The sequence below is a fragment of the Silurus meridionalis genome, chromosome 9 (assembly GCF_014805685.1).
Source record: "Silurus meridionalis isolate SWU-2019-XX chromosome 9, ASM1480568v1, whole genome shotgun sequence".
Taxonomy (NCBI): domain Eukaryota; kingdom Metazoa; phylum Chordata; class Actinopteri; order Siluriformes; family Siluridae; genus Silurus; species Silurus meridionalis.
In genome coordinates, this window is record NC_060892.1 from 7998839 (window position 1) to 8070927 (window position 72089).

The 72089-nt window shown below is 38.6% G+C and overlaps 5 protein-coding genes across 8 annotated transcripts in view; 3 read left to right on the top strand and 2 right to left on the bottom strand.

The window, feature by feature from the left end:
- rnf13 (ring finger protein 13) overlaps positions 1-910 on the top strand; it is a 10990-nt gene extending 10080 nt beyond the window's left edge. For all 3 annotated transcript variants that reach the window (XM_046857224.1, XM_046857223.1, XM_046857222.1), the window contains exon 10: positions 1-910. This exon is cut by the window's left edge and continues 1279 nt beyond it. The gene's annotated coding sequence lies outside the window, so the exon portion shown is untranslated.
- A 10812-nt stretch (positions 911-11722) lies between these two features.
- LOC124391358 lies at positions 11723-14662 on the top strand. Its single transcript, XM_046857884.1, has 3 exons — positions 11723-11907; positions 12844-12892; positions 13612-14662. The coding sequence occupies exons 1-3, from the start codon at positions 11738-11740 to the stop codon at positions 14287-14289; spliced, it is 897 nt and encodes a 298-aa protein (XP_046713840.1). The 5' UTR covers positions 11723-11737; the 3' UTR covers positions 14290-14662.
- Positions 14663-17502: 2840 nt separating this feature from the next.
- sh3gl3a (SH3-domain GRB2-like 3a) lies at positions 17503-48149 on the top strand. The gene is made up of 10 exons (XM_046858132.1): positions 17503-17685; positions 36970-37038; positions 39422-39494; positions 39922-40065; positions 41773-41906; positions 42505-42663; positions 43049-43152; positions 43865-43989; positions 46118-46183; positions 46890-48149. Exons 1-10 carry the CDS (start codon positions 17641-17643, stop codon positions 47141-47143), a joined length of 1173 nt encoding a protein of 390 aa, XP_046714088.1. The 5' UTR covers positions 17503-17640; the 3' UTR covers positions 47144-48149.
- Positions 48150-55635: 7486 nt separating this feature from the next.
- gjd6 (gap junction protein delta 6) lies at positions 55636-56689 on the bottom strand. Its single transcript, XM_046857609.1, has one exon. It carries the CDS (start codon positions 56662-56664, stop codon positions 55636-55638), a length of 1029 nt encoding a protein of 342 aa, XP_046713565.1. The 5' UTR covers positions 56665-56689.
- Positions 56690-59509: 2820 nt separating this feature from the next.
- On the bottom strand, positions 59510-71501 carry lmnl3 (lamin L3). Of its 2 annotated transcripts, XM_046858295.1 has the most exons (12): positions 70763-71501; positions 68915-69071; positions 68093-68218; positions 67175-67345; positions 66180-66305; positions 65199-65419; positions 64822-65041; positions 64143-64250; positions 62987-63106; positions 62491-62601; positions 61551-61607; positions 59510-60323 (listed from the first exon to the last, which is right to left on the bottom strand). In XM_046858295.1, exons 1-11 carry the CDS (start codon positions 71167-71169, stop codon positions 61569-61571), a joined length of 1806 nt encoding a protein of 601 aa, XP_046714251.1. In that variant the 5' UTR covers positions 71170-71501; the 3' UTR covers positions 59510-60323; positions 61551-61568. The 2 variants fall into 2 exon arrangements, with proteins under 2 accessions (XP_046714251.1, XP_046714250.1); XM_046858294.1 differs by lacking the exon at positions 61551-61607.
- Positions 71502-72089: the final 588 nt, after the last annotated feature.

Genomic DNA, 72089 nt, shown 5'->3' on the forward strand with positions numbered 1-72089 from the left:
CTAGGCCAAGAATCAATGCACCTTATGGAAATTGCTGTATTGTGTAATGTAACTTGTGTTTAATCTGTTTTTTAAAGAAAATAATATACAAAGAAATCCGGTTGAGTGTAAACATGTGCAGGCACGCTTTTAGCAGGCTCCTGTATCTAAAATTCATCCTGTTTGTTGCTCTTGTCCAAAACGCTCAAATCTTTCCTGTACATCCAGTCTGAACACATTCGCAGTGAGAACATTGAAAGTGCTGCCCATATTTTATTACAGCTACAGCAGTAGAAATCACAACACATCTGTATCAAAAATATTTTATTTATTATAGACTTCTACTAGTTTGTCTTCTTACCCTGAATAGAATAGGTTTAATTTAAACCTCGAACAGTAAGCCAGGCTACTAATAATGTTTGGTGAAATGTAATGTGTTTGGTCTGTGGACAGGTCAGGAAAAGAAAAAAAAAAAAAAAAAAGAGAGTTGTACAGGTTTATTATACACATTTACAAAACGGTTTATGGAGCAAAAAATGGTCACGTATTTATTTTGCAGTTATCGCTTCATCAAGCTTCCTCATCTAAGATTTATATCATAGTGGCAGACACGGTGGTGCTACGTTCTCACAGTGCCCGGATTCCCCGTTCTCTCCAGATGTTTTTGCTTATAGTCTGTGTGAATACTAATCACTAATATTTCAGGCGAGACCGGCAGCCTTGGACGTGAGGCTGGTCAGGTCGGGTGGGATGCATGCCGTTAGGCCAACACATTTTTAACACTTGTTATTCACCGATGTTGCGTATTTGCGTCGTATGATTCAAATTATGTTTTATTCAAAAGCATTCTCATGTATTTAAACGTGACAAAATCCAAATCACGTAATGATCTAACCTGGATTCTAAGTGGAATAAAAGTAAATAGAAAATAGGAAACGTGTCTGTGTGTTGGATGAGTGAAGTGTGGAATTATTTTTTTTATCAGTTCAAATAATGTTAAATCTGTGATTGCATTCAGTTTTCCAAGACTTTTCTAATTCCAGATTCGTCATATTCCGATTTAGGAATTTGCAACCGGAATCCTGTTTGCAGAAATGTAATCTGACATGAAATTGAATTTGACTATGAAATTGTCATTTTGGATTCTACATTGCAGCTTGACAAGTCTTGAACTGGATGTTTGAATTGATCTATTTTCTTCGCACTTTACTGTACTCTTAACACTGATGAGTATAACATTTTTGGTTCCTCAGAACTGTAGTAACCTGAAAGTTCATTCATCACCACCACAAATGATAAACAGGAAATATTCTTCTTCCTTGTATGTTTTTTTTTTTTGTAAGTGGAATTTTCAGAGCACCCTTATTTTCGAATTCCTTATTTCAAGCATCAAGTGGATATTCACGGTCGTTTCAAAAAGTAAAAATTCCTTCAAAGACTAAGAGTGTGTCAGTGAAAGTCAAAATCAGAAAAGAATGAGTTTTATTGCCAAGTTTGTTTGCACTTTCAAAGAGCTTGTTTTGGCGACCCAAGCTTCCAGTTGTGAATTCTCTCTCTCTCTTTTTATATATATATATATATATATATATATATATATATATATATATATATATATATATATATATATATATATATATACATATATATATATATATATGTATGTATATGTGAGAGTGAGAGAGATTTAAAAAGTGGTATTGCACAAATATATATATATATATTTATATATATTTATATATATTTATTGAACAATGAGAGCATTTATCTGTTCATGAGGTAGATTGCCTAAGAGGAAGAAACTTTTCTTGTGTTTCGCTGTCCTAGTGTTTGGTGCTCTGAAGTTCAAAAAGGATATGTTTTGGTATGTGAGGGTTTTAAAGTGATTTTCTGAGCCCCTATTTCTCCCTCTATATTTATACAGCTCTCGAAGGGTGCCCAGGGAAGGACCAATAATCCTTTCAGACGTCTGAACCGACCTCTGGTATATTCTGATGTCTGATATTGTAGCTGAGCCAAACCAGAGTTATTGAAGTGCACAGTACAGACTTGATGATGGCTGAGTAGAACTGTGAGATCAGCTCAGAGGCAGGTTGAACTTTCTCAGCTGGCGAAGGAAATACAACCTCTGCTATGCCTTTTCAACAATGGAGTCAATGTAATTGTTTTACTTCAGGGCCTGAGAGGTGGTCATGTACAGGAACCTACCACAGTGCTGTACATGATGGTAAATTAGGGGGAGTGTGGATTTTAGGAGAAATGTGGATTTTAGGAGAAACCCCCCCTTCTCCTAAAATCCACATTTATCTCCACTGTTTTGACCTAGTTCATGGAATATTATTAACAAATGTGACATTGATCATCATTACAAGCCTCTCAAACACATTGAACAAAAAAGGACCTTAAATATTCATTCAAATTTTGGAGATATTGCTTTTAATCCCAAAGACATCAACATGAACAAGCGGTTCAAAAACTAAGAATGTAAAAGAATCATAAGATTAAAACTGTGCACTTCCAATCAAATTTGTCAAATCCTTCATTTGGCTAAAATGTAAATCGTTAAAATTTTGTCTAAAATATTAAAACAAACTTGGATTGTTTTCAGACATAAAAATACACATCCAAGTCATGTCACATTATCATCTGTATCTCAGTTTAGGAATAAATATCACATTATTTGAAAATTTAAGAAATGGTTCCAACATTATAGTCTTTATATGTATTTATAGCAAGATCTATCTCAGCGTTGCTTTGGATTGGTGTGACAAAATAAAGAATTAAATACCAGTTCATGTAGAAGACAATTCCAGTGAAATTCCTGTGTATAATAAGATGCGTTCATCAGCACATCAGATATTTCTTGCTCTATCGTTATCAGTTGTAGATTTTCAGATAAACTTGTTTCCGTGTTCGGACATGACGACAGGCCCAAGTTTCCATTGATGCAATCTACTGCTTAAGGATTTAATCACAGCGTTTTTATAAGGAATAATAATTGACGCTATTATTACAGTATCTGTTTTAACTCAAATTATGTCTTCACTAATCCGGATACATTTGGAAACGGTGTTTTCGTCTAAAAGCATTCGGCATCCACAGTTTCGTGTTCGATTGTTTCCCAAAACAGTTACTCATCCACACTTAAACACTTAAGCACTGCACATGAGCAAAGCTTAAGACGCTTTGGCCTGCGTCATTTCTGCCTGCCATTTATTTACTTTCCTGCTCTTTGGAACTTTGTGTCAATGATTGAAATGTGTCATCGTTTTGAAAGCCTCCGTTTTCTTGGTCCACACTGCGACGCAAAAACGGCATTTTCAAATTTACTCACTTTCTTGACTGAAAATGCTGTCTTAGTGTAGACAAAAGGCCAAACAAACACATTAGTGTGGACATGGTTTAGGTCTGTTTAGTGAGGGCGCTGACAAGATTTCTTCCTTATTTCCTTGTCACTTAAGGAGAATAGCCACCATGTGACAATATCCTTAGTTGAAAGCTCTACACAAATAGTCAAGTTAAGTTTATTTCTCAAAAGACACTGTCTAAAAGCAGCTTTACAAAATTTTAAGAGTTAAGGTGAATGGTGTGTATTTGTCCCTGATGAGCAGCAGTGGTGACTGTGACAAGGAAAAACTCCCTTAGATGTTATGAAAAAGAAACCTTAAGAGGAACCAGACTCAAAAGGGGAACCCATCCTTATTTGGGTGATACAAATACAAGCAAACTGAACTGACAGTCCTCTGCGTTATCAACCATTATAAACTTATTTTTGCCTTTCCTTTCTTCATTCTAGACCTTCCTGAATTATCCTGATGTCCTACTTCTGGTTCTCTTCAATTGGAAACCATTCACTGCTCCTGACGATGGCTCTACACGAAAAGCTCCAAAAGATCCATGAGGTTACTGTGGAGGTTTAAACAGCCTGTTACAATAGCTAAGAAGGACAAATGTCCACCAGTGAACAGGTGATAACCTCAACAATGATAGAACTATAATTTATGAGCACCTGGATGCCACCCAGATGAGGAGGAGTCCCTTTTTGAGTCTGAAGCCTCTCAAGGTTTCTTGCTCATATAATCTCAGGGAGTTTTTCCCTCACCACTTACACCACTGGCTCACTCATTACTGTTCCTAGATTGTGTCTCTCATCAATATGTGGCAGGTTTTTTTCTGTTACATCACCTAAGCTATTGAACTCACTCCCCTTGGCACTTAGGACACCCACCACCATTTTTATTACCACATTATCTGTGTAAAGCTGCTTTGAGACAATGTTCATTTTTAAAAGCACTATACAAATAAAAATAAATTGAATTGAATCTATTAATTTCAATCCCAGCTCCAAATCAAAGAGATTATGAGCCATAATGTTTATTTAATCTAATCACTGTTTATTGTTTGCCTTTGCATGCTTGTGTTGCTTATGGATTTAATTGATTGTACTTCATAGAAGTGCTACATGCTACATAGCCTGAAGTGTCATTGTAGCACACTCACTGGTTTCACGCTGGAAGAAAGAGACAGGCAATAGGTCACTAAGCAGGCCCTTCTTTATTTACTTTCGTTTTATACCCCGACGATTTTCTTTCCAGTACTCATGGCCGGGTTTACCCACACACTCGGGTTGGCACGCTTTTCATTTCTAGCGCCCGCCCGAGTTTCCTCGCGTTCCGGCACGCCTTTCCCTGGCGTTGGCCCGATTGCACTCGCCGGCTGTCGACCCTTCTGACATCTCTGCTTGGTGGCTCTTACCCCGAGGCTGGTGTCTCTCTCCTCTTTATTGGCATCGCCGGATTAAAAGGAAGCGCACTGATTAGTCATATTAGTTGCAGGTGTTTCTTACCGCTTATTCCGTCCAGCTCCCATCCTTCACTTCGCTGAACAGGTCGCAGGTGGCAGCTACGGCGTCAGCTGTAGCACTCCTCCTTGGCCAGGCCCCGCTTCCTCCGCCCGCAAAGTCTCCCTGGTATCAGACCCCTCTTCCAGCATGGGGTTCAGCACCACTGTAGGAGAGCAAATGGTTCAGGGCAAGGAAGACCATTAGGGCAGCGACCAGTTTTGACCAAATCAGGTCTCTTTACTGTGTATTTTCCTTTCACACAAACATGTCTCTTGGGGTCTCTCTCTCCGAGGCTGATGTCTCGCTTCTCTTTATTGGCTTTGAAACAGACTGAAACAGAGCACACTGATTAGTCTCATCAGCTGCAGGTGTTTCTTACTGCTCGTTCTGTCCGGCTCTGCCTCCCTTTGGTCTCAAGTTAGAACAAAGAGCAAAAGTGAAATTCTACATGAGACTGGATAAATCTGACCCAAAGACATTTGATATGACATACATTTGACATACAACGATGCTGCAATGAGTTGTTCGAGGGGTTTCGAGTGGCACATACATTCAAGAGTGGAAGAACATCACTGAAAGATGATGAGAGATCAGGAAGACCTTCAACGGGATAAACCCCCAAAAATGTCGAAACCATCTGGCAACTTGCGCATGATCATCGTCAGAACAATCCACATACTCTAACTTCTGCACCCACCGTACTCTCCAGATTTGGCTACTGCGAACTTTGCCCTCCTTCTGAAGATGAAGATCCGGCTCGAAGTTTACCATTTTTAAGGTGACAGTGTGTGAACATAGATCAATAAAGTACTTTCTTGTAAACAGAGCTAGTCTCGAAACCTTTTGATAACACCTCGTGTCTTCTTCTTCTTTTTGCTTCTCCCATTAGGGGTCATCCATCTCCATACCCCCCTGTCTCTACATCTGCCTCTTTATAACCAACTACCTGCATGTCTTTCCTCACCACAAATCTACTAAAGGAAGTGTTATATACAGCTGGTGAGCCTCTTCTGAATATATTAACTCCTCACTATCTTTAGGTCACGTCCCTAAATCCCTCAAGCTAGCAGTTATTAAGCCCCTCATTAAAAAACCTAATCTGGTTCCAAACACGCTATCAAATTACAGACCAATTTCAAATCTCCCATTTATGTCTAAGATTTTACAAAAGATTGTCGCTGCCCAGCTATGTTCCTACTTGCAAGAGAACAATATCTTTGAAGAGTTTCAGTCAGGTTTTAGGCCCCATCATAGCACAGAAACTGCCCTAGTTAAAATTACTAATGACCTGTTTTTAGCTTCAGACCAAGGCTTCATCTCGCTGTTAGTTTTACTAGATCTTAGTGCTGCGTTCGACACTATAGATCATGATCTTCTCTTCTCTTCGCTTACAGAATTACATCGGCATTCATGGACAGGCATTACGCTAGTTCAAATCCTACCTGTACAAGCGTTACCATTTCGTAGATTTAAATGGAGAGCTTTCCAGGCTAATGCTAGTGAACTATGGCGTGCCACAAGGTTCAGTTCTAGGACCCCTGCTCTTCCCAATATACATGCTTCCCTTAGAAAATATTATTAGAAGGCATGGAATTAGCTTCAATTGTTATGCTGATGGTACCCAACCATATATCTCATCTAAACCTGGCGATACAGCTCAATTAACTCGGATAAATGAGTGTGTTAAGGAAATAAGGCATTGGATGACCCATAACTTTCTACTTTTAAATTCTGATAAGACGAAGATTTTGCTCATCGGCCCAAAAACTAGTATACAGAAGCTCCAGCATCTCAACCTGCATTTAGACGGATGTTCTGTAACCACTAGCTCAACAGTAAAAGACCTGGGAGTTATTTTAGACAGTAACTTATCTTTTAAATATCATATCAACCAAGTTACAAAAACAGCCTTATTTCACCTTAGAAATATTTCTAAGCTAAGAAACATGTTATCTATATCCGATTCAGAGAAGCTCGTCCATGCGTTCATGACCTCCAGAATAGATTATTGTAATGCATTACTAGCTGGATGTCCTGCATCATTAATAAACAAGCTTCAGTTAGTTCAGAATGCGGCAGCAAGAGTTCTTACTAGGTCAAGAAAATATGATCATATAACCCCAATCTTATAGTCCCTACATTGGCTTCCTGTTAAGTTTCGAATAGACTACAAACTACTGCTACTCACTTATAAAGCACTAAATGGTTTGGCTCCCATGTATCTCTCCAGTCTTTTAACACACTACAATCCGTCACGCTCCCTGAGATCTCAAAACTCTGGGCTTCTAGTAGTTCCTAGAATAGCAAAGTCCACTAAAGGTGGTAGAGCATTTCCACATTTAGCTCCCAAACTTTGGAATAGTCTTCCTGACAGTGTTCGGGGTTCAGACACACTCACCCAGTTTAAGTGCAGATTAAAAACACATCTTTTTAGCAAAGCCTACACATAACACACATCACATATCATAACCTTGTGCTCCAGAACATCTGATCACATGCACATTATCAACTTGTGCTGTTAATATCATGAACAGCAGCTACGCTAATTGCTCTCCACTGCTTCTCTTTCTCTCCCCATCCCGAGGCTTCCTGAGGTTTGGCCAGCTCCAGTCACGTCCCACCTCGTGAAGATTATGGACTTTAAAGAAGTAGATGCCGAACTCGCAAACATACTGAACCATCTAGAGACGTACCAGTGCCAATTGGATCCCACTACATGTGTGGAGTTTTGACATTGGACCTCCGGGAGTTTTAAAGGCTCTGGCATGGAGAAGCTGTTGCTGGATCTGTGATGATCACAAATGTTGAGCTAAGTAGCTCCTACTTTTATACCAAAGACTGTAGAAAAAACAATTACTTATAATCTTATACTCCTGTACTCATGTTAGTTCTCACTCTCCAGTGTTCTGTATTGTTGAAAGATTTATGATCAAACTCTTGATGTCACCCAAATGAGGATGGGTTCCCCTTTTGAGTCTGGTTCCTCTCCAAGTTTCTTCCTCATAACATCTAAGGGAGTTTTTCCTTGCCACAGTCACCATGGCTTGCTCATCAGGGATAAAATGCACACCATTCACCTTTACTGTTGATTTCTGTAAAGCTGCTTTGAGACAATGTCTGTTGTGAAAAGAGCTATAGAAATAAACTTGACTTGACTTGACCACATCCATAAACCTCCTCCTTGGCTTTCCTCTTTTCCTCCTTCTTGGGGGCTCCATCCTCAGCATTCTCCTACCGATATAACCTATGTCCTTCCTCTGCACATGTCCAAACCATCTCAATCTCACCTCTCTCACCTTGTTTCCAAAACGTCCCATATGTGCTGTCTGTCTAATAAACAAATTTCTAATCCTGTCCATCGAAAACCTCAACATCATTAGCTCTGCTACCTCCAGCTCCACCTCCTGTCTCTTACTCAATGCCACTGTCTCTAAACCATACAACATCGCAGGTCTCACCACAGTCATATAAACTTTCCCTTTCGCTCTTTCGACTCCTGCCAGATCACTCCTGATCTCAGGAAAGCAGGAGGTGGACACCCAAAGCACACACATCAATTTATACAATATGGACAATTCTAAAATACCAGTTTGCCTAGAACACGTCTTTTTGCAGTGGGAGAAGAAACTGGAGTACTTCTAGGAAACCCATAAAGTGCAGTTAGAACATGCAAACAAGTGCACACAAATACCAGAGGTGGGATTTAAACCCCAAGCCAAGAGGTGCGAAGGTGGAACACATGCCAACCGTGTGGTTGTGTAATCAGCAGAGGTGTCAAAAGTAAACACATCCTTCACTTAAGTAGAAGTACAGATACTCATGTTTTAAAATTCTCTGGTAAAAGTTGAAGTACTGACTACTTTTTCCACCCAAATTAAAGTAAAGAGGTTTGGGCCCTGACATGTACTTAAGTAAAAAGTAGCCATTACTACTACCTGTTTTAGTGTCACGCTGGTAACTGGAACCCCCCATCATATTAATAATAGGGCTGTCAATCGATTAAAATATTAAATTGCGATTAATTAGATGATTGTCAGGCGTTTCACTTACAATTAATCGCAACTTACATTTTTATCTGTTCTGAATGTACCTTGAATTTATACTTTTCATGTTTCTAACACTTGTTGTAACACTCATGTTTCTAATCAACATGGGAATAAACAAATATGAATGCTTTATGCAAATGTGTGTTTATTATTAGTGAAACCAATCTCAACATCAGCATGAAGACAAAATATTTTTGTAAATGTTTTAAAGTAATGATGGTATTTAAATTACGTAAATCATCAGGATACCAAACGGAACCTTTGCTATGTCTCCACATGGATGGTTAATGAGGTGATAACAAATAAACTGTACCTCTTCAAACTTTCATAGGGATTACATAATTGTTTTATTTGTGACATGGCAAGTATTCACTGAGATCCAGGTTGTTTAATTAATGTCTGTGAAGAGAGCTGAATGTTTTCTTGGTTTTACAAAACATTTTGTTGTTATTTTGAGTGTAGACAAATAAAAGTAGACCCTTTACAGATTTGAATGATGTATTGCTCTCATCTGTACGATCAAAAAAGGCAGTTCATTTGGGCGGTATAAGGAAACTCTTCTTCTTCTTTTTCTTTCGGCTTCTCTTATTAGGGGTCGCCACAACGGATCAACCATCTTCATAACCCCCTGTCCTCTACATCTGCCTCTTTCACACCAACTACCTCTACCTGCATGTCTTCCCTTACCACATCCTTGAACCTCCACCTTAGACTTCCTCTTTTCCTTCTTCCTGGTGGCTCCATCCTCAGCATTCTCCTACCGATATACCCCATGTCCCTCCTCTGCGCATGTCCAAACCATCTTAATCTTGCCTCCCTCACCTTGTCTGTAAAAAAACCTACATGCGTTGTCCCTCTAATAAACTCATCCAATAATAAACACATCTTCAGCTCTTCTACCTCCTGCTCCACCTCCTGTATTTTACTCAATGCCACTGTCTCTAAACCATACAACATCGCAGGTCTCACCACAGTCTTATACACTTTTCTTTTCACGCTTTAAGATACTCTTCTATCACAAATTATTCCTGCCACTCTTCTCCACCCACTCCACCCTGTCTGCACTCTTTTCTTCACTTCTCTAACACATTCTCCATTACTTTGCACTGTTGATCCCACCTTCTCCACCTCTTCTCCCTGCAACCGCACCACTCCACTGCACCCCCTCTCTTTCACACACATGTACTCTGTCTTACTCCTACTGACTTTCATTCCCCTTCTCTCCAGCGCATACCTCCACCCCTCCAGGCTCTTTTCAACCTGCTCCCTACTCTCACCACAGATTACAATATCATCTGCAAACATCATAGTCCTGGGAGACTCCTGTCTGACCTCGTCCGTCAACCTGTCCATCACCACTGCAAACAGGAAAGGACTCAGAGCCGATCCTTGATGCAGTCCAACCTTCACCTTGAACCAGTCTGTCGTTCCTACTGCACACTTCACTGCTGTCACACTGTCCACATACATGTCCTGCACCACCCTCACATACTTCTTTGACACACCTGACTTCCTCATACAATTCCAAATTATGCGTTATGAGGAAACAATGAAACAAAACACATGTTTGTCAACCCCAGAGGGTTAATTGTGTGCATCATGGCGGATTTTGGTGCTTCATTTGAGACTAAAACTAAAGTAACGAGCCTGTTATGAAAATGTAAGAAGTAGGAAGAACAGATATTTGTGTAAAAATTCTAATGAGTGAAAGAAAAAGTTGTTCGAAAAATAAATAGTGAAGTAAAGTTACTGATACCAGAAAAATCTACTTAAGTACGGTAACAAAGTATTTGCACTTGATTACTTCCCACCTCTGGTAATCAGTCCTACAGAAGAATGCATTTGTATAATTTGCAGATTTTGCATATTTGGATGTTTTATCTCCGTAACAAAGCGCTTTATTAAAGTCTTTCTGAATCACAATTATTCAAATCATCACTGAGTCATCAACAAGCGATCACAGGAAACCTTAAACACACATATACACACATGCATGAACAAAAGCCTGCACATACATGCACATGCTTGCACACACTAATTCAGAAGTAAGGGCGAGTTAGAGCAAGACCATCATTATTGTAAACACTGCTCATAGTTTCCACATATCCTGGCACCTATGTGGTGTCATTTCCAATTTCTCTCCAACAACATGAAGTAATGAAAACTCCAATGTGTAACTGATTATCAGCATACGCTGATGTAAGAGAGTTCATCTTCGAGACGTATTGTCTCTTTAGGTTCCTTAGTGATGTTCTTAGACAGTGCTCCTTTGGCATTCCTTTCACTCTTTCAAGGTCTTGATTTCTGCAAAGCCCCCTTTTTTGCAGAAATCAAATAAGAGGCCTTGTGTGAATAGAAACGAACTCAAAGTTGAGAGTAAATGTCTCAATTTTAGTGTGGTTCAATCGAATAAAGCAAAACACACACACACACACGAAAAACTTTTTCATTAGTATTAGTTGAATCACTAAGGAATCTCTGTATTATTCATTTTTATGTGGAAAGCAAACACACTTGCACACATACACACATTTTGTTGTCAGACCTGTTAAGTCTATATGTGTCACCAGTAGAGTTACAGAGTATTCCTTATTTATCAGGCTCTGTGTATGTGAGGGAGTGCACGTCGCTCTGTACTTGTGCGCACGTGCGTGTGTGTGTGTGTGTGTGTGTGTGTGTGTGTGTGTGTGTGTGCTTTACTGCATTTACTTTCTTTGTACACTGCAGCAATTCTGTTTGTTTTTTTATAGAAGATTTACAATATAGTGACTTATTATTAGTATGTTATGTTATGGATATTGATTTTATGGTATAAACAGGAGCTGTGTTTGAGTTATGGAATGTAAACTGGTGTGCCTTGTGCCAGCCCTAAATGGGGGTGGAGTTTGGCTTTTATAAACCCAGTCAGACTCAGGTCCCACTCAATACATCTCTGTCTTACACTGAACATAATCAAGGTGTGAACATGTGCCTGAGGATGAACTCCTGCCCGGCCTACTCACCCACTGACTCCGGATCAGAGCAGAACTACAAACGAAGCAGGTACAGTAATCATGTTGTTTTATAATTGGGGGGCTCAAAAGTCTCCATACATAGGGAACATTAATACAAAACATCCTGCACATGACTAGCATTTATTTGTAACTCATCACAGAGTCGTTCAGCATTGGCTCTCATTTCGGCAATTGTTTTATGTAAGATGGATCTTCATAATTCCTTTAAAAGCTTCTTGATCCAGCTGTGAGAACGATTTCACTACATTCCTCTTGGAGAAAATTCGGGAGACAAAAGGGAGACAAAACTTTTGAAATCATTTCCGTGAAAGTGTATATTTCCTCCTATGTATGAGACTTTTGGGACACTGTGTTATATAAGGACAGGCAGAGGATCAGATCCTTGACTATTGTGTGTCATAGGTGATTTTCCAGGTGACATTCACACAGTATTAAGGTTTTCAGTTCACCATTAAGCTTGTAAGTTGTGACCAGAGGCTGTGAATTCAAATACTTTTTTCTTTTTGCTATCATATTATTAATATTATTATTATTATTATTATTATTATTATTATTATTATTACAAATATTTTAGGAAAACATTTAAAGCCAAATAATTGGCTCATTATTTTCATGGCACTCGTAAAGTACAGCATCCAAGACCTGCAGTCAAAAATGCAAGAGCATAAAGTAAAAAAAAAACAATTGTAGGCTATTGGAGCTTGGATGAAAATGTTAACAAATTAATGAATAGCACTCATTTTATTCTCAGCTGCAGATATTCCTGTGTGTGGGTTCTGTTTAGCAGCTGCAAATTTAATTTGTATTCATATTTAAACAGAAAAACAGTGTTACAGATCCAGTTAATTAGCCTTAGGAAAGTGTGTGTGTGTGTGTGTGTGTGTGTGTGTGTGTGTGTGTGTGTGTGTGTGTGTGCGCAAGTGTGAGAGAGATAGATTGTAAATGGGTTTTTTTTCTCCCTCAGGTCCTGTAGCAGCTCAATCGACATCAACAGCAGAATAGCATGTGCAATGGTAAGAAACACTATTAGATAGATAGATAGATAGATAGATAGATAGATAGATAGATAGATAGATAGATAGATAGATAGATAGATAGATAGATAGATAGATAGAAGCAATTTAAAATTAGTTGTATATAGACTTTCATATATTGTATATATACTTTACAGTTGAAGGTTTGAAGATCATGTTAAGGCTTTGTGTTGGTGTTTGATACCTAAACACTGTGCTTTCATTATAATGCACAAAAATGTCTCTGTATTTCTCAACACGATCAGTAAAAGCAAGAAACATAAAAGGCCTGAAGCAGAAACAACAGGAATGGTAACTGTAACAAGAATATGAGTTTGGCTATGAAGAATTGAAAGACGATATGAGCAGTTCAGAGACAATAGAAATATCAGAAAGTTGCAACTACAGCACATTTCTAGCGCTGATATATATATATATATATATATATATATATATATATATATATATATATATATATATATATATATATATAATTTTTGTAGAGTATGATTTAGAGTTACATGATTTTAATGTAGTGTTGCTTGCGTTAAGAATGTAAGGATATGTTTTGGAGTTACGATTGGAATTGTCATGCAATGATTATAAAATAATGCTAACAGTAAATAAGAAGCTACTGAACAGAAAACAAGAAGCAGATTCGGTTTGCTTGTAGTATAACTGACAATCAGGTTTGTAACTTTAAGATCATATGGTTTTAGGATCTGGTGAAGACTCATATGCTGAGTGCGGTGCGAGAAGAAGTGGAATCTCTGAAAGAGACGATTAAAAATCTGACCGAGAGAAACATGAAGCTGGAGAGAGACAACTATCTGCTGAAATCCCTGTTTAAATATCAAACAGCACTGGCATTGGGTCAGATCATCAACCACCAAACAGTGCTGACATCTGGACAGATCTGTGGACAGTTCACCAACCACCAGCCAGCACTGGGCTCTGGACAGGTCCCCAACCACCAACCAGCACTTGGCTCCGGACAGATCCCTAGCCACCAACCAACATTGGGCTCTGGGCAGATCCCCAACAATCAACCTGCACTGGGCTCTGGACAGATCCCCAGCCACCAACCTGCACTGGGCTCTGGACAGATCACCAACCACCAACCAGTGCTGGGCTTTGGACAGATTCCCAAACACCAACCAGCACTGGGACAGATCTCCAACCATAATCCAGCACTGACCTCTGGACAGATGGACAAACACTACTTACCACTAACCTCAGTGCAGACCCCCAGCAACCAAACAGCACTGAGATCAAATCCTCAGCGATCAGAAAATGTAATCTGCAGAAGTCTTGACTACCAGAATAATGGGTGTTTTTCTGTAAACACACAACTGTATCTGAATGCAACATATAAGCAGGATGTCAGATGTGTGTAGTGGTTGCTCTGACAGTGTTAAGTTGCTCAGTCCAACAGTGTAAAATAAAAACGATAATCTCAGTGTTCATCTTATACACAATCAGTACTGATCCGTTTACCATGTGACTTGATTGTAATGTTTTGTCGTGTTTTGCAGTGTTAGAGTCCGTGTACAGGAATGTTCACTATATACATGTTACTACTAATTTACATGTTCCTATTATTTAAAAGCTTTGTATTTGTATTAATTGTAATAGGTTGTGTTTGTTTTACATGTATTATGTATTTGAGCTTTGTTAGTATACATATTATATGCACTACTGTGAGTTACTCTGTTACTGTACAGTATAAACAGTACTTTACGTGAAATGTTAATAAATAATTCAAACCCATATTTGTTATTTATAGTATAGTCTATAGATTTTATTGTTTTCTTTTTTAAATTACTTCAGTCAAAGAAAAGTCTTTTTTTTTTAAGAAAGAAGGAGTAGGTGCTGGTGAGCTTTCTGGTGGAGCGAGTTCAATATTCAAGAAGATTCAAGTTTTTTGCTTAGATTTACCACTGTGTTTTATCACACAATTAAATTCTTACTCTGTAACGGACCACGCATGTAGAATGTTTTGAAGACAAAGTGAGGGAGGTGAGATTGAGATGGTTTGGACATGTGCAGAGGAGGGACATGGGGTATATCAGTAGGAGAATGCTGAGAATGGAGTCACCAGGAAGGAGGAAAAGAGGAAGACCAAGGAGGAGGTTTATGGATGTGGTGAAAGAAGACATGCAGGTAGTTGGTTTGAAAGAGGCAGATGTAGAGGACAGAGTAGTGTGGAGACGGATGATCCGCTGTGGCGACCCCTAATAAGAGCATCCGAAAGAAGAAGAAGACTTGAGTATTTGACTCATATTAAGCAAAGGCTCAACAATGCACTAGTCCTCGACACCAAGACACATTTCAGTGAAAAACTAAAAAAACAGTTGATTAGTGAGGTTTTATTTCTTAAAAAACAAATCAAATTGTACACCTCAAACATCAAACAAGTTGGTGCAAAAAAAAAAAAGAGACAAAATCATAATCACTGTGGGCTGAATACAGCCAGCATCTACATTTGGGGGCTGTCATTACGACAGCGGCCTCTAGAGGCGAATCACTGACGCCACGTGCTGTTTGTTTTTACACGTGAGATGGCGCGCTGCACGGAGAGCACTATATTATATTAATTCATTATAATTTATGAATTATACAATTATATTAAATTTTATGGTTCAGTAGCGTTTTTAATTTAGAAATTTTGTACAAAAAATAAAATAAAATAAAAATTATATTTTAAATGGAGTGTTATGTTTGTTTGTTTTTAAACCAGTATCCATGTTAAAAACTTTGAAAGTTTTAAAGTTCGCCAAGTACGATCCAACCTAGCTATCGGTATCGTTAAAATCCAGACGTGTAAACTGGCAATTCCACGGATGCTTAAAACTGAGCTCTGATAACAAGCCAGATGGTCCTCTCCTCTTTAGTTTGGAGGACGTGGTGGCCGTGCTTTCCAAAAAGAAATTATAATTTCAATTCTTCTGACACAAAACAGTTTTCCACTTTGCCCCAGGACATTTTTAATTTGCATTGTCCCAGAGTGGATGGTGCCTTTTCTGGATAATGTTGAAGCATATCTTCTTCTTTGAATTATAGAAATTTAACCTGCATTTGAGGATAACATGGCAAACTGTGTTCACAGACAATGACTGGATCTGTTAATGACCCCATGCATTGCTTTCTATTACAGAATCAGGACTGTTTTAAATACAGGGCCACCTGAGGGCCTTTTATAATTTGTAGACAAAATCTTTCATAGATTGATGATGCTTTGCCCATCTTCACTTCTGAGACTTTGCCTCTCAACATACACTATTTATACCCAATCATCTTACTGACCTGTTGTCAATTAACCTCATTAGTTGCATGATGTTCCTCCAGCTGTCTAATTTTAATAACATTTACATTTTCCAGACTTTTTTTGCCCCATCCCAACTTTTTTTGAGACGTGTTGCAGCCATCAAATTCAAAATGACCTTTTTGTTTTCCTTTAAATGGTAGACATTTTAAAATATGGGTTTTGCAAATCATCGCAGTCTCTTTTTATTTTATACACAGTGTCTCAACTTTATGAATTTAAATAGAGTTAAGAGAGAGAGAGAGAGAGAGAGAGAGAGAGAGAGAGAGAGAGAGAGAGAGAGAGAGAGAGAGAGATGAATATATTCTGTTTGACCATATTTAGTTAAAAAAAATCAAAATAAAATTAAAACCTTTAATGCAACACACATTTATTTACAATATTCTCTTATTACTCAGATATCTTTAAAATAAAATTTACTCCACCAAAAAAATATTTTTAATCCGTAAACATTAATTTTTTTCTGATGCAGTAGTTAGTTTTTTTTCTGATGCAGTCAGAATTTTCAAATCAAACACCAAAATCCACTGTGATGCATACATCCGGCAGTTAAAACCGTCTGTGTGGAAACAGCAAACAAACAAAAGTTCCGCTTGGTGTCCTGATATTTTATCATATTTTTAATCATATACTAAAACAACAAACAAACAAACAAACAAAAAATTATTTTTTTCCTCTTTTAATATTCTAATCAACATGGGCATGGACAAATATGAATGCTTTATACCAGTATATGTTTATTATTAGTAAAACATATATATATATATATATATATATATATATATATATATATATATATATATATATATATATATAATTTTGTAGAGTATGATTTAGAGTTACATGATTTTAATGTAGTGTTGCTTGCGTTAAGAATGTAAGGATATGTTTTGGAGTTACGATTGGAATTGTCATGCAATGATTATAAAATAATGCTAACAGTAAATAAAAGCTACTGAACAGAAAACAAGAAGCAGATTCGGTTTGCTTGTAGTATAACTGACAATCAGGTTTGTAACTTTAAGATCATATGGTTTTAGGATCTGGTGAAGACTCATATGCTGAGTGCGGTGCGAGAAGAAGTGGAATCTCTGAAAGAGACGATTAAAAATCTGACCGAGAGAAACATGAAGCTGGAGAGAGACACTCCCACACTCTATCTATCTATCTATCTATCTATCTATCTATCTATCTATCTATCTATCTATCTATCTATCTATCTATCACTGTCTTTACACCCCACCCCTCCACCCCACCCCTCTCTATCTCCACCCAGTGGACACACACACACACACACACACACGTCACTGAGGTTCACACTCGGATTCTCTCCTCCGGGTTGAAGGATTTTTATCTCCTGGTTCCTGACTGAGACTTTATTTCACTTCAGTATTCTGACCTGTGCTCCATCTTGCAGTGAAGGATGTCAATGGCGGGTTTCAAGAAACAGTTTCATAAAGCCAGTCAGGTAAAACAAGAGCAAGTCTTCCTGCTCGCTCCTTTTAAAAAAAAAAAATCGCTTTATCTTTAACTACAAGCATTAATATTGCACATTTCACCACATTGCCTTTTATTTAATTTTTTTTATAAAAATGGTCGGAAAGTGTATTTAGTTGTATTTTTTCGGCGTGTTTGTGGCAGGAGCGCGACGGCCTGAGAGATGTTCTCTCCTCCTCTGTGCTTAGAAACATTTCCTTCCTTCACACACACACACACACACACACACACGGTTTATTTCACACGCACGGTTCATTTAGAGAATGTTGGCTGGGAATGAAGCGAGTGCAGAAAATGGCATTAAACAACAGAAATCCATAACGCTAAGTGCTATTAGTTTCCTATTCTTTCCCATTCATTGTTAGCAAAACTAGCCTGGGTCGATTCCTGTATGTCCGTTTCTAAGGTAACGGTACGCAGTGCTACAGCAGTTCCGCAGTTGTTTCTGAGAGACTAGCTGATAAACAAATATATATATTATTATCTATAGGCAAAAAAAACCTTTAGGAATATTATTATTAATTACTATAAAGTTGAATTAATTGATCCTGTGTTTGTTAATAAAACATTTATAATTCTGTATTTGGGTAAGTACTACAGTTTCCCATGTTTACAGGGTTTCATCTGGGTTTTCTTTGTTTCCTCAGGAAATAAATCACTCACAAAGTCCAAAAATACCAGGCTGAATAGTAAAATGAATGAATGGTATTGTGCAGTGTTGAATCCTGTTCTGTAGTATTGATTGGAGCACCTTGTCTGTGTTTAGGTAAACATTAGTCAACAGTGTATTATAATAGAACTTGAATCATCAGGAGAACGAAAACACATCAGTCGTTTATTGTCAATTCGCACGTAGTGAAAGGGAAATAAGATTCCTATGAGATTACAGAAATGGTGCAGACAAGACAATACACTGAGACACCGAGACACCGGTAGTGATTAATACACAGCTAAATGTATGATAGTGCAAAGAAACCGTCCATATACTAAGATATACATTGTATTGAAGCGTTAGGGATTCAACTGTAGATGTTCATTTCAGTGTGTGTGAACAACGTTCCTATCTTCAGATCGATTCGCAGGACTTCCGTAACGCATTAGTACAAAAACAACACGGCAAATTGCACCTGAGACACTGGCAGGGATGACATTTGTGGAAATGCAAACAAACTGTCAATAGAATCTTCTATAATGTAATAATATATTAGTGTAAATATAAAAATAATGCATGAGCGCAAACAACACATCATAGGGACAGTGCGTAGAGCATATAAACTAATACTCTATATTGAAATGTTAACAGCTCAGCAGATTTTTTTTTTTTTAAAGATCATGTTAAGGCTTTGTGTTGGTGTTTGATACCTAAACACTGTGCTTTCATTATAATGCACAAAAATGTCTCTGTATTTCTCAACACGATCCAGGAACATAAAAGGCCTGAGGCAGAAACAGAACAGGAATGGTAACTGTAACAAGGATATGAGTTTGGCTTTAAAGGATTATGAGCAGTTCAGAAACAATAGGAATATCAGAAAGTTGCAACTACAGCACATTTCTAGCGCTGATATCTTTTTTTATATAAGTTTAGGGGTTTGTAGAGTAGGGTTAGAGTTTATGATTTAGAGTTACATGATTTTAATGTAGTGTTTATTTGTATTTTTGTGCGAAAAATGCAGTGAAGGTGTTTATTTGAGTGGTAGTTAGTAAGTGGGAAATATTAGGCATGTTTGAGTGAACATTTTGTCCTCAAATTTGACGTGTTTGAAGCAGGAAAAATGGGCAGGCAGATTTTGACGGCTAGACGACTGGGTCAGAGCATCTCCAAAACTGCAGCTCTTGTGGGATGTTCCGGGTCTGCAATGGTCAGTATCTAGCAGACGTGGTCCAAAGAAGGAACAGGGTCATGTGCAGCAGAGGCTCACTGATACACGTGAAGAGCGCAGGCTGGTCCGTGTGGTCCGATCCAAGGGGACCATCATGTTAGATCTGATCGGTGTATTTATCTAGTCATTGTGTTGATGAGTCTTGTGGGCACACTTAAAAACTGGTCACGAGGGCCTGAACGCTACGGTTCCTCTTTATGGGCGGCTCAATGTTGAATTGAGACATTGCATGCTGCTGCTGCACCGCCATCTTGGATTGATATAAGTCTAGGTGTATATACACAATCTGCTCCTCTTCCCCATCCACACTTAATGCAACCACTGAGCTGGTACAGGGTGTCAGACAGGCCCGGCAGCATTGTCTGAATTTTGAAACACCTCAGTACCACTGTTTTTTCTTTTTCTTTTCAGAAACCAAAAGCAGCAGCAGTGGCAGTCTGATATCGATTGATAATGGAAGCACGTAAAGTGTATGCAAGTGTACAAACTGAGCATAGCAACAGATACGCAGTAGCCCCTTTGTTTTCCATATGAGCAAGAGTAAAACCAGATGTTGCTCTGTTTCATTTTGATGTTTCGGTGAGACATGAGGAAATTTGTGGCCCGCTTCGGAAAAACCTTTACCTAATAGTCTTTAAAGAAACATGTTGCGTTTGTGTTCATGTTCCCGAAACCAGAGCTGTTCAAACAACATCGAATTTACAGTAAATATCAAAACCCATTTAAAAATGCAACAATAGTACATTCGCCGCATCTGTGGTTCGGTACAAAAAACTCCGAGGCTAAAAGGGAGGACGGTTTATTAAATCGTAATAGCGGCGTTAACAGTCAGTCATGTATGAAGCTGAAATGATTGCATTTTTCAAACACACAATGTTACTTCTTGTCTTCTCTGCGTAATGAGCGACACCTGATTCAACCTGCGTGCCTAAATCCTCACATATTCCTTCTCGGCGTCTGAATCCGTCGCATTTGTGCATTCCACATCTGTATTACTGTGTATTTTCTCATCTGAGCTTCGACCTGCACATTCCTCGCTTATCTTTTACCACAGAGTGTTTTTTCCTCCCTGTCTCTCGGGTTCCAACCCCCCGCTGTCTCTGCTATCGGGTCGGCCCCGACAGAAAGACCAAAACTCCACACCACGGTGCAGCTTTCCTGTTATTTGGTGTTGAGTGGAATATGAGGTTTACTGTTGAATAAACACAGAATTGTCATGTGATCGCTCATGACTGCGCTGTAAACAGGGGTAGAGGAAAAAGTCGTGTTTGTGGAAGGCTTTAACATTGGAAAGAATCATGAAGAGTAAAGCAAACATTTGTGGAACAATTTAGTAAAAAAAAAAACGAACAAAGAGCAAATGCGAAATTCTACACGAAAGCAGAACGTCACCGGAAGTCGAAGAGATCAGCAAGACCTTCGCCGAGCTCAGCCCCCCAAAAACGGCGAAACCTTCCGGCAACTTGCGCATGACGATCGTCGGAGAACAATTCGCACAATCTCACTTCCACACCCAAGACGAAGTTACGGCTTGACGAAGGTGCCTGACACGCTTCGAAAAGAAGACTTCCAGAACACGTTCCAGAAGAAGCAGGAACGCAGGGAGCGCTGTATTGCTGTGCAAAGGGACTATTTTGTGTGCAAAACGTAGACGAATGAAGTACGTTCTTGTAAACAGAGCAATTTTGTAAAAAAGCGATCGGTTCTCATTTTTTGCAACGACTCACTGACCCTATTGTGCTGTAGAGCATTTATTAGTTTTCTCGTCTTTTAAACTAAACAAAACAAAAAAATTGTGTTCTCCTGCTATGGAAAACCTGAGACGATTTTTCAGCGTTGCCACATCAGTAACAATAAACAGCAATTGTCTCACCCTTAGATTATTTGGCGGATCTGCAATATAAATCCTCGTGAAGCAGTTTTCGTTGTAGAAATGGTAACAGAACATTCGTATAAAAAAAATTGATCATTATTCTCCCTTATGTATTTATTTGTCGAATCCCGCACCGTATCGCGATGTGGTTTTCGTGTCTCCGCTGCTTGAAATTTCCCACGCACCAAATCCGTGTGTTATAACACGCTGTATATAAATAAACATATACAAATCTATTTCAGTTTACTTTAAAAACCGTAACCGCACTGTACAGTGTTTTTCTTTAGGTTTGAGCTCGAAATGATCCCAAACTTTGGAAACATTCTGTTGTGTTCTTCAGCCTGAGCGGGCGGTGCATCAGTAATAATCGGTCCGTGGGAAACACAGTGCTGGTTTAAATCAAACTACTCGAGTTACGCGAGGAATTGTTACAGCCCCAGTGGCATGTGTTTAAATCAGAGTATGCATATAAATATGGAATTCCTAGCACTTATTTAGAGTGTTTTATATATTCAGGGTGTAGTACTTTTCTGAAGAAATGTTGTACCTCAGTAACAGTGCAGCACTGGGAGCGGTTTTGTGTTACAAACCAATACTATGATACAGGTCGATTTGTATGTACGCTACAGATAAATAGTCATTATTAGCTCACTTCAGCTTCACCCACAGTTTTATGTGTAAGTAAAAACTGCTAATGCTGGAGGCAAGTGTGCACTTAAGTCTTTTTTTTTCCTTCGGCGTGAATAATCAATTGCCTAAGGAACATTAGAGGAACAGAGCACTGATGCAATAATGACTGTGTACAGGGTTTTGCTTAATGGCTGCAACTTTCTGGTAAATTCCTAGTACACCTCTTATTTCTTAAGCATAGACACTGATTATTAGGCAATATTTTGGACAGTGTGTGCATTGCCAGTATTAAGTCGAAAGTAAGGGAGTCTACTTAGTATTATTACGCTATCAGGCTACAAATATTGAACCTCTGCGCCATTTATATATTGTATTAGGTACGTGCTGATGATCTGTTATGCTGCGCGTTGTAATAATTCAACCAATGTTTCTAAATATTATCCCCGTTTTCATTCACAAGTACGCTTTCCAAGTAGGACATTGTTTCCATGGACAATTTGTGTCATTTGCTTCTGAAAGGTGGCAGATAAGAAGAAGTTTGTTGGATATAAAGGATCTTAGCATGTTTTTTTGTTCCTCAGCCGAGGATCATGATACTCAAAAGATTGTGAAGACCAGACTATCGTACCCATATGCCGTTTTTCCCCGAAACGACGCACACGCTTGTGTTTCGGAACGTCTCTTTTTTGGAACTTAGACCCAGATTGGAAGAACTCGAGTTCTTTGGGATGAACCTTCTGCTCTCTTCACAGAAGATTAGTGGATGCTAAAGCAGTAAACAGGGATTTCTAATGTTCAAAAGACACATGAGTTTTAAACTCAGGCGTCCGCAAACCTTTCCCAATACAACGCAGGAGATCGGAAACGAATACCAAGCAGAACATACTGTAGGCTCCTCCATCTTTCTTTGGGCGTGTCCCAAATCGGAAAGCCGTGTTTGCACAACCTTGTTCAATCATTTATTATTGATCACAGCGTAGATATTTGGAGAGCCCTCCTGCAAGATGAGTGTCACTCTTGCCTGCGTTTATAGCACACACCACTCAATGATTGCACACTGCTGTAATGGCGCTTGTGTTTCTGAGCGCGGGGACAAGGCGTCAGCACGAGGAGAATGTGGAACTTCACCACTTGGTTTTATTTCGCCATCCAATACAGACATTTATTACTTATTTATAGGTTTAGGCAGTACAGACGACTGGGCAAAATACCTAGAGTCACTGCATTTTTCTTATTATTATATCACAGCGTCTCCGAAAGATTGATTCATTTTTACCCATGTCCTATTTTTGCCTGGTTGTGTAAGTGGTTTATAGAAAAGCATTGTGAAATATAATTTTCTGTAACAGTAATAGTGCAAACGCAGGCACTACTGGTTTATGCAAAAAACGCTATTAGAGGTCGATCGATGTGAGTTTTTCTCCGGCCAGTGCCAATGCTGTTATTTAGAATTCAGGGCAGCCGATAACATACACTCTCACAAAAGTGAGTACACCCCTTACATTTCAGCATATTTTTAGTGCAGCTTGTAGAACAGTACAAATTTACTGTCCTCTGAAAATAACTCAACATACAGCCGTTATTGTCTAAATCAGCGGTCCCCAAACTTTGTAGCGCCACGGACCGGATTAATGTCAGACAATACTTTTTATGGACCGGCCTTTAAGGTGTGGCGGATAAATACAACAAAATAAAACGATACGACCGGCGTAAAAACTGGTATTTTCTAAATATAATAATAAACATGAATCCACTGTTGTTTTTTGTTCATTTTGTTGGCATGGGGGTTTAAATTTAGCGGTAATATATTTTGTGTTATCGGCCGGAGCAGCCTCTTTAAGAAGGTAGAGGATGTTGGTAAGACATGTGACCGAGGCATCTTAACATGCATCAAGAGTGAATCATAGACAGATGTGGCGGAGAGAATCCGGTCATTTCCCAAAATAAAAGATTGTCAGAATCAGATAATAAATAAAACGGAAATAATGTAAGTTACGTATTCTTTCTGTGGCCCAGGGGTTGGGGACCACTGATCTAAATAACGGGCAACAAAAAAATATATATTTACCCAATTTTCCTTTCTATAGTATTGTCCCTTGAGAAGATATCAGGGTTCGTACAGTTATAAAAAACCTGGAAATGTCTTGGAATTTTACAATAGCAATTTCCAGGCCTGGAAAAGTTTTCACAAAAGAAAAAATAAATCCAGAAAGTTTAAAGTTTAAAATAAACCCACAACTCGCAGTTGCAGCCTGTACTCATGTAGTAAACTCACTCAATGGCAGGAAAACGCAGATTTTAATACCCACTGGCTTCACAATATTATGACAGCAACCGGTTGTAAGACGCCGTCGCTTAAGTAAATTAGAACATGCGTTTTTCTTCTTGTTTACGTAAACATTTAATAAACATTAGGTCATGAAAAGAGTTTCCTCAAAGTTTTGGAACTTTATTGGTAAAAATGTGTTCGATCTCTGAGATGTACTAGATATTTGCTGTAATGTGAAGGGTGCACTCACATTTTTTTAAAAGATACTGTACGATGGTATAATGACACCCCCCCTCCCCATCTCATAAATCTTACAGTTAAAGCAATAAGTAGTGATACAGAAAATTGCTTTAACATATATTAAACATCACAAGCCTCTCCAATCAGTGCACTTGTTACCAGGTTCTTGGCCTGTACCTAAACTCAAATGAGGATGGGTTTCCCTTTTGAGTCTGGTTCTCTCAAGGTTTCTTTCTCATAACATCTAAGAGACTTTTTCCTTGCCACAGTCAGCTGTTCATCAGGGATAAATGCACATCGTTCACGTTAACTAATAATTTCTGTAAAGCTGCTTTAAAACAATGTCTGTTGTGAAAAGCGCTATAGAAATAAACATGACTTGACTTGACTTGACTTGACGAAGAAATTAAGAACAACACACCAAACCGATGGTCGGCCTTCAGGCAGTGTCAAGGGGGTTTAAATGACGGTCGGCTCTTTTCTGATGGCATCAGCAATTCGGAGTTTGTGGGCAAGAAAGAGAACTCCGATTGGCTATTCACCTTAGCGAATCAGTACACGATAAAAAAACAAACAACCAGGAAAACACGGAGCCGACAAAATAAAACAACGACGGTGCAAACAGGGAACGTGCAGACATTTGTCATACTTGCTCTTGTCTTTGTAACTTAGCAGACATGATTGACGAAAGCTACACAAGTCCGTTAGTAATCTGATCGGGGCAGGTGTGAACGCTGCTTTCTTTATGTGCTCATTGTTCTAGCTCTTCCCGTTTTCCCGTTCGGATGCCGAATGCAGACTACTGCCACCTACTACTACTCGCTCAATCGCAGAAAGCACACGCGCGGTTTGGTGCGTCAGATGCTCCTGTCTGGAAATCGGCCTAATTGCAGCAATTAGCCAATGGCGATTCATTAAAAAATGCACAAAATCGGCCCGATTATTCAGTGCAGTAACACCCATTAGAGTGTTCCGATATCAGAAAATAATAAACAGCATCATTTGGCTTCAATTCATTAGTTTTAAGAAGCGATGGTTCTGTGTTGGTCGTTATCCCACGCCTGGCTGCTCTGTGCAGTTTTCAGGTATTGCATGTCTCTCTGCAATACTAAGCCCTGTTTTTTTCGTTCTTTCTTTATGTTTCATTGTAAAACTATTTCCTATTAATTGTCACGTTCATGTCGTTCTAATCATAACATGTTTTGGCTTTCCTGACCCTGTCTGCTTTACCCCTGACCATGTAAACTATTGTTTATGGTTATAATATGATATAATATGATTGCTGATTCCTAATAAGCCCTGAGACTTGCCTGGAAGTCCTACAGCTGCTTTCTGTTATTTGCTCTTAGAATAAAAGCATACGCTTATCGATAACAAATAAGTAGACATAGACGAACATACGTAGTAGAATAGAATAGCTGTTGGATCACAAAACTCACGCCATGGATCATTTTATGGTTTTCGAGTCACGGATCGGTTGATTTTTCCGGAAAAAAAAAAAAATAATAAAAAAAAGGGGGAGGAGACAAATATAATTAGCTTCCATCTATTGCAAGAAAAGTTACAGCAAGGAAATGCTCCCATACATGTGAACACACGAGGTCTCAGTTATTGAGAGTCAAGAAATAGACTCTCAATTTACAAGATTATTTTTCGTATTAGTGTTTGATGAAACCGGAGCACTTCGAGCACAGATTTCTGACCGCGAGCGTCCGTGTTTGGGAAAAACTCGAACTCATCTGCGTAATATAGGAGGTGGTGGCTGGGAATATATCTCTAGGGTCCCTGAGCAAACACATTGAAGCACAACAGGATGCCTCTGTGTGTTTGTGTATTTCAGGAAGTTGTATATAGTCGGTGCAGTAACCACATTAACCGCAGTTCAGCGACTTCAATCACATAAAGTCTGCTATGTGCATTCAAGATCTTTATGCCACTTTTAGTTTACATTCAACACCATTTTTGTGTTTTGTATGCAGATAAATGTCGTCCAACAACAAAATATACCCGACACGCTCAAAACACTGTGTTCAGCATTCAGCTGCTTTTTTTTTTACTGGAGCTCAATTCTGTGAGATTTTAGGGAAAGTTCAAATCCGTAAAAAACAATATTTTGATTAAAAAAAAAAAAGGCTTGATCATAAGATTCGTTTGGGCTTTTTAAACATCCCTTCCCATATACAGTTATATTGGGAAGATGTTCCACTTCATTTGCTTTAGGAGATTTATGGCACTCCAGGCTATGTCTACACTACTCCAGAGTTCCCAAAAGTTGCTCACAAACACTGAAACGTCAAAAAAAAAAAAAAAACGCTTACGTCCCTGTAATGTGCACGAGCAAAATGTAAGATGCTTCGACTCGCGTCATTTCCGCATGGTGTTTATTTACGTTTCGGCTCTTTGGTAATGTTTTTCTTTTCCAAATTTGAAAACTAAGGTCAAAACAGAGGGAAAATGTATTAGTGTGGACTTCAAGTCCACAAAGCTCAAAGCTCTGTAGCAGGCCACTCAAGATGTTCCACTTCAGCCCATGTAAATCATATTTTCATATAGCTTGGCTTGGTGCCCAGATATTGAACAGGTTTGGGTCTCCTAGTATAAGTGAAGGGAAAATTTCATGCTACCGTGTCCCGAAAGTCGTCCTGTATAACTGTGTGCCTCCAACTTTGTAGAAACAGTTTGGGGAAGTACCACATGAGACCAGTGTCCCATTACATTCGTCCATAGCGTGCAGTTTCATATAAATTGACTTGTTGAATTTGCTTACTCAGGCTATTTATCCTGCTGATTTGTTTGATTTTCCATGTGATTTTCTTTAACTCTTATAATGCAAAGTAATGAAACGTCACTTGTGCATCTGTGACCCAATTAATACAAGCATCCTGAAGCGGCGATAATCAGCCCACCATTCAGTCCAGACTCTGTGATCCCGGTTGTGCATTTGCGTTGTTCACCTTGGGATATTGGTGACTGCTGCCACCTGGATTTACGGTTTAATTCTACCCTGCGAGGCAGAGAACTTCCCTTAGTAAGACCTTTAATGGATTTTTATAAATCATACGGCTTTCCTTTCCTGAGTTATGATGTTCCTCGTGATTTGATTCAGATCCCTGGCATTTTTTTTACCCCAAAATGGAATCGCTGTTGGAATTGTAAAAGACGTTTACGATATGCGCAGCGGTAATGCAGAAGGCATAGCAGCAAACGTATAGCAACAGAAAAGGTGTTTTATTAAGTTTATACCTTTTCCTTTTTTAAATAAGCAGAAATGATAGTAATGTATTCAGTATCTTTAAATATCATAATTATTATTTTTCCCCTGTTTCAGATCACAGAGCCTGCAGTTCATATCTGTGTTAGAGAATCTTAGAGAGTCTTAGCTGTCATGATGTTATTGTTAGACGCGGACAATTCAAGGAAGAGGCTTTGTAGCTGTACCTTTTATTCCGCAGCTGCATCGTGTCAATTCTCCAACGAGTAAAAACAAGCGAACGTGCAGGTTTTGTCGAAACTAAAACACGTTATAAATACACACTGCGTGCGTGCGGAGCCCCACGTTTTCAGAACCTTAGATGAGATTCGACATGATGCTCGATCTTTCCGACATTGATTCTGATTTCACAAGGGCGATGTCCAGATGGGCAGCATTTTCTGTGCCCACTGAGATACAGTTTGTCCCATTGCAGCCTTTTTTAATTAGTAAATCTGTTGATGTGCAATACGCTGTACGGACTAAAGTATTGGATCGCCTGAGTTTTTTCAGCCATGAGTGATTCTTCTTCAAAATGTTAGCATTCTCCTGCATCATAGATTACCCAGAAACTCTTGCCAGAACCTCTGGGTTAGCCTTTGTGTTCTTGTTCTCATTTAATAGGGTGAGCACCGATTAGGCGTAACATGGAGTGAGTAACACTGATTATCTCTTCATCATGGCACGTGTTAGTGGGTGGGATATTATTAGGCAGCAAGTGAACATTTTGTCCTCAAAGTTGACGTGTTAGAAGCAGGAAAAATGGGCGAGGGCCAAATTGTGATGGCTAGACGACTGGATCAGAGCATCTCCATAACTGCAGCTCTGGTGGGGTTTTCCCGGTCTGGCCCGTGTCAACCGATCCATCAGAAGCTCATATTGCTGAAGAGGTTATTGCAGTTAGTGCTCGATGGGTCAGGACTGTTTTGGCAGCAAATGGGGGCGAACACAATATTAGGTGGTTTTGATGTTATGACTGGTGGTCATGAAGGTATGCCTGATTGGAGTGCATATAAAATTCAGAGCGTTGGCTTTCTGAAACCTAGTGGCGATATTATGCAGTGCAATTTCGAAGTCTCCCAAAACGAAAATCCGTTGATAAAAAGTACAGAATATTTATGCGCATTAACAAATGACAGCGTACAGAAAAACCTCTCAGAACACACAGTTTGTTCAACTTTGGAATGAACTCCATCAGCAGCTACAAATCCAGTCAAATCCAGTTCAACTCCAGTCGGGAATCCGGGCACTGGTTCACTGAAACTGCATAGTTAATGACTGGAAAAAGACCAGATGATGGATTTCCATCGGTCGTGTTTAGTGGTTGTTTGGTTTAACATAAACTTCCTGGCCGCACAAACCACTATCACTATGTACTCTTGAGACTGTTGTGTGTGTGTGTGTGTGTGTGTGTGTGTGTGTGTGTGTGTGTGTGTCTGTGTGTGAGAGAGATTCCCTGGAAATTCCTGACATTTCTAGCACCAGGAACAGTACCACAGTCAGTCAGTAGAATTACAGTTTTCCCACATTCTGATGTTTCATATATGAACAGTAATTAAAGGCCATGACCTGCATGATTCAATGCACCAAATGGCTGCCATATGATTAGCAGATGAGATAAGTACATGAAAATGTTCCCAATAAACAGGTAATTGAGTGTATATTAATAATGTTTGATCAAATGTATAATTTTTTGGTATTTTTTCAGCTTGTTTTTATGTGTAATAAATGCGAATTACTATAAAATTAGATAGAATTGCAACTCCTGAAAATGTTGTAATCTAGTCTAATATGTGTAATAATAATTATATTATAGCAATAATACTAATAAATAATACATGTCTATTAAAAACATACCTAGCGATCTAGATGAACTGATTTTAACTGAATTATATGTACACACAATGTACAACATTGTGCGTTATTAGCCGCTAATCTAAGCTCGGCTTCGCCTTGTAGGTGGTCGATAAGTTGAAAGGAAACAAGCCGTCCTGACGTCAAACACATTTCAGCCTGTCATTAGGTGTGATAACAGTGAATTAGTGTAAGCGCAGACGGATTTGCAGCTGTCGATGGATTTCCTGAGGGAAAAATAGTAAAATGGATGACATGGGCGTATATTGTAACAAGCCAGAAACGCTCAAAGATTTTCCGTGTAGCTGTGCGGGATTAAAACGAATAATTCATGTCATGTGAATAGCACTTTACACAATACAGTGTACATGTTGAGCAACTAATGCGTGCAAAATTCTGTTGTAGCTTGTCATATATGTGACTTTGAGACAAAGGTTATCAACTCGTCAGCATTTTTTTTTTTTAAGACAAATTACGTCATCCTTTGTGTCCGAGCTCGATTAAGCTCAATTTCACAGAGTGATTTCAGTCTCTGCTTCTCTACTGGACTCATTTCCTCTCACTGTGTAACCGTAATAGACCTTATGGCTAATTTTATCTTGACCTAATTGGTCATCTCTTTCTACGAAGCCTCGGAGAGGGAGTGCGTCATGGCAGCGAGTCAGATTTCTTTTCTTCTATCATCTCTATCTATCTATCTATCTATCTATCTATCTATCTATCTATCTATCTATCTATCTATCTATCTATCTGCCTGTCTGTCTGCCTGCCTGCCTGCCTGCCTGCCTGTCTGCCTGTCTGCCTGTCTGTCTGTCTGTCTGTCCGTATGTCTGTCCGTATGTCTGTCTATTTATCTGTCTGTCTGTCTGTCTGTCTGTCTGTCTGTCTGTCTGTCTGTCCGTCTGTCCGTTCGTATGTCTGTCCGTATGTCTGTCTATCTATCTATCTATCTATCTGTCTGTCTGTCTGTCTGTCTGTCTGTCTGTCTTCCTGTCCGTATGTCTGTCTGTATGTCTGTCCGTATGTCTATCTGTCTGTCTGTCCGTCTGTCTGTCTGTCTGTCTGTCTGTCTGTCCGTATGTCTGTCCGTATGTCTATCTGTCTGTCTGTCTGCCTGTCTGTCTGTCTGTCTGTCTGTGGGAGAGCTGACGGTTTGGGGAAAGGAAAACCACTCAGGACAGGACCAGTTCTGAATGAGATCTTTTTCTAGTGATCAGTGCTAAAGACACAAACTCGCAGGCACACACACCCTGGCACGCCCTCTTGCTCCTCCTTTATGCTCCCCCTGATCACTGCAAGAGAGAGAACATTCATTAGTCACAATTCCCCTCAGGTGTGTCATTCCCACGCTTCCCTGCTCCCGGCCTTGCCCTCCATTCACAAACCGGCGCTCGGCCACGCCCCCGCTGCCACACTATCTATCTATCTGTCTGTCTGTCTGTCTGTCTGTCTGTCTGTCTGTCTGTCCATTCATCTGTCCGTCCATCTATCTATTACAGTTTTTCTCAGCTGCTTTGGAGCGTTTCTCAGATCAGAAATTAAATTACTAATTAATGAAATTAATTGAAAACTGTGTGTTCGACCTCCACGTCATTCAGTCATTTGTGCTCATCATCAGAACATTTCTCGTTGCTTTGATCAAATTGCGAATGCTTTCGTACATTCATTTAATCGATTGTGTAAAAGTGTCTGCTGTATTTCATTGCATATTTGATTGATATTGATTGCAAGAGACCGGACAGGATCGATCAATCGATCTATCTATCTATCTATCTATCTATCTATCTATCATCTATCTATCTATCTATCTATCTATCTATCTATCTATCTATCTATCTATCTATCTATCTATCTGTCTGTCTGTCTGTCTGTCCATTCATCTGTCCGTCCATCTATCTATTACAGTTTTTCTCAGCTGCTTTGGGCGTTTCTCAGATCAGAAATTAAATTACTAATAAATGAAATTAATTGAAAACTGTGTGTTTGACCTCCACGTCATTCAGTCATTTGTGCTCATCATCAGAACATTTCTCGTTGCTTTGATCAAATTGCGAATGCTTTCGTACATTCATTTAATCGATTGTGTAAAAGTGCCCGCTGTATTTCATTGCATATTTGATTGATATTGATTGCAAGAGACCGGACAGGATCGATCGATCGATCGATCGATCGATCGATCTATCTATCTATCTATCTATCTATCTATCTATCTATCTATCTATCTATCTATCTATCTATCTATCTATCTATCTATCTATCTATTCTAATCTCTCCTTCATTCAAATGCTTCATTTGAAAGTCAAAGTCTGTGCTTTGTCAGTCCCTGTGATCCAAACTATAGTTTATATCAAGAAATCCTGAAACTGTGTGCCGTCATACTGGGAACATCCCTAAACATTTCGATGATTTTGTTTGTGAACAATGACTAAGGGACTTTTCATTCTGATGCGAATGACATGTTCATTAAACTCAGGATTTTGAGAAAAATACAGGCTTTTGCAAGAAATCTGATGTTTTGTGCTGTTGGTACACATTGTTTAGAGAAATGCACGTTTAAATATTAAGAATGATTCGAGAAATGCTCCAAAGCAACTGAGAAAAACTGTAACTGCAGGGCTGTTTTTATTATTTTTGTTTGTATTGTTTGTATGTTCTAACAAATTTAGTGCTTCCTAAGATTTTTCAAGAAATACAAGCAAAATAGTAGCACAGTTTAAACCACTGACATATTCATGATAAGGAACGTGGTCTTTGTCACACGAATTTCATAACTAATCCACTCGCTCAGGTTTAGGAAGTAAGAACCAGTTGCTCACATGACTCTTTTTTGGCTCCCAATCTTTCAACTGACCTTGTAAAACACTTGGAAAAAGCCAAAGCAAATAGTGCACCTCGTAATTGTATACGTATTTGTGTCTATTTACAAACATCCCGAAAAAAATCTTAGTCTCATCCCTACTATGTATTGTTTTGTGATCTTTCTCTTGTTTTGGTCGTCTACACCCGAGATGGCATTTCTGTGCAGTGAAAACAGAAAAACAGAAGCCAGTTAAGTGTCGGAAACTGGTACTTTCAGACTCATAACACTGGCATCAGCTTATTGAATCAAATAACTCAAATAACTCAACAAATCCAATTCATCTCCCTACATCAATCTAAATAAGTTCAACCGTGTCTCTGAACACTACGAACAAACGAATGGCGAATGCATTGATAGATTATAAAGGAGAATAAAGACGATTTGTTTTCTCTATCAGGAACACTTCCCCAGAGCAGAGTTTTCACATCCTGTGCTTGGCATTTGATTCACGCTGCCTTCACTTTGAAGCCTGGAGACTCTGTTTTCATTTCCTCACACAAAGGGACACAGCGGGTCAGGCTTCCTGATCATAGCACCGCATTATTCTAGCTGCACCTTTTTCTCATAAGCAGTCACCAGTCTGTGAAATCGAACAATAACATATCATAGTGTAGGTCTGAAGCTGAGGAATTCATCGCAGATGGCTTTTATGCGAGGTTTGGAAATGTTTTGTAGCCTGGAAGCCTTTAGGTGTCACGTGAATTCCACAGACCCTCTCCAAACGCGACATCAATATGTGTAAAATACGATTCGATCTCCAAAGCAGCTGAAATAATCATGCATATTTTTATACGGACAAAAATACAGTGACACCTGACTTCTTCAGCCATTTGCGGTTCTTCCCCAGATGTGGAAGATGTCTTCGGATGCAGTTCACTTGAACTGGAAGATCCGAACCTGTTCCAACATGACAATGCCCCTGTGCACAAAGTGAGCTCCATGGAAATATGGTTTATATGGGATGAAGTGGAAGATCTTCACCGGCCAGCTCTAGAGCTCTGACCTCAACCCTATTGAACACCTTTGGAATGATTGTGAACCCCGCACTCCAGGCCTCCTCACCTCACCTACATCAGTACCTGACTATACTAAAGCTCTTAGGGCTGAATGAACACAAGTCTCCACAAATCTAGTGGAGGTTATTATTATAGCAAATGGGAACTAAATGTGGAATGGGATGTTCACCAAGCACATCTCCTGTTTCTGGTCCTAAGCATGAATATATGTATTCTTCTTTAAAGTGGGAGCATCGGTTTGAGGTTGTCGTTTTATTTTTTGCAAGCGTTGATGATTTTTTTGGTTTGTTTTGAACTGAACTTCACCACTTCACCCTTCACTCGCTTTACAGGTCGTGGGTGTTTAATGGAGTAGTGTGCGGGTGTCTGTTTCGACCTCTGGCTCGAGTTGTTATGAAACATTGTGAGAGACAGTAGACAGGCAGAAAAACACAGAATCATTGGATCAGGGATCATTGTTGAATTTAGTTTATTTCGCTATGTTTAATGGGGTTTAAATTGATGCGGCCCAAAATACCTAATTGACAAGGTTATAAATGGGGCTAAAATAATGTAACTGCATTACATTTGTGGCATTTGGCAGATGCCTTATTCAGAGCGTGTTATTTTAGTGAGAAGTTAAGGATTGAGAGCCCCAGAGTGGCAGCGTGAGTGGCAACTATGTGACATGATAATAGCAACGTATATACATATGCCATTTTTTTCACCGTCACTTTACACACACATACATTAGAAATTTCATTTATTTTATTTTTTCATTTATTTTTCTTACTTTTACAAATGCCAGTTTGCACTCTGATTTTTATGTAGCAGCATCTGCAGTATTGTATTTATTCATTTATATGTAAGTTACAATTATTTAATTACATTCTGCATTTTGTTTCTCTCACTCTTCCTTACTACTCTTTGTGTAACCCGCTGCTGTAACACAATCATTTCCCTCAAGGGATTAATGAAGTGCAGTGGAACCTCGATACTCGCGACTTCGAAATTTGGCGACTTTTCATTTGGAACCGAACTCGCGAAAAATCCGAAAGTTCGTGAGAAGCCGCGAGTGGCAAACAGAGTTTGTACTAATAAATTATGTAAAAATGTTCGAAAAACAATTTTGTTATTGTATTATTTGTTTTAAAGTAGTAAATAAAACATTTATGACAAGTAATTCACATTTTCTGTTGAGTTTACAGTACAGCACATGTACAATTCCCTATGAAAAAGGAACCATTAAAAGGCGAGAGTGAAAACCTCGTGATGTTTTGTTACTCGCGAGGGGTCATAGAATGTAACCCCTGTGAGTACAGAGGCTGCACTGTATATCTAAGTCTAAGTCTAAGTTGGAAGTGCTGGGATTTGAACTGACAGCCAAACTAATCTCTATAACACTGTAATAAATGTGAGCTAAACAGCTGTTTAAACATGGCTTTGTCTGTAAATTGTCTTGATTTGTATCTATAGTCAATATAAAAGAATAGAATTCTGGTTTGTATATATATAGTGCTCAGTTTATTGTCACATACCTCAATACAAGTCTGGTGTAGAGTTTCTACATACCATACCAGAATGTCTAAAGACAAACACCTAAACAAGCATATGAAAGTTTTTTTTTGACACAACAATCGAATAGAAATATTCTTCTTTGCCCGTCTGTGTCTCTGCAACTTCCGTCCTCGTCACCACACTTTCTAACACCTCCTCCTTTTCCTGTTGACCCAGTCTTATGCCTTCCTGTTCCATATTCAGGACTTGTACAATGCACAATTCAGGTTCCGCTTTCTGCTTTATAACATTGTTGAGGTTTGAAATGATGTAACACTATGTGACTGGTTGCTGTAGAACTTCAGACATTACATAAAGTAAAAACATTCAAAAAATCCAAAATCGTTTGTGATCACCAAAGTGGACTCATGTACGGCAGGGTGAATTGCATACAAGAATATCTGTGAAAAATAAACCCATTTAATGCAATTAATTACCATTTAAAATATTTTTATATAAATTAATTAATTATATATATTTATATTATAAATATTATATACATTTCAGATTACTCTAAAAAGAAAAGTAAACCCACTGTAAGTGTTTTTTTCTATGTTTAAGTCTAAAATTATCCCAAACTTTGGAAACTTTCTGTCGATTTCTTTGGCCTCAATAAAGTTTGGCCTGATTCCGACTGTTCTTAGTCACAATTCTGACTTTTTTTTTTCTTGAAACGACGTTTATTTTTTCCTGTACACATTTAAAATTTCTAAGTAAACCCGAAAAGCGACAAAGGGGAGAGGGGCAGGATCAGTGTGTGTTCGTAGGGTGTAATGGAATACCAGTAATGACTAGGAGCCAGTTTAGTGTTAACACTGAGTAATGGCAGGGAGCAACCCGTCTGTTTACAAATCATAACGCTTTCTCCTTATTAGCTTACAGTCTAAGGGCCGTGTTATGTCAGCATTTCAGGTTCAGTTTACAAGGCTTAAGAGAGTATTTATTCACAATTACACAAAAATAAATATCAGTTAAAAGACAGTATATTAATAAGAAGATGGCAAGCGTGTAGCACTGAGCAACAAAAGGAGCAGATTCTGTTTATTTGTTATTTGTGTCACTGTTTATATCACGTGTCGACAGTTTATCAGTCTACAGTATACTATACACTATTTTGCCAGAAGTATTGTGTCACCTGACCTTTCCTGCTATATGTGGTTCCTCTCCAAACTGTTACCACAAATCTGGAGGCAATCAATCGTCTTTAGATGCGCTATAATACAACTATGCATTCACTTGAACTCGTAAACCCAAACCTGTTCCAGCATGGCAATGGACCTGTGCACAAAGTGAGCTCCTTGAAGATCTGGTTTACATGCTTTGGAGAGGAAGATCTTGAGTGGTCTGCTATAGAGCAGTGAACTACTGAACACCTTTGGGAAGAATTGGGAGGCTGACTGCACCCTCACCTACATCAGTACCTGCCTTTCGTAATACCCTTGTGGCTGATGAACACAAATATCCATAAGCACACTCCAAAATCTAGTGGAACATCTTCCCAGAAGAGTGGAGGGATTCATAAGAGCAAATCAGGACTAAATGTGGAATGCAAAGCTCAAAAATTCACATATTGTACTTATGACCAGGTGTCCCAATACTTTTGGCAATATAGTGTATCAAATTTGGGAAATTGTAAGGTAAATTATAATGGATGATAAATAGTCGATTTGTATTCCATTGCGTTCTATTGTAAAGAGAACTTGCCCAAGTGTTTACCAATCGCTCACCCGCTAGTATTTATACGACTTAAATACTCTTCTAAAATTCATTCAGAACTCTACTCATAATCAAATAATCAAAACATAATAACGTTACCTCTGTTTTTCTCTCTTTTTTCCCTTCAGCTACTGAGTGAGAAGATAAGCGGCACTGAAGGGACAAAGCTCAATGAAGATTTCGTTGTGATGGAGCGGGTAAGGACTTCCTCTGCTAATTACACTCTTATTATCCTCCTTTTTCCCCACTTGAACCGGTTTCCCTCTGAAATGAACCCATAATTGAATCAGCACGAAGTGTTTCTGCAGTACTGAAAAGTTCTACTCTGTTCCAGTTGCCAGCCTCAGAGTCATTGATCACAGTTTGTGGCGTTATCAAACATTTACAGCAAATTCCTCGGTTTTGAAGTTTGTACTTTTGTAAAGGTGATACCAAGTTCAATATCCACTTCTTAAAGTTTATAAGTAAGAGGCCATTTAAAAAGAAAAAGCATAAAAAGCAGCTGAATTGTTTGCAGTCCTATCTATATTTGTAACACAGCACAGATTATAATGCAAGCGAGTATTTCAATGCATCTTTTTCATGCATATTTTCCAACTCCAGGCTGTATAAACTCGTTTGCATATCGGATTTATGCAGGGCTGCTGCTATCGATTCTTTTAGTAATCAAATATTCTGAAGATTATTCCATTGATTAATGGCATCATCAGACAAGAAGTAATTATTTCTCTATTAATCCCTGGTGGTCTAGTGGTTAGGATGTGGCGCTCTCACCACTGCGGCCCGGATTCGATCCCCGGTCAGGGAACCAACCACTCTTAGTGCCGGTCCCAAGCCCGGATGAATGGGGAGGGTTGCGTTAGGAAGGGCATCCAGCGTAAAAACATGTGCCAAATCAAACATGCAGATGATCTGCTGTGGCAACAACTAATGGGAGAAGCCGAAAGAAAGTTAATAAGAAAGAGAAAGTAGTATGGGTGAAAAGGAACATTTGTTTTTCTTTTTTGAAAAATTTAAATTGTTATTGCCGAAATTGAACACAAGAATATCGGTAAAATCTAAACCCATTTAGTGCATTTAAATGCTGCATAACATCAAAGTACAAGTACACTAGTCCCCCAGAACTTGCGGGGGTTACGTTCTAAGACACCCCCCGCGAGTTACGAAAATCTGTGAATTTTGGACGCACACCCGCAGCCCCTATGGTACTTTAGTGAATTTGTCTGTACATTATGTCATGTATTTCAAGCAGCGGAGACACGAAAACCACATTGCGATACGGTGCAGGATTCGATAAAGAAATACATGAGGGATACATGATTTTGAATCCCTCATGTATTTATTTATCGAATCCTGCACCGTATCGCGATGTGGTTTTCGTGTCTCCGCTGCTTGAAATTTTCCACGCACTAAATCCATGTGTTTATCGGCAGCTTTAAAAACGTGCTCCACTACCTGCTCTACACGCCCACTGCCCAGGGACTTTTTAAACGCGCTGTATAAAAATAAACATATACAAATCTATTTCAGTTTACTTTAAAAACCGTAACCGCACTGTACAGTGTTTTCTTTAGGTTTAAGCTCGAAATGATCTCAAACTTTGAAAACATTCTGTTGTGTTCTTCGGGCCTGAATCGTCTCCTCGCCCCTCGCTGTTTTCTCCCCGTTCCTCCCTTTTTCATTCTGCAGCGTCTTCCGTGTCCAGAGCTCCAGAGTTTAGCGAGCTCAGTGCTCTGTGTTTAGTTAGTAATTATTAATTAATTCATTTGCCTCGATTAATTTTTGTAATCGAATTACGTGAGGAATCGTTACAGCCCTAGATTTAAGCATCTCAGGTGATGTTAGAGGGACAGTGCGTGTAGGACGTTTTGGAGACAAGGTAAAGGAGGTGAGATTGAGATGTGCAGAGGAGGGACATGGGGTATATCAGTAGGAGAATGCTGAAAATGGAGCCACCAGGAGGGAGGAAAAGAGGAAGGCCATGTAGGAGGTTATTGATGTGGTGAGGAAAGACATGCAGGTGGTTGGGGTGAAAGTGGCAGATGTAGAGGACAGGGGGGTGTGGAGACGGATGATCCGCTGTGGCGCCCCCTAAAGGGAGAAGCCAAAAGAAGAAGAAGGTGATATGTATTTGTGTAATGATGGAGGGTGTGGCCTAAGGCCTTAACACCGTATATTAAAGTGTGCATAATTAATAGGCAGATTCTTTTCCTCAGGCAAAATGGGCTGAAAAAAGATTAAACTGAAACTGAACAGTTAAACATTGTAATAAAAAGTTGTTTAGAGGGATGAAGAATTGTTGAAATTAAAATATTGGGACGTGATCACAGAGCCATCGAATGAATTGTTGCATATACAGGGAGTCTTAAAAAGTCTCAAAATCGGAATTTAAAGTTTAACGATTTGATGTTGTGATATATGATATAGATTTAGCTGCGAATGCATGCATCTTCCCGTGCGCACGTCCTAGATATTCACGACAAACAGTGCCACAACGTAATCACATAGGACTTAGCAACGTTCTTACATCATTTCTGATTTATTCTTTCCCTTTCTTTGTGCTACGAATTTTTTCTGCAGAAAATAGACATCACCAGCAAGTCTGTTTTTGAGCTCATAGCCAAAACCACAGAATACCTCCAGCCAAACCCAGGTGAGAAAACACAGGATATGCAGCTTAACCGCTACACTATTGAGCCATGGAGTAAACAATACTGAGCCATGGAGCAAATAGTATTTATTATTGTTGTGGTATACATTTTTGAATGGTTCTTTATTTCATCCATAGTTTGATCACCTGACAATTATAGCTACAAGTCAGGGAGATTAAAGGCTAATACATGGTCTAAGACACAAGAAAGCTTTTATTCATGTTGTGTCACATGACATCATGACTAACTGATCCATTCATGTTAATTGCTGAACTCGCAGATGCCCACGATTGTTTAGATTCACTGTAATTGACAAACGAAAGCGAGTATATATGTTTGATTATATTGTTATTATAAAATTTTTTGTATAATCTTCAGTGTTATTGAAGCTCACAATGTGTGTGTGTGTTTGAACGGTTTTGTTCGTAGCATCACGAGCCAAACTGGGAATGCTGAACACCATGTCGAAGATCAGAGGACAGGTAAAGACCACCGGTTACCCACAGACAGAGGGGCTTCTGGGAGATTGCATGCTCCGGTACGGCCGTGAACTCGGAGAAGACTCTGCTTTCGGTACACACACGCACACACCCGCACTCAAAATCGCACGCACAAGCATATTTCCGGGCAGCCTACAACCACAGACTAACTGCAGTGGATATCCTGCTTGTGTCGATGTCAAAAATCAGTCATTACACGTACGCACTCTGTCTCACACTTTCTTTCTTTTTCTTTTTTCCGCATCGTCTCACTAACAGACACAATGACTGTTGTGTCAAAACTCTGAAAGCGTAAGCGAGTGAATCTTGCAGGTTCTTATTTATGAACTTAGAGCTTTTAGGATTTATTTACTGCAGGGGTGTCAAACCGTTTTTCACAAAGGGCCGACGTCGGTGCGGGTTTTCATGCCAACCAATCAAGGGCCACACCTGAAAATCGTTCGATTTAAACAAGGTAGAATTTGGTGTGGACTGATGTTTGGTTGGAATGAAAACGTGCACTCTTTTCTTTTGTGGAGAAGACTGGACACCCCTGATTTACAGCATTTGGCAGACATCCTGATCCAAAGCAAATGAATCATATCCCTGAGCAGCCCTGCACTAGCAGTTTAGTGCCTTCAGAAATCCGTAGTCTGAACCACCACAATTCCACTTTACAGGATGCATGTGAGAAGTAAATTTACTATTGCATCGTTAAAAAACGGTAAAATAAATCGGAGGTCGCTTATAGTCAGCTGCGTCCCTGCAAGTTCTGATCTACTGAAGCACATGGTTTGGATTCATTTCATGTCTATTGGATGATGTTTTAGAGCTGTAAAGGTTATTTCTTTTTTTATTGTTTTATTCTTTTTATTGTTTTTTTCCTCTAATCTGGTCTTGCTTGTTTGTTACTAAAATTACTAATGTTTTACATCTGAGGTAAACAATCTGTGTTTACAGCTGACTAGATGACTTTTTTTCCCAACCAAGTTTAGTGAACTTTTCTGTCACTTCTTTCACAGTTTATTCCCGTGCTCTTCCAGAATTCCAGACCTATCGCTTGGAGTTCACCGATATTCTCCTTATTATATATTTGTGCTGATATGGCCCTAAGTTTTTGCTATTGTCCTGCTCCGGGTTTGGTTCGATCATGATTTTCAGCCTAATGGTTGCCTGCGTTCCTGGAACGCAATTGCCACACTTAAAATGAACACTAGATCTTTGGTCTGCTTATTTGTATATGAGATAACGGGGAATAACACATAAGTGACCATGGAACAGCTGAGCAGCCAAATATCCACTTATTTTTGGAATCTTAAAAAGGGGAGAACCACATCCAAATATTTATGATTGATTTTTTTATTGTAATTAATATGACCAAAAAATAAGCATTAAAGTTTCATCAGCTGTGTAACTGATGAAAGTTTGTTTTTGTAATGCACTGTATTGCATATAATTATGTAAACAAAATACATAACAATCGCATAACACACACACACATATGTGCTAAAGCATTTATTGATAATGTCCTGATTTTTAATTATAAGAGGGACTCGATCTTAAACAGAGACCAGAAAGAAAAAATAGTGAAAGATAAGAATATTTCAATGGTAGTAATGGTGATAAAAGTGAGGAATTTGCAATAAAATTGTCTATGCATGTTAAGTAATATTCACCCCACATGCTGATGTACGAGCCTGGAAAGAGTGTACAGAGTTTTCATAAATAGAGGTCACAAAGCATGATTATTGAACCTCTTGAAGGCTTGGCAAAGGCTGATGGGAGCGCTTATGTCTTGCAGGTTCTGCACTGCTGGACGTGGGCGAGGCTATGAAACAAATGGGCGAGGTTAAAGACTCGCTCGATATCAACGTGAAGCAGAACTTCATTGATCCGCTGCAGACACTGCAGGACAAGGACCTGAAAGAGATTGCGGTAAGAGGTCAAGGTTACAAGGAGTAAAACAGACATTTAACAACGATACGTTTTTATTAGAGTTCGACCCGTAGTGGATTTTACAGTTAAGTTTTTAAAATAGATACTGGATCAAGAACAAAAAACCCAGTAATGATTTATGAAAATGTGCAAAATAAATATATTATGCAATAATTAGAATTATATAAGTAATGAATTAATAATAATAAATATATAAGCGATCTTCGTGCAGCACGCAGTCTCGTGTAAATACAAACAGCGCCGCAGTGTCAGTGCAGCGCCCTCTAGAGGACTTTCTGTTAATGACAGCGGATCAGAAGCCGGAAAAACTATCTGTATGGAATTTTGTCGATAGTTACAGCAATCAGTTATCGGCGCTGATTAATAAGCAAACCGGTGCCTGTGTTTACTATATTTACTGAGATCTCTACAGTGTATAGTAAAATATGGTACAATAAACAATGTGATGTTGTTTATTAAATTAGCTTTGCTAGAACTTAAAGGAGGCCTTCACATATTGCAGACTGCAACTCGACCTGCATGATTCGTTAAAAGCAACCTTTACATTTATTTTCTCGTATTTTTGTTGTTGTTTTAGCATCATCTAAAGAAGCTCGAGGGACGGCGATTAGATTTCGACTATAAAAAGAAGCGACAGGGAAAGATTCCTGACGATGAAATCAGGCAGGCTGTGGAGAAGTTTGAGGAGTCCAAGGAACTCGCCGAGAGGAGCATGTTCAATTTTTTAGAAAATGATGTGAGTTCACCAGAGCATTGCAGTTGGTTTACAAAATAAGAGGAAGTCTCTTACTGCTGAGGTCTCATTAGAGGGTTTATAAATACAGTCATTGAACTTTTGCTTTGTCAGCACACACACACACACACACACACACACACACACACACACACACACACACACACACATGAATAGCTCATAGTGTTTTTATATAATATTTATCAATGCTTACTGACCATTCCTGATCAGATTCAGGAGTTCAGCAGTCCTTTAGCAGCTGTGTAGCTTTTTCTACAAGAACAGGCAGATTTTAGTCGTTCCACCATTTAATTGCTCACACACCTCATTTACCATATTGTCATTCCTCCTATTTCTAAACGTGCTGTTTTTTTCCCCCTGCCTGTAGGAAGAACAGGTGTGTCAGTTAGCATCCCTGATCGAGGCAGCGCTGGAGTATCACCGTCAGTCCGCTGACATCCTGAAGGAACTAAGTGGAAAATTACAGAGCAGGTATCTCAGTGGGAATTTATACCAAACACACATACACAGTCCACATTATTCTGAATTTTTATCTGAAAAGTAAACGGTTCAAAAAATGGTCTCAGGTAAAAATAAACAGATGCATGTAATAAGATGGAGTAAGACTAGGCATGTTTTTCCAGGCTTGTGCACTGGATGTGGAGAACTCTGTATAAAAAAAAATAGAAAATAACATCGGAGGAGTTCCAGTGTTTAGTGACGAATAGCACATTTTTTTATTACGTTCCATAAAGTGTAAGTCAAGGTGCTTTCTCAGAAATGATAGATCATACAAGGTTTGTGCTATTGTTGAAATGTGAACAGTTTACTATCTATTGAGTATGGAGCACACTACACAGGGTCTGCATTGAAGCAGCTTATTATGAGTCTTTTTGTGTCCCAAGAAAAACGTACTAGTCCCATTGCAACCTAAATGTGTACTTACAGAAAATATGGCAAAAAACAAAAGAGTAAAATTCAGGAGTTAATTATTCATATGATGCTTGGCAGAATTTGAGCCAGGTCAAGGCTTGTTATTTAATAATCAAAAACATCAGGCCAAAATGGTTTTTAATAGCATTATTCTTTAAAGATATAAAATGTATGATTTTGACCTGAAAGGATCAAGTGGTCTTGTGGGATAAATGAGTAATGTTTTTCATGATCCATCAATCCAGATTATGATTTTTTTTTTTTCCTGCAGGATAAACTCAGCAAGCAACAAACCTAAGAAAGAGTTCATGCCAAAGTCTATTATGTCCAGCCTGAATACCATCAATAGCAATCAGCAGAATGGCGTCTCCCACACTTCCTCTCTAAAATCCACAGGTACCTATTGAACATTGCGATCCATTATTTTGTAATGATTTATGACTTTGTTTCTATTTTTTTCATGCTTTTGTTCTATTTGTAAATATGACATAATTATTTACAGCACCTTTAGCATTACACAGCTTTACACACTCCAGACAGTTCTTTTTCTCCAAGCATTCAGCTGAAATACTTGTCTCCAATCATGTCTCTTGTAAAAGGTTTTTTTTAATGATCCAGTTCATCCCAGAGCAGTTAGTAGGATTTAGGTGCTGTGACTAGGCAGGCCACTCCATGATAGATAACACTCCGGTCAAGTGTTCGCTCTTTGAATAACCCTTACAGATCTGGCGTATGCTTTATCTCAGGGGTCACCAACCTTTTTAACTGAGAGCTAATTCTTGGGTACTGATCAATGTGAAGGGCTACCAGTTTAATACACACTTCTAAAATAACAAATTTGGTGTGCGTGACACTGATCATGTTAATGATTTTTCACAATAATTATCAACAATGAGCTATTTTTAGAAAAGGCCCGCGGGCGACTCATGTGGTCCTTGCGGGCGTCACCATGTTGGTGACCCCTGCTTTAGCTCATCGTGTTGTTGTATGGTGAAGTCGAGTCCAATTAGCTGCAGTCCAGATGAAATTTAATGGTGTTAAAATATGGAACGGTAGCCATGTTGGTTCAGTTTTCTAACATTTTGTGTTACAGATAATAAAAATAGATTCAGGGACAAAGAAAGCATTTTATTATAGGGTGCTGTTATTTTAAGCAGCTTACATGTAACATGTGCTATGATGTTACAAAAATCAAAAGCTATTTAAAATACTAAATTGCATTAAAGTTTATTTCTTAAATAGTTTATCCGCTGCACCGGCAGCATTGTGACAGTCTGAAAACAGAAAATGAACAGAAAAGCGTATTAAAATGTGTGATGTTCAAATATCGTAGTTTTCACCATGTTGTCATATCAGCGAGTCAGCAAGTCAAATTCAAACATTTAAATATATTTAGATCTCCTGTCTATCTGTCCATTACAGATATTCAAATGAATGGAAAAAGTAGGTTCCTCAGTTTTTACTGCTGATAAAGTCCTTTAAGCAAATATAAATAAGTACAAATGAAATAATTATTAATTTTATGTTAAAAGCCTTGCTGAAACTGTCCCTCAAAGATAGTATTTTGGTTTGTATGAGCGTCTATGGTTTAGAGACAGTGGCATTGAGTAAAAGACAGGAGGTGGAGCAGGAGGTAGAAGAGCTGAAGATGTTGAGGTTTTCGTTGGGAGTGATGACAATGGACAGGATTAGAAATGAGTTTATAAGAGGGACTGCACATGTAGGACATTTTGGAGACAAGGTGAGGGAGGTGAGATTGAGATGGTTTGGACATGTGCAGAGGAGGGACATGCAGGTAGTTGGGGTGAAAGAGGCAGATTTAGAGAACAGGTGGTATTAAGACGAATGATCCGCTGTGGCGCCCCCTAATGGGAGAAGAAGAAGTTGTTGTATGTGGTGGTTCCCTCTAGTGGTTAAAATGGAATTTAATCGTTTTATTGTGCACATCCAAACATACTCCGTATGGACAAAAGTATTAGGACACCTGATTTTTCTAGTCATATATGTTTGTTTTTTCAAACTGCCACCACAAGGCTCGAGGCACACAAATGTATAGGATGTTTTTAGACCCAAACCTGTTGTAGCATGATAATGCCTCTGGGCACGTTCAAGTTCAAGTTTTTTCCATCGTACTTTTCACAATGGGCATTGTCTCAAAGCTGATTTACAGAAGGTAAATTATAGAACCAAAAAAATTTAATATATGTGAATTATGTGTTTTAAAACCTTTAGAGGAAATATATATAAAAAAATCCAACAGTTTTGTAAAGGCAGTGTGTGATCATTTAGGTATTTTATATTGCAGAACTCTATAATGGCAGCTTTTGGATCGCAGGTCCAATACGGAACCTAAAAAGCAGTTTTCAGACCGCAAACACGTCTCAGATAATCGACTGTATAATAAAGAACATGCAGTGCAAATCGATTTCTCGTTTTGTTAGTTTTGTGATTACATTAATGCTCATCATTGACCTCAGTGTTTGTGTGTGTTTGTATGTGATCACGCTCCACAATTTGGTGTCAGCTGAATACATCAATTATCCACCTCCTATCAACCCAGAATGGCCTGAAAGACCCAGAGGGGACAGTCGTGAGTATAACTGGATTTGTTGTTGTAGTTTGTGCACACCAGAGTTGTAACCACCACTGATACCACGTGGTAGTCTGGACAAGAGAAATTCAGATGACTAATGATAAAGAAAGTTTTAGATTTTAGAAGCATGCATTTTGGAAAAAAGTATGAAAAAGTTTGTAATTTAATTTGAGTGATTTCCACGTCTGAATTATTATTATTATTTTTGTATTTTTTTTGGTGGGGACGACGACACTAAGTTTTGAAAATACTATGTACTATGTAATATACAATGGAACTTGGGGAAATAATATTTTTTTTTTAAAACAAAGGCACGAATCGGGACAAATACGAAAAAACGACATGCATCAGAGATTTTAATGAAACACGGTATAGTTGGAAGTTAAAAGGAGCGGCTATTCTGAGTTACTGATGTGATTTATTTTAAATCAAATGAGTTATTATGGACACACAGCATTAAGAATAAACTAGACATGTAAAGATATATAGCAAGAATTGTTAACCTTATTTTCTGCCCAACAGCCTGGTGGTTAATGTGAGGGGTCAAATATTGAGGGGTGATGCATTTCATTTTTATTTTTTATTTTCCATGATCTGTTAGTGTTCTATTCTTTGCTTTGACATCACAGTATCGAACAGTTTGATGTTGCATTTAGTTTAATAGGACATCCATAAAACTCTCCTATACACATTTGTTTCTTAGACGTGTATGAACAGGCAACCGATCAAGATTACTTCGAACCCGACACAGAGACGGAGCTGCACATGGACCAGCCGTGCTGCCGCTCGCTGTACGACTTTGAACCCGAGAACGAGGGCGAGCTCGGCTTCAGGGAAGGAGACATCATCATCCTCACCAATCAGATCGACGAGAACTGGTACGAAGGGATGATCAACGGCGATTCGGGCTTCTTTCCCATCAACTACGTCAAGGTCCTAGTGCCCCTACCGCAATGAGGCTTGTAACACTGACTCTGCACGAGAGACCCACCCTATGGAAGCGTCCTCTTTTCACTGCTTTCTTTTTCAGCTTCTCATAGTAGTGAGTCAAGACAACCGGAATTGTATTAAAATCTCGATGAGTACAGAACCGTCTCAAAAGATTGAACAAGTCCAGTCATCTTGATCCATTATTTCTAGACATTTAGTGACCTGGATGCCTGAAAAAAAATATTTTTAAGTATTTATTTCTCTTTTATATGCAGTATCCTGTTCGGCTTTTGATTTAGCCTTTGACATTTGTTCGACCCGTTTTTTTGTTTTTTTTTCAGTCTCGATAATTTTTTTGTCTTTTTGCACAGTTTTTTACATTTTTTTTAATAATATGTATGTGGTTTAGCTTATATGTGAATGCACTGAGCTTAAACGTGACCGAAACCCAATTTATAAAACGTAAGGATCTGTACCTCTACTCATGGGAACGTTTATATCTCCTCAAGTACTTAATATCCGCACCTCTCTTGCCCTTGTTTTCTGTTCCCATGTGAGTTATTGAGATTGTGTGGATTCACGACATCAGTAATGAGCGTTGTATCGTAAACAAAGCGGTTTAAAGAACGAGGTGGGCGTATGGTGTGCCAAAACATCACACCATAATTCTTCTCAATTCACAAATCGTCTACTTTTTGAAGCGGCAAATTGAAGGACTCAACAATAGATATATTTTTTTAAATGTGGGTGGCAATTCGTGGATGTTACTGTAACAGTGGAGAGAGTAGGTCAGTCAAAGTTTGGGTTTCTCAACCGACCCCGTTTTAAAGGACCAAAATTCTTGCTGTAAACAAACCAAAAAAATATCTGTAAACATAAACATGCACTACCGGGGTTCTGATTACTTAATGTCTGTTAATGCGATGAGACTGTTTCCGTGCTCTGCAGAAAGAATACAGTCAGAATACAGAATACATTTCTGCAAAATATCTAATAAATAATGAATAATAGTGTTTCTAGCTGGGAAACACGACGATGCAGTGATTTGCATTTTAAATAATTGCTCTGCATGTGTCTGTTAGGCCACTTTGATGAATTTGAACATTATATTTCGAAAGTATTCCATCAGTCAAATTCATGTGCAAAGAGTTACATTAGAAATATAGATTGGTCAAAAATCTCCAGACCTCCAAATGGCCCTAAAGGTGAGAGGTGATAGTATAAGGATTGAAATATTATAGCGCTTTTCTCAATCCAGGTCATGAACAGAGCACTGCCCTTCAGGGTTTGGTGTTGTTCTTTTCACAAATTCAGCAGATTCGAGTGTAGGATTTTTCAAGGAGAAAAAAAAGCACCATGTATGTGATTCACAGCTATCAATGTGAAACACCAGTGTGATAAAAAGGAATGAGTAACGTGTCTGAATGATCTCCATGCTGCAGCACACCAACAAAATGCTCTTTTTATAATGCAGAGTAAAAACAAGTTTGCCTCTAGTCAGCAATATTGCTAAAGCATGCACTCTGTTGTTCTACATTTTAAAAGAACTGTAGCTCAAAGGCGACTAACAAGAAACAGAAGCCTTTTTTTGTAGATACATCGATAAGGTGAAACTTTATGGCCACTGATCAGGCGTAACATTACGAATCCCCCCCCCACCTTATATTGTGTTGCGCCGCCTTTTGCTATAAAACAGTCCTGATCCGTCGTGCATTAACAGCAGTAACTTCTTCAAAAGTTTGAGCTACAGGAGCTCGTCTGTTGAATCAGTGAGCCTCGGCCGTCCATGATCCTGTCGCCGGTTCACCACTGTTCCTTTCTTGGAGCACTTCTGATAGATACTGACCACTGCAGACCAGGAACATCCCACAAGATCTGCAGTTTTGGAGATGTTCTGACCCAGTCGTCTCGCCGTCACAATCTGTCAAACTCGCTCAAAATCCATTTTTCCTGCTTCTAACACATCAACTTTGAGGACAAAATGTTCACTTGCTGCCTAATAAATCCCACGCCACTAACAGATGCCATGATGAAGAGATAATCAGTGTTATTCACTTCACCGCTCAGTGGTCATATTGTTATTCCTGGTTGGTGTATATCCTTTAAAATGTTTACACTCAACTGACTGTTCTGCTACACGGTCCTAAAAACACCGGTCTTACAATATTCTAAATACGGGTCGAAGCAAGAAAATGTCAGGACTAAACATGTGTCCTGAGAACAAAAGCGTATCGTTATTTGGATATGATTTTTCACATCGTGAAACTCCCCGAAGTGCTTCTGTATTTGGAAATCGTGCTCGTATTGCACTAAAGCTTTAGTATAGACAACTCATTTACATGGCACATGGATTTTCCTGTTTGCACTTTCTACCCGTCCCTGTGCCACGTCATGAACACGAGTGGACATCAGCCTGTCTCGGTCTTTAAAGAGATCGCCATCAGCGCGGACCGTCATTAATGAAAACCTTCAGCTTCACCATCGAGATAATGTTTTTTTTGCCATAATATTATACAGTAAATAAAGTTAAACAGTCCATCATTTTTCCAGCGGTCAATCTGATTGTATACAATGCTTCGAAAATTAAATTTTATACAAGATCCCGATTAGCCAAGTGCCGTTATTCCAGTTTCAGATCAGGATTATTGTTGCACCGTCACAATATTGCGTTTTAAACGTACGATCAAATACAATGCGAGATACAAAAGACTTCGGAATAATAACGAATCATTTCATGGCATCAGTACAACAGTTTTAAACAAAACATAAAAATGCTCATCTAAATCGTATAATAAATGTAGAATATCTTCCAGTAAGTTTGCACCTGATTATCAACACACGAATATTCCCAGTATTACCGGCGCTGTGCAGTTTAAACGAGGCATTTTGAATTTTTTCCCCTTTATGATGACTTTTCATTTCCTGATGTGTGAAGATATGTGCATGGCTAAGACTGCCTTTATTTTTTTATTAATTTTTTTTTGCTTTACTCTGTTTTGTCACTGTGTCCTTGTTTCGCTGGTACGTTGACTGACTCGATGTGATTCGGGAGAAAAATGGATTCTTTTGATACAGTATTGAATTGAGGCTGCAACTATACATTAGCTTGAGGTCGTCTTTGTTGTTTCGAGTATTTGAGTCTTTTTAAAAAAAAATAAAAAAAGAAGAGCATGCGACTAATTCATAGAAATCCAGCAGCAGGATACAAATCTGGAAAAAGACTCTGATCGCAATGCTTTCCTTGTTACACCTCATTCGTGTAGTGGTAAATTCGTATATCAGTGGTAGAATAACCTCAATATTAAAATCAATCTAACTAAAGTTTTTTAAGTATCTGCTGCAGCCTGAGTATAAGTGCTATTACACGGCATGTACGCTTTATGGACAAACGTTTCCAGACACCTGACCATAAAATTCATTAGGCATATTTTTAAACGTCCCATTCCACATTTGCTGCTTTTAACAAGCTCCATTTTTCCAGTACTGATGTAGGCGAGGAGGTTTAGGGTTCAATCAGCGTTCCAATTCATCCCAAAGGTGTTCAATAGGGTTGAGGTCAGAGCTCTATAGCAGGCAACTCCAGATCTTCCACTCCAACCCATGTAATCCTTATTTTTATAAAGCTGGCTTTGTGTACAGGGAATAGGTTTTGATTTAATGCCACCGTTTCTAAAACGTATCCTATACAATTGTGTTTCTCCAAATTTGGGGTGAAAGAAAACATATACAGCTGAACAGTCAGGTGTTCTAATACTTTTGTTCATATAGTGTACCTGTGATCATAAACTCTCAGATTATGATAATTGCATCATTGTCTATCGCAGCTCATAATATCGGCACGATATAATGCCATTTCAGCGATATTTTGTACATTTCCGAGAAAGCCTTCACGATGATATTCGTCCCGGATCATGCATGCCATCGATTCAGGCTTCTACCAAATATGATACAAATGTTTTATGTGTGAACTGTTGCAACATAGTGAACATGTAGAACTGATTATCAGCACAAGCCCAATACACACTTGGTCCAATTTTTTCCAAGAGACCAGTTTGTTTAATGGAAAACAGTATTGTACATTTAAATTGCCATAATGATAATTGCAGGTTTGACTAAGATGGAAAGTGGTCAATATTGACCAGAGGCACATTTATTTCTATAGTATTTTTTATTTTTCTGGTTGCCAAGTCGTTAAATTTCCAGCGAAACCAACAAAACCACTTGCTTGCGCTTGAATACAAAGTCAAGACGAAGGAGACGAGCTTAAGCCGGCCTTAATGTGAAATCCTTAAGCTGTGGTGCTTCATTAATTGAGCCTTTGTTAGATGGTTTATCATACAGGAGTCCAGAGGGGTGATGCATTACATTTTTTTTTGCTCTTTATAAAAACTTTAGTCATGCTTATAGCTTATTTCCTCGTTTATTCAACAGACTTAGAAACTGTCAAAATGTAGAGGAAAAGAACAGTATGGTCAAAAGTTTGTGGACAACTGGCCGTAAGATTTGCATGTGCTTTTTTTTTTTTAACATCCCATTTCCCGTTTACTTCCCATTAGCTGTTAGAGTAACCTCCACTCTTCTGGGAAGATGTTCCACCAGATTTTGGAGCGTGGAGATTTGTGCTCTTTCAGTGTTAGTGAAGTCGGATATTGACGCGGGGTGAGGAGGAATGGAGTGCGGTCAGCTTTTCAATTCATCCCAGAGTTGTTCAATAGGGGGCACTGTCAAGCTAGAACATTTTACGCGTCGCCTAGTTGTCAAAGAGCCACATACGGCTAAGTCGGGCGTCTTAATACATTTGTCCATATAATGTATACTTTTGACCTTTCCAAAAATGTGCCTTAGATCTATTTCTAAAGCACATCATGATGATGAATGACCGAGTTATCATAAATATTTAATTTACTTAACCAACGTTCACTTCCAGATCCAGAATGATAATAATAATGCTGAGTCTCTCTGGACTTTGTGTAAAACACTACTGACCCCCGCTACCTTTACACGTTTTGGTCCTGTAGCCCTCCAGCCAGTTTTCTCACTACAGTATTTGTTTCACAAAGAGAGAGTGAGAGAGAGAGAGAGACAGAGGGACAGAGGGACGCATGTGGACCATATGTATTATTTTTGATTATTTTACTCTCCAGTATAATTTATACAAAGTGTTTTATAGATGTAAATGTATATATTACAAAATGTATATTGCATAAATAAATGACAAATGCTGAATTATTGTATAGCACATTTACTGTCTGTTTTATTTGTATGCACACATCAAAAGCAACCTCTGATCCTGTAAATAATTTGCTTTTAAAATACATTTAAAGAGATTATCTATCTATCTATCTATCTATCTATCTATCTATCTATCTATCTATCTATCTATCTATCTATCTATCTATCTATCTATCTATCTATCTATCTATCTATCTATCTATCTATCTATCTATCTATCTGCACACTGATGCTAAGACCAATTTGATCTTAGCATCAGAATTTCTCATTTGCTTTGGAGCATTTCTCGAATCCTCCTTAATATTTGAACGAGCATTTCTCTAAACAATGTGTACAAACATCACAGAACATCAGGCTTCTTGCAAAAGCCTGTACTTTTCTCAAAATCCTGAGTTTATCTCTCAAAAGTAAGTATTTGTGTCAATGACATGTCATTCGCATCAGAATGAAAAGTCCCTTAGTCATTGTTTGTGAACAATGAACAAAATTTTTATATCAAGGATTTCTTGATATAATATTTTTTATTTCTTCTGTTTGGCATCTATGAATTTTAGCAGCACACATTCGTTTATTTCATTGCATATATGATTGATATTGGTTGCTAGAGACCGGACAGGATTCCCACTTTTACTGTACTGTACAAGTGTTCGTTAGTTTTTTAGTTGTTCATCCATTTTCAGCTGGAAAAGTCAGATGTCCTGAGTCCCATATAATGTATGTAATGTATAATTAGACATTAAAGTAACCTATTTATGAGTCATTACAGTAAACAATATATCTAATTTTTGCTGTTTATAACTTTATGTTGAAAATAGTATTAAAACGATTATTATTATTATTATTTTTAATTATTATTATTATTATTTATTATTTATTATTATTAATTTTTCCTAACACTCTACAGCTTTACCCTAAAGTGTCCCTGCACAAATATACAAATTTTAGTATGGCATGTCTTTGTGAGATCACCAGAAAAAAACAACAAAAAGCCTCATACTGTTATGAAGTTTGTATGGGAACCTTGTTTAAAGTGACCACATCAGCTCTGTTCCGTCTCAGTACAGCGGAGCTGCTGTTGTGAGACAACGCAGGACAGCCAGATAACATGAGTGATGTCTTGGGTTTTGCTCTGAACCACTTACCACTTGACCAACAACCGATGAACATAGACTAAATGAATACAGTTTATGAAACTATCATTACAAGAAATTGTATTAGAATTTGCATTTTTACATTCTGCCCAAGTCTGTTAGTTTACATAACAATATACAGTATACTCAATGATTTGCTTTTTATGCTTTTTAATTGTGTATTTTATAGATAGATACTAGTAGATAGATGTACTGTCATTTGTTAAATCATTATCAAATGACAGTATATTACCCCATACTGATCACTATTCCTAAGGACTCCTGTGTAGGCCAGGTCATGTCTCGACTTCTGATATTTTCAAGTTACAATGAATTCATTGGAATGCATCTCATTCAAGGTGTAAGACTGGCAGTGTCTATAATATCTTATCACCCAAAATGCTTGATAGGTGCATTTCAGAGCACAAGCCTCCTTCTTTTGTATGAAGCTGGTGTTGGATCTGTGATGATCACAAATGTTGAGCTATTTTATGAGTTGCTCAGTAGCTCCTAGTTTTATACCCATAATGACTGTATAAAACTGTGGAAAGAACATTACTTATAATCTTATACTCCAGTGCTCATGTTAGTACTCACTCTCCAGTGTTCTGTATTGCTTAATGACTATGATCACCCTCTTCATGTCACCCAAATGAGGATGGGTTCCCCTTTTGAGTCTGGTTCCTCTCAAGGTTTCTTCCTCATAACATCTAAGGGAGTTGTTCCTTGCCACAGTCACCACGGCTGCTCATCAGGGATAAATGCACATCATTCACCTTGACTGTTGATTTCTGTAAAGCTGCTTTGAGACAATGTCTGTTGTGAAAAGCGCTATAGAAATAAACTTGACTTGACTTGACTATGATTGTGTTCTTGGCCTTATTGTAGTTTCCTTTTTATTATTTATTCTTTCAAATGAAAATCACAAAAATAATAAGCGATTTTTTTTTGCATCAACAACAGTTTAATGCTGTACTTTTATGGCAGCACGCCTTAAATGCTTACATGCCAGTTTTGAATTCAATAAATTCAGTTCAGAATTCAATAAATTCAATGGCACATTTTTTTCGAGATGTTCAGCTCCACTTTGTTACTTAAATGTCACAAAATATCAACATTAATTAAAAAAAATGAATTTTTCACACTTTGACCAGTAAGTATGGATTATTGTGAGTGGAATTTGTTTATTATAATTGTTAAGAATATTTAAAAAAGATTGGGGCAGAGACGGCAAAAGTACACACATCCTTCACTCAAGCAGAAGTACAGATACTCATGTTTTAAAAGCTGACTATACTTTTTTACTCAAGTTGAAGTAAAGAAGTTTGGGCTCTGACATGTATTTAAGTAAAAAGTAGTCATTTCTACTACCTGTTTTAGTGTCCTGCTGGTAACTGGACCTCATCATATTAATGTATTGATATCAAAGAATTTACAAATAAATTTGTCCAGTCCGAACAATCACCATATAGAACACAAGCTAAGAAAAGATGATGATCAGGTGATCAGGAATGTCTCTGTTCTCACTTATGTTTACATCCCTGACTCCCTCTGTCTCATCTACGTACACACCATACTTCCTGTTGCCTTCTGCCCTGCTCATTATGAGCTTCATAAACTAAACGTATGTGGTGTGTGTGTGAGCCAGGAAATGATACACCAATGGATTGAAAAAGCCACTCAATGACAAGAAACAGGTTGATGGGCTGAAAACGGTGCTGTATGAGAAGAAAAAATATTGATCGTGTCTCCAAATAGATTAAAAGTAAATTAAAGAGCCTGTTTTTAAAATGTAAAAAGTACAGATGTTTGTGTCAAAATCTAATGAGTGAAAGTTAAAAGTTGTCCAAAAAAGAAATAGTGAAGTAAAGTACAAATACCAGAAAAATCTACTTAAGTACACTAAAGTAGTATTTGGACTTGTTACTTCCCACCTCTGAATTGGGTGAAATTATTAATTATGAATCCTTAGATATACTGTAATATTTTGTATGACTGTTTCATCAAAGACAAATCTGCAGATATTCCCCAAAAAATGCTTTATTTTCATGTGTTGGTGTTTCACGCTCAGCATATGTTTTGCTTAACAAAATGGGAAAAAATGTCACTCACTTGTTTTAAAGAAAGGTGTAAATTATAAAGAGTTTTTGATTCGGTTTATATCCAGACTTCAGCACTTCGTTTGGACACTTTTCCTTTAAGTGACTGCGTTTTTCCTCTTGAGACATGTGCGGTGTTGTGTTTCTCTTTCTGCACTGACTTTTCTTTCCCGTCTTTTAATGGTACGCAGCACTCATTTCCTGCACACGTCCACTCGGGTTGATTCTCCACCAGCAGCTCCAGCGTAGGCAGAGACGTTGTACTGCTCGTACCAGAGCGTCTATTTATTGCTCCGTAAATACTGCTCCTGCATCCGTCCTTCATTTGCATTGACCTTCTGATCTTCTTCCAGCCGAGGTGATTGAGCTCCAGGAAGTTTAGCAAGATGCAAAAGACGCCCACGCAGAACATGAAGATGAGGAAGATGCTCTTCTCCGTGGGACGCGAGACGTAGCAGTCGACGCGTTGAGGACAAGGAGGAACGGCGCATGGGAAACGAACCGGGACGCAAAAACCAAACAGCAACCACTGAAGGGAAAGGAATGACAGCTCCAGTGCGGCCCGAGAGCAAACATGAAGCACGTAGGCTTTGGATAGGACTCCTGAGGAACCTCTGGTTTGAGAGACGTTTTTTTGGACAGTGCCACGAGCCAGTGAAACGCACATGCTTTTTTCCAAAACCTCAGCCACCTTGTCTCTCAGGTGGTGATGCGACGTAATGGAGCAGCTTTCGGAATTACAGTTCCGTACACACTCGTCCGCACTTTGCCCAGGTGTCATCTTGGAAAGGTTGTGCCAGGTGTAAAGAATGAAGAAGAGTGAAGGCGTGGACACGGCCACAATATGGAAGACCCAGAAACGTGGTTGAGAGATGGGCGCGAAAGCATCGTAGCACACGTTTGAGCAGCCCGGTTGCAGTGTGTCGCACACAAACATGGTACGCTCGTCTGCGTAGACGTCTTCCGCTGCCACGGCAACCACCAACAAACGAAAAATTGCCATCACTGTCAACCAAATTCGACCAATCAGAGTCGAATGCTGATGCACGGCATCGAGTAGCCGTTTCAGCAACGTCCACTCTGTCATTGCCACCTTGACTCCCACTGCTCCAATGATTTAGAAATTAAACACCCCAAAATTGTTGTCAGTTTAAATCCCAGACCGACTGGAAGGACCCCAAGTTCTTTAGCAGCACTCTTTGACCCTTATCAGCTCCACTGAGGCTCCTGATTCCTTGCTTGGACCCCAATTCTTGTCCAATCACTCACTCATTGTAATCAAAACTAATAATATTTAACAAATTCGAAAACCGTAGCTGCATTTTCATAGCTCACTCCTGAAGTGCTGCGGCTCCTCCGTGCCACCCTTCCCTTTCTCAATGCTTCGAGATAAGCACCCGCCCGACGTAGGCCACTTGACTTCAGGTCACATGGTGCCTTCTTAGTCATCTTTAACCTGGGCCATGTTTTTAAAAAGGGCTCGAGCAGACGGCACTCTCCTACTTCAGATAGCATCTGGTTCTTTTTAGCTCCGCCGCTGCTCAGAGATAAAGGGAGCTTCCTTTAAAAGGATGGATGTTTAAAAATACAGTTCAGATAGCAGATGCTTTTCTATTCTCTGCTCAAACGTTCTCTGGGTTTGTTCTTTCAGTATATTCTTTGTTTAGTAGGATCGAGTTTGAGAGCTTAATCCTGTGGTGAGGTCTGTGATGTTTATGCACAACATACAGAGCAAGTGATGGACTAAATGGACAAGATGCTCACAGTGTTTCACCCAGCCAGCAAATACCATTTCAACCTGAGCTGGAACCATTTTCTTCTTTACAAAAATATAGTTGATGAACCAAACATTGTTTAGAGGTTAATATCTGTTTCTTTAGTTTATCCCTGGAACTACATTACGTGAAGTCTCTCATCCAGAATTAAACTTGTGAAGGGGTTATTGAAGTCATGACAATACTTCCTACTACATACCAGACTCGGTTTTTCAGTTTTATGTCAATATCACTTTTAACAACGGACATTGTCCCAAAGCAGCTTTACAGAGATAAGTAGGTAATAAAATATGAATTTTAGAGCTGTCAAAATGAACGCATTAATAACGTGTCAATGCAAATTCATTTTAACGCCACCTATGCAGCACGCATTTCTGTTTGACCGTTTTTATTTAAAATATAAATATATGAGGCGAAATTCAACTTCAACGCAACACACGTTTATTCACGTCAGTAAAACAATTGTTAAGGGACGTTTATTCACGTCACTTAACAATTGTTTTACTGACGCGCCAAGTCTCAAATCAAGCACCAAAATCCGCTATGATGCACACATCCACCAGTTAAAACCGTCCGTGTGGAAACATAGCAAAAGTTCCATTTGGTGTTCCAATGATTTATGTCATTTAAAACACCAGAATTACTTCCAAAACATTTACAAGGATATTTTGTCTTAATTTCGAGTCTGGTTTCACTAATATTAAACCTATGTTTGCATAAAGAATCAGAGTATATAGTATTAAAAACATTTAAGGTACATTTAGAACTAATAGACGTGTGCAATTAAGTTGCGATTAATCACGAGTTAACTCGTGACAATTATGCGATTAATCACGATTAAATATTTGACAGCCCTAACGAGTTTATATGCAAACGCCCACAAGTTTATCATTAAATTCAGAGGAACCATATTTAAAAGGAAACCCATCCTCATCTGGGTGGCACTGAATGTCCATTTACTCCAGTTCCATCATTGTTGAGGTGTACTGTTCAGTGATTAGTGTTTAAATGCAGAATTGTACATGCAAATTGCAGTCTTAAGCCACTGCAGTGGACTTTTGATATTAATTACAGCCCAAATCCATCCTCCTAGTTCTTGAGTTGTTTAGTAATGCTCCATATGGAAACATCCTCAGCTGCACAGAGTGGTCTCCAATTGAGGTCCATCCAGAGGTAGAACATATGGCAGGGGTGTTTAATCTTTTCCACAAAGGGCCAAAGTGGGTGCAGGTTTTCATTCCAGCCAAGCAAGAGCCATGCCTGATAGTTATTGGAAAATAAAAATAATTAGATTTAAACATTTATGTCTGGCCCTTGCTTGGTTACAATGAAAACCTGCACCCACACAGACACATTGTGGAAAGGATTGGACACCCCTGCCATAGGGGGAGGAACCAGGAAGAAGTGTTTATTTCTAATAAAGAATTCAGCAAAAGCTTTTACTCACAGCTGGATAAAACCAAGCACATAGCCATGTAATGTCCAATGGCAAACAGGGGCAGTAGAATGGGTTACACCAAAAAGCTTAACGTCAGTCATGTGGTACAGTCAATAGATACCAGACAATCCAAACTTCTGCCATACGAGCTCTGCCTTAGGTCAGCTGGATGGTTCAACACGCTACAGCTTCAAACCTTCAGAGTGAAGCTGTAGAGTGTTGAACCATCCTGCATTCCTGAATCATGAAATAGGTGTCCATGGCCAAACAGTTTTATACAAGCTTAAGATTAGGCCAAGCATTAGATATTGTGTTGCACTTTGGAGCAGTGGAAACATGCTCTCTGGAGTGATTAATCTTGCTACACTATATGGAAGTCTGATAGATAAATCAGCATATAGTAAATGCCAGGAGAACAATTACTACTGGAATGCAGAGTGCAAGTAGTAAAGATGGCTGGGGTAGAATTTAGGTGTTTGGGCCACTTCAAATCAACTTGGGGAAGTGGCAGCTTAGTGGTTAAGATGTTGGCCTTTACATTGGAGGGTTGAGTTCAAAACTTGTACTACCAACCTGCCACTGCTGGGCCCCTGAGTAAGGCCCTTAATCCACAACTGCACCGTTTTATACATTTGTGTTGATTGCTGTGCGTATGGGTTTCTTTAAAATGTAAATTTCAAAAACATCTACAGGAAGATAATGAACACAACCACAAAGCATTACAGCATATTCTTTATTAAATGTATATATATAAAAAGTCTATACTTCAGGGAAATAAACTTAAATAAACAACAATGATATTAAATCAGTTCATCTTGAGGTCTCTGGGTGTTTTGACGTGTTCCACTTCAAATGTCAGGAAAACATAAATTAAAAAAAGTTAATTTGGTCACCTTGTAATAATCAAGGTTTCATAGGGCCAGTAATTAAATGATGAGTGTTTATATAAATTAATAACCGTTATTTATGTGAGGAAAGAAAGTTTCACAGTAATATGTTAAATAACAGGAAAATTAGGGGAAATTCTTTTCCTCAAAACATAATTCAGTATTGCTACATGTTTAACAGCTGTCTACCATGTTAATCCTCAGGAAACTTTCACCACATCTGGCTACAAACCATTCATCAGCTTAACATAAATAAAATATTATGTGCAAGTACAGCAAGTGCAAAACAAATATGGCAATATGGCATGCCAGGGCGCAATAAATAGCGAAGAACAGACATTGAAAAGACCAGGGAAGGAAAACTTGTAACCCAATATGCTGGTCTTAATTTAGTCTTTGCCCCCAAATATACCTCATTAAACGTGTTCATGTGCATGAGACGAGGGCTTTATGGCCCTTTTCTGGTTTTGGGCCCTGGGATAAGAAACATTTTGCTGCAAGAAACTTTTCAACACATGGTGGTTAAATGTATGAAACTATTTGTGTAAAAAGATGTGGAGTGTCTACATCTCTCTCCAGCGTATACGTCAGGGGATGATGGCAGTTACATCACTGCACAGCTGGCCTCCTGATTTGGTGTAAAACCCTGTTTTAAAAAATAAAAACAATAAAAAGGTATTTTTATTAACATTAATAGTGCATTCTATGTTACTGAGCAAAGAAAATGGGTTTCAGTACTGTTACACACCCTTACTGAACTCAATTTTCCTTAGTGAACATTTTTTTTTACTTTTAACATCAACATCCTTATTTTCTAAACTCAATCAATTGTAAAGAAAGAACATTTGTTAAGCCGCTGAGGTCTCGGGATTCATGTATGATCTGGACTCGCCCAGAAATGACTGCAATCTGATGGATTGTTGGTTGAAGCCATTTGTAAATATAAGCATTTAAATTACATCTTTTAATATTTACTTTATTAAGTCGATTAGAACATTTATATTTCAGCGTTTTGTTTTTTACTTGAAATGTGATTGTTAAATTGATCGATTAATTTAAAAGATAGATTAGATAGATAGATTAGATAGATGTGCTTGTTTCGATTTTTTTGCTCATTCAACTACAACTGGGTTCAGGTAAGGCACTCCAGAATCTAGTGGAACATCTTGTTCATGTTCCAGGTTGCAGCTAAAATGGTATGCAGAAGCTTTCAAGCAAGTGTATTCAAGTCAATAAAGACCCGTCAATTGGTAGATGCACAACATTCCTGTTTCATTTGATCTGTCCAGAAGTAGAAAGGACATGTAAAAAAAAAAAACACTGCAGAACCGGATTTATTAGGGCGATTGCTCATCTTTGGCACACCACTAAAACAGACATGGAAGACTGTGGTTCTGCCACAGCAGGATTCCTGAGGCATTAAACAGCTCATTAATCCATGTTTGTGCACCTTGTTCAAATATAGTGTACATGCACAACGTATGCAAATCATCCTATAATCTACACGTACTGTTGCTGGTCCAGCTGCTTCATTCAAATCTTATACGATTTCAGCATCACCTCAGTCTTGCAAGTCAGGTTCTTGTTATTTTGGCAAGCAGGTAATGAACCACAAACTTCATCACACACACACACACAGGTTCTTTCACACTGATAACTGGGGCAGTGAGAGACTAGGAATGGTAGACAGACGTAGTAAACCAATTACAATGTTTATGAAGACGGAATTCAGTCAATAAATATAATGAGAGCCACAAAGCGAAGCAGTGCCTTAAAAAAAAAAGCAAAAAAAAAAAAGCATCATGCTGTTAATGGGAAGCTTCAAAATGCAAAAGCACGTGTTACAATCATGCCGGCATCACCAGAGTCTCACCTAGTGTGCTGGGACAGGTCAGGAAAGAGCACAGCATTTCTTTTTCTTTCTTTTCACCTTTTCATTGCAAAAGAAATGAAAAGTGGACTTAAGTAGACAGATTACTGACCGCACAAGAGAAGTCAAATGTTAATTAGGACCCAATTGATCTCAACATTGATTAGCCAACGTGTGTAGTCTCTGCAAAAGTGCTCTGGTAATGTCAAATATTTTATAGCAAAGCTATGTTCATGTACGTGATGTGATTTTTTGATAAACCACCAATTATACTATAGGCAACGTAATCAACTGAATTGATCAATAATCGACACGATCGATCAAGAAAAAACTACTGTACATCTTTCAACTGATATCAGCAGGATGAGCAAATTCATAAGTGTGTGAAACCTGGAACAGGTGAGCTTACACTAAAATGTGTTTTGTCCCATATACATTGCTGTTTGTAACATTTTAGTTTTGTGTAACTTTGTGGCTGTATTGCTTTATTAGAGCAACCAGTTTCAGTGCCATATAATCGAAGCTCTACTTTTTAATGTAACAAGAATGTCAGCATAAACTAGATTAATGGGAATTGATGCAGGATTAAACAATGCCTGGATTTTTTTAATACCAGTCTAAAAAAAAAAAAAAATAAATGACATATTTAAACATTAATCTAAACATTCCTGAACAGTAATAATGATACAATTGGGTAAGTTTCCACCCTTTATGAGATTTGGAACAATTCTTAGTGGCTCCATGGTTTATATGTGGCTCTGACTACTTTTGGGGTGGTTTATCATAAAGTATTAGCAGAATAAAGAAACAGAAATACTCTTATTTGCAAAACAAACAAAAATAAATAAAAAAAATAAAAATAAAAAATCCCCCCCACAGTAAAATCCTTTAAACAACACTTTGGAACGTGGGCATTTGTAAACAAAATCAAACAAAAGGTTACCTGGCGACGGAGATGAATCTCTGACCCGCCACTGCTCTCTTCGTCCAGATCCTCTTCGGAATCTCCTTCTGTATGACCCTGCATGCGCACCACGCAGCGCTCTGCCGTTTCCTGAAAACGCACAAATGCGATTATTCAGACCTGCAAAGTATTTCAAGTGAATTTTTTAATACTTTGGCATCTTTGTGGGTCTGAATAATAGCATTAAAATATTTGTGCAGTTATTCTGACCAGTAAATCATGATCCATAATTTTTCAAACATATTATGACTCGGAGGAAAGTTCATAAAGTCTCCATTAATGCAGAGAAAATATGACACTTGAGTGCGAGCCTGCCAGGATAGAGAGATCTCTTCCATAAGAAGAAAATGGAAAAAACTTTTACAACATATAAACTGTACAAACATCATTCTTTTCCACATGTGAAGATTTAGGAACACACTAACCCTATCACCTAATCATAACCTCTAATGTAGAGGAAATAAATTAGCCTTACTTCACTGTACAGATTGAGAAGAGACACCCGGACATCGCTCACTGCTCCCCATGTCTTTGGACTCCTCAGGACCAGATCGGTTGGGGGTTTCTGCTCAACTCGAGCTCCTGCAGACCAGATCTGAACAAGTGAAAAACAAAGATAACTTTAAAGGATGAAAGATGAAGCCTGGTGCCATCGATTCTGATTATCAAAGTCGAAAGTCATTTCACTTTATAAACTAAATATTTGGCAGCGATGTTGTTTTTCCAGAATTAGATCAGGTAATAACTGTATATTAATTATATCACTGATATAATTTGATCGATATTTACGTTTTTTGGAGGGAGACTTTAAAACGATTTACCTATATATAGGTAACTATATTATTGATAATAAAAATGTATAATTAAGTCTTGGCCATAATTTGCACGGAACGAAATAATGATGTGCAGACCTATCTAAATAAAGTGGAATTATAATACAAATTCAAATGTGTATACATATACTGGGTTTATGAAAACCAATTTGTGCACAAAAAAAAAAAAAAAAAAGAATAAATTGTATACATTTTTATTTGTATAGCGCTTTTAAGAATTGACACCTTCACAGAGATAAAGCAGTTATAAATTTGTATAAAATAATATCCAAGTTTAGACTATAAGTATTTTTTTTATAATTGTAATTTTATCTCTAATGATCAAGCCAGTGGCCAAAAACTCCCTGAGATGTATTGAGAAAATTTGAGAAAACAGACAAAAGCTTCTCTTTGACTTTCAGTCAAGATGTGTACGGTTTCAATTAACACACGGTTTAGTAATAATTACAGAAAGTAAGATGTTTTTCTGAGAACAGTCAACAGAAAGGCATTGAACTTTGGATTCAAAGTCCATGAGTTAAAATCCCAGGTACACCAAGCTGCCTCTCTTAACCCCATAGCTGCTCAGTTGTATAAATGAGACTAACGTAAATGTAGACTGAGCACACCTTAACCATGTCAATGCTTTTTCCAGGCCGCCACATTTAAACTCCTCTGCTTAAAGCCTGGCACTCAGATTTAAAGCACTGTGATCTGACTGACTGTATAACCCTTATGTCAAAACTTACTGGACTTCAAGAGCTCGCCATTCATATCAACTCATCTCGAATCATTATGTTACACTGTGCATATTTTCACCGTCAGTGTTTGTCCAGGACCCAGAATGTAGGATGCAGGGATCTTAAAGATGATGTCAGGACCTCCTGGTTGACTTCTTCTCACTATCCAGCCTCCTATTGGTTGATCCTGAAACAAGATCCATCAAAATGAGGCTGAAATGCAACTATTTATTCATTGAATCAGTAAATATTTGATCAGCGTCGCTGTGAATCTGTAGTCAAATACTGACGAAGATAAGATATGCAAACTAAAAAACACAAAAGACAGTTACATCCAAAATCAATAAAAATAAATAAAATAAAAAGATAAATAAGTATCAGGTGGCATCAGTGATTCACCTCTAGAGGCCGCTCTTGTACTATGTAGTGCAACCTGGAAAAACTTCTGTAATGGATTTTTGCGATAGCCGATAATCCCAATAATCAACTATCGGTGAATATTTATTGACAAACCCGATCGACGTATTAAATAACGATGTATGGTGGCAAAACTAGCTGCTGCACCACTGTGCTCCCCAAAATAATTTTTATTGCAATTAATTGCATTTACTATAGAAAATGAGCAAATATTCTAAGAAAATTATAGTTTTACACATTTTTAGTTAACCATCCAGTAATAATTCAGAAAAAATCTTATTACAGACTAAAGCCCCAAAGATCTCTATACATAACCTAGAAACATTTTCAGAAGGTCCTACCAAATCAGAGTTGTTCTTGAGCCTTATGAAGTTTCCATTAAGATCTATCTCGTCGATGGACAAACAGCCACGAGCAGACGCATGCTGGGACACTTTGTAGCTCGGAGAAAGACCCGTCCCACCCTCGTGTTTCCGTTTCTTCCCCCAGCCTTTGCGTGTGGCATGAACATGTGTACGGGAGACAGGAGCATGCTGAGAGGGACTCGGGGAAAGATTGAGTCTGGACAGGAAAAAAATTAAAAATGGCGAACACATTTTACAATACTCTCTTGTCTAACATAACAAGGAAGTTTAAATACCCCAAATCCCAAATACTCTCTCAAACAGCAAAACCTGTTATACAAAGCTGTCTTGTAGATATATGCTTCATGTCTTACCGTTTCTCCTCTCCCTCCAGCATCTTGCGGTAGGCATTGATCTCCATGTCCAGCATGAGTTTGATGTCTAGCAGACTCTGGTACTCTTCTAGCTGTGCCTGCATTTGCTGTCTCATGTCCGCCATCTCTTGTTCCTTTTGGGAGAGCCGCTGTTGGCTGAGCTGCCTCTCGCGGTCCAGAGCTCGCTCCAGGTCCTGCACTCGGGCCTCCAGCTCACGGTTCTTACACACACACACACACACACACACACACACACACACACACACACACACACACACACACACACACACACACACACACACACACACACACACACACACACACTTTTACTCTACTCATTAATAATATAATTTTTGCCATACCGATTGCATGTTTAAAGTCGGACACTAGTTAAAGAATAAATGTTGACTAATTTGAACATAGAGTTTAGTAAAGTCATATACCCATTTGCCTGCTTTTAAATTTTTGTGACAAAGTCATTACTTAAGCTTAAAATACACACAACAAAAGATTAATGCTTGACTAGTTTATCAATGTGGAACACTAAACAACAACTTACTACCAAAACCAATTGATAAACACTTTCTATGTGGCTAACAATTAGAAATCTGTAACGGCGGACCAATTATTCGGTTTTGCTGATTAACTGATAGATGATTATGGAAACTAAAATCAAAGCAAATCAAAACAAGAGCGGCCTCTAGAGGCGAATCACTGACACCACATGTATGATTTAACAAGTGAGATATTTATTATTAGTATAATTTATGAATGAATATATTTTTATTTCAAGATTCAGTACTTTTTTTTTGTTATAAAATGTAATACTATTTTAATAAACCAAGTGTTTTTAACCAGTATCCATAAAAAAAAAAAAAAAAAAAAAATTTGTTGAATCATCGGTTTTCGGCAAGTACGATCCTACCTAGCTATCAGAATCGGCAAAATCCGTCGGCCGACCTCTAGTAATCTGTGCCCTACCTGTTTCTGTAGGCTGCTAATCTGCTTAGACTGGGACTCCACTTTTATTCTGGTTCCTTCCAGCTCTTCTCTGGTGGATGTGGCATAATCACTGTTCTTCAAAGCCACCTGCTTGGCATTTTCCAACTGTAATGAAATCTTTAATCAAAACTTCCCATATGCACAATATGGACAAATGTTTGTGAACACTGGACCATAAGATTTATATATTTCTGAACATCCCATTCCACATTTAGTCCCCACTTTCTGTTATAAATAACCTCCACTCTTCTAGGAAGATGCTCCACTTGATTTTGGAGTGTGTTTGTGGAGATTTGTGCTCGTCCAGCCACAAGGGCGTTTTTAAATTCAGTACCTGAATTTGTTCATCTGTTCAATAGGGTTGAGCTCTATAGCACTCCTCCACTACAGCCCATTTAAACAATGGAGCTCACTTAGTGCACCGTCATGCTGGAACAGGTTTGGGTCTCTGTGTTCAAGTAAAACAAGATTCTACACAATTGTGCACTTCCAACTTTGTAATAACAGTTTGGGGAAGAATTAAGTACTACTAGAAAAGTCAGGTGTCCCAATACTTTTGTCCATATAATGTACATGTTTATCATCTACATACTTGCTGTTACGTGTAAATATTCGTTGGAATAAGTATATGTAAAATTATGCAATAGAATACGACTGCCATATGGTTTATTCTGATGGGATGTCAAGTTTGTGTGTACAGAAGGTTTAATGATTTGGGCTATGTGTAGGTACATCTGTGAATATGTGATGCAATTTGTACACTGACCTTCTTGTGTGCAGGATACAGCAAAAAAACTACATGTTTTTGTCTTGTGTTATTTATATAAATTAAAAAAATCTATTCCATTGTTATATAAAAATTCCTTTAATCACCATATTTCCTCAGACTTAATTTGTTTAGTCACACAATATTTCAAGTCATATTTCAAATGCACATGCACTAATTCAGAGTTCCAGGTACCCTGAATGTTTACCTTAGCATTAAAGGTACGCTCCAGATCGTCTTTATACTGCTGGATCTGGGATTCGTGCTCTTGCCGTAGTTGCTGCATGGCATCTGCCAACTTGCTCTCAAACTCCTTCTGCCTTCCTGAGTCCACCTCCACCAGACGACTCTCGTACCGAGTTCGCATCTCCCGCACTTCCTGCAGGCAATATTTAGGATTGCATTTATGTTTCTTATACTTTCAGTTTTTTGAAATATTGGCTATTTACACTCAATGTTATGATGCATTTCGACAGTTGTGTGTCTAAATATTTGCCCAATGGTTTCATTTTTATACGGAGATGAACACGTTAAATATTTATCATAATATTTATATCATAATATTTATATCACAATTTATATCAAAGTATAGAACAGGAACTACCTTGTTTTGTGGATATTCTTAACATTAAACAATATAAATAAAGAACAATGTATTGCAATTAATTTCTTAATAAATCTCTAAATTAGTACTATTAATAATAAATATGAATTTTTATTTATAGAAATAGCATCATGGATAAAGATAAATTGCTATTGAATAATACAGAGAGAGAGAGAGAGAGAGAGAGAGAGAGAGAGAGAGAGAGAGAGAGAGATAGATAGATAGATAGATAGATAGAAGCCAACATGATTCACCAAATATGACATGAATATTTTCCACCAATTTTGATAGTTTGGGCTTCTGTGTTATTTAAACACATCAAGGTGAACCGAAATCAAGAATATTTTAAATAGACGTTATCAATCAGAAACAGTCATGGGACTGTTGTACACTATACTGCTAAGATGAACGTCTCCTGATGTTTGACGTGGGTAATTTTTATGTACAAGTAGTTAGTCAATGTAAAAATAAATAAATAAATAAATAAATAAATGCACATGAATAGAATGCATTGTTTCCCACCTGTTCGTTGAGCTGCTTCTGGAACTCCATCTGCTCATGAAGGGTCTGCATCTGGTTCTCCGTGTCGACTCGACGAAGCATTTCGGAATTAACCTGAGCTTTGGCATTCTGCAAGGCTGCATCCAGCTACACAAAGAATGGTATATGCATAGAAGAAAACTGAGTGCAAGAAAGACTGCTTCTTAATACTCAACATCCCCAATGGGTTTTACAGACAAACCCAAGTGTTTTGAGAATGACATGCTGCTGTTCTGGAGCAACAATGGTTTAGAAATAGAAAGTCAAAGAAATAAATACAAACAAATAGCAAGCACAAGACATTAAACCTTCATTTAGAAAGCTTACAACAGCAGAAAATCCCATTAGTGTGCACTACTGTCAGCCAAGAACAAGAACATACACAGACCAGGCACAACTGTATGGCCACCAATCAGACATAACATTATAATCACGTGTCTAATATTGTGTTGGTCCCCTTTTTTCTTTCAAAACAGTCCTGACCCATCAGGCATGAACTTCTTCAGCAATTGTCGCGTCTGTTGGATCGGACCATGACTTGAACGGACATTTTTTTTGCCTGCTGCCGTTCAAACTGTACTCTCCGGCATTTTCCAAGCGGCTGCGTTATCTTGCCTTCACGCTAACCCGTAACCTGATCAGCCCAACCCAAGTTGTCAACGAATTGCATAATCGATTATTATTGATTTGATCAATTAGTTGTTGCAGCCCTACAATTAACCATTCCAACACTAACAAGTCAGCTTAATATCCATCTTTATCCGGCAGTTGTTTTAATATTTAAAGTTTAATTGTACAACTCACATTTTCCACTTGTGTTGTGAGTTCTGAAACATCCTTTTCCAGTCGGCGATTAGCTGCTAGTAAATTAGCATAATCGGCCTCTTTGGAGTTCAGCGCAGCTTCAAGATTTCGCCAGCGCTCCACTGCATTGCTCAACTCAGCCTCTTTCTTGTTATTTCTGTGAAACAAAACTGTGGAGTTACAACAAAAGATATGTACGAAAACTATTTTTTTCCTAAAAGGAGGCAGTTTGACATTTTATTCTCCAACATGCCTCATGGTCTGAGAGTGTGAACATTGCCCATACACACCTGCACCAGGAAGGGAGAAGAAAGTCATAGAGCAGAACCCTTATTCTACACAAGCTTAATACTTAGACACTGTTTTTACAACTTATTGTACGGGGACATAATAACACCAATAATTTCTATTCCGGTCAGATTTCATGCTCATCTTTTTCCACTGATGTCCTACTGGGAAATTGCTATCATAATTATAAAATGGTGTTTAATAAGAGAAAATTGTCTCAGAACATAAAAGGAGTAATAGTTGGTTTCACAGTTAAAATTGTAAGAAACTGCAAGCAAGGGCATTTATTCCCACTGACCATTTTTCTGTGACATTCAACATCATATTAATGTGAAATCCAGTGCAGAAGTAGTAAAAACTGCATGTTGAAGGCAGTTATACGATGCAGCTGTGGAGACCTGGCTCAGCTAGTTTGTGATTTAGGGGATGACAACACATTGGTGTTGATAGCAGTATTAGCATAACCCAAAGCTGGCATGGCCTAAATAGAGGGTATTTTTTTTTTCAAACGAAATTGCCTGGTCCTGTTTCCCATATCATTATTTACTGCCTGAACCCACTGTGTCCCTGAACAAGCGGATGCTACAAATGTCATAAATGCGTCACACATTCGTGTCCTACGGGTTTCAGATCAGACTGCTTGCCCACAACGGCATCAAATCTTATGCAACCTTGGCGTTTTCAATTGTTTTTTACTGGATTCCAGTCCTGATGTACACCTCCAATTACAACCAGATGTCCAGAGGAAATTTTTTAATAATAATAATAATAATAATAATAATAATAATAATAATAATATCTTCAATTCAGTTTAATATCTATACAATTTTAACAATGGACACTGTCCAAAATAGATAAATGGGTTAGAAAATATGAATGTATAAGTTAAATATTTATCTTAAACGAGTGAGCCAGTGGCACCAGTAGCAAGTAAAAACTCCCCGAGATGGTAAGAGAAAGAAACCTAGAGAAGAACCAGACTCAAAAGGAAACCCATTCTCATCTGGATGGCACCAACTGTCCATTCTTCATAGTTCATTGTTGAGGTTTCTTCTATTCATATTTTTATCATTGTAAATAATATGTTTGGTTGCATCCATAGTTAAGATGAAGCAAATGCTCATTTATAGCATAATACATTTTTTTTTCCAAATACTCTACAGTCAAACAGTTGCGGACACCAAACAATTACATTAATCATCACCCATGTCATTATATTAACCCCCACTCTTCTATGAAGGCTTCTTAACCAATTTTGGTGTGGATTTGATCTGTAAACACCAGCACTAGTGTGGTCAGACACTGAAGTCAGTTGAGAAGACCTGGAGCGCACACACACGTCCTTCCAGTGCATCCTGCAAGTGTAATGGGGTCAGGTTTGGATATTTGTACAGATCTTCATTGATCTGGATTTGTGCACAGGTGTCTTTGTCATGCTGGAACAGGTTTGGGCCTATTAGATCCAATGAAATAGTAATGCAAACAGAACCCAAGTTTGTGTTGGAAGACTGATGTATCTATAGCTAATGCTTTTGTTTTGATACAAGTGTTCTTGTGTACCTGGTCACAAGCTTGCGATGATCTTCACACAGTTGGCTGTACTCTATCTGGAGCCTGGCTCGCTCATTCGCGGTGTTATCCAGGGTTTTCCTGGCGTCGGCCAGCTCAGTCTCATACAACAGACGTACATTCTTCAGCTCCCTGGTCGTGGTCTCCTCCTTTTCCTCCAGGAGGAGCCGCATGGACGATTTCTCGTTCTCGAGCTGGCGCACGCGCTCGATGTAGTTGGCGAGGCGGTCGTTGAGCTGCCGCAGGTCCTCCTTCTCCTGCAGGCGGCTCAGGCGGGTGGGACTCACCGAGGACGGAGAGCCTCCGGCGGCCACGGCAGAACCGGCGGCGGCGGAGGCGCTGCGTCTTCCGGAGCGCGTTGGGCGGCCGCCTGAAGTCTCAGGAGTGGACGTGATCATGGCGGCTCGCTTGGTTCTTCTCCCACACACACACACACGTAATGACCTGCTCTTTAATGGAGCACTGTTCCTCTGAAAGCGCTCTTCAACCTCTCAAACTCCTAAACCGCAACTACTGGATCATCATAATAAATAAACGCAATCCAGGCTGTCAATATGTCATCCGTAGTACAGCGAAAACACACAAGACAAATTATAAACAATTCCTACAATATTATTTCAGTAAAAACCCTGCTCATGCTGTTTCCTCCACGGAATGTCAGTTTTATCCCGTACAGCTGGGAAAGAATTGATGGCACCCAATGAGCGCCGTGACGTCACATCACAAGAACGAAGGCACGTGGATGTGTTGGTACTATTTAAAGGCATGGCTGCACCCTGGAAATCAACTCAATACACACGGGTTTACAAAATAATATCACTAAGTGTTGAAATTATTATCCAAATGTCAAATCTCTGATATGTAGATTACTTAGAGACTGATTGCACCAATTGATTTCATTAATCCTGTACAATGATCAGGCATATCATTTATGGTCAAATGCCAACACCATATTGTGTTGGTCCCCCTTGCTTTTAAAACAATCCTGACCCATAGTGCATTAACAGCATTAACTTCTTCAGCTACAGGAGTTAGTTCGTTGGATCGGACCCCACCAGCCAGCCTTCGCCCCCACCAGCATTACTGTGCCTCGCCCACCAATGACCTGTCACAAGGAATATCCCACGAGAGCTGCAGTTTTGGAGATGCTCTGATCCAGTCGTCAAACCGTCACAATCTGGCCCTTGTCAAACCCGCTCAAATTCTTACACTTGCCCATTTTTCCTGCTTTTAACACGTCAACTTTGAGGACAAAATTTTCACTTCTTGCTGCCTAATAAATCCCACCCACTAACAGGTGACGAGATATTCAGTGTTA

Coding starts and splice junctions, on each gene's coding strand:
- lmnl3 (XM_046858294.1), bottom strand. CDS start 71,169: ATGATCACGTCCACTCCTGAGACTTCAGGCGGCCGCCCAACGCGCTCC. Junction 64,251..64,821: donor TCAAGAACAACTCTGATTTG/GTAGGACCTTCT, acceptor ATCTTGTTTCAG/GATCAACCAATAGGAGGCTG. Junction 62,602..62,986: donor TTCTCAATCTGTACAGTGAA/GTAAGGCTAATT, acceptor GTGCGTTTTCAG/GAAACGGCAGAGCGCTGCGT.
- gjd6 (XM_046857609.1), bottom strand. CDS start 56,664: ATGACAGAGTGGACGTTGCTGAAACGGCTACTCGATGCCGTGCATCAG.
- LOC124391358 (XM_046857884.1), top strand. CDS start 11,738: ATGGGGGTGGAGTTTGGCTTTTATAAACCCAGTCAGACTCAGGTCCCA. Junction 11,908..12,843: donor CAGAACTACAAACGAAGCAG/GTACAGTAATCA, acceptor TTTCTCCCTCAG/GTCCTGTAGCAGCTCAATCG. Junction 12,893..13,611: donor GCAGAATAGCATGTGCAATG/GTAAGAAACACT, acceptor ATATGGTTTTAG/GATCTGGTGAAGACTCATAT.
- sh3gl3a (XM_046858132.1), top strand. CDS start 17,641: ATGTCAATGGCGGGTTTCAAGAAACAGTTTCATAAAGCCAGTCAG. Junction 42,664..43,048: donor TCAATTTTTTAGAAAATGAT/GTGAGTTCACCA, acceptor CCCTGCCTGTAG/GAAGAACAGGTGTGTCAGTT. Junction 43,153..43,864: donor AGTGGAAAATTACAGAGCAG/GTATCTCAGTGG, acceptor TTTTTCCTGCAG/GATAAACTCAGCAAGCAACA.